This window comes from Phyllobates terribilis, unplaced genomic scaffold, assembly GCF_046119375.1.
Source record: "Phyllobates terribilis strain yellow unplaced genomic scaffold, ASM4611937v1 Scaffold_2__4_contigs__length_985480577, whole genome shotgun sequence".
NCBI classification, from domain to species: Eukaryota; Metazoa; Chordata; class Amphibia; order Anura; family Dendrobatidae; genus Phyllobates; species Phyllobates terribilis.
The window spans coordinates 561,350,800-561,422,888 of record NW_027362762.1 but is presented as its reverse complement, the minus strand read 5'-3'; positions in this window follow the sequence as shown (position 1 = coordinate 561,422,888).

Here is a 72,089-nt window from a genome sequence, read left to right as displayed (position 1 = left end):
GCTGGAAAAATCACTAAGTCCAAAAAAAATTTTTTTTCAACTTTTTTCAATTTTACCCCCGTGGGATATATATTCTACCCACAAACATTTGGAACTACCCTGGGGTACCCTCACACATATTATTCCCTCATTTAGTGGATATTTTCACAAAAAAGTGAAATTTTCAAAAATCCAGAAAATTGGCTGAAAACGACTAAATATCAAGGACTCATTGGTCGAATCGCTCTGGAACTGAAATCGGAACGCTCACTGACATTTGCCCTATCTGAAAGGTTGATAAACGCCGGAAAAATGACTAAGTCCAAAAAAAAATTTTTTTCAACTTTTTTCAATTTTACCCCCGTGGGATATATATTCTACCCACACACATTTGGAACTCTCCTGGGGTACCGTCACACATATTATTCCCTCATTTAGTGGATATTTTCACAAAAAAGTGAAATTTTCAAAAAACCAGAAAATTGGCTGAAAACGACTAAATATCAAGGACTCATTGGGCGAATCGCTCTGGAACTGAAATCGGAATGCTCACTGACATTTGCCCTATCTGAAAGTCTGATAAACGCCGGAAAAATCACTAAGTCCAAAAAAAAATAGTTTTCAACTTTTTTCAATTTTACCCCGTGGGATATATATTCTACCCACACACATTTGGAACTCTCCTGGGGTACCCTCACACATATTATTCTCTCATTTAGTGGATATTTTCACAAAAAAGTGAAATTTTCAAAAATCCAGAAAATTGGCTGAAAACGACTAAATATCAAGGACTCATTGGGCGAATCGCTCTGGAACTGAAATTGGAACGCTCATAGACATTTGCCCTATCTGAAAGTCTGATAAACGCCGGAAAAATGACTAAGTCCAAAAAAAAATTTTTTTCAACTTTTTTCAATCTTACCCCCGTGGGATATATATTCTGCCCACACACATTTGGAACTCTCCAGGGGAACCCTCACACATATTATTCCCTCATTTCGTGGATATTTTCACAAAAAAGTGAAATTTTCAAAAATCCAGAAAATTGGCTGAAAACCACTAAATATCAAAGACTCATTGGGCGAATCGCTCTTGAACTGAAATCGGAATGCTCACTGACATTTGCCCTATCTGAAAGTCTGTTAAACGCGCGGAAAAATGACTAAGTCCAAAAAAAAAAATTTGCAACTTTTTTCAATTTTAACCCCGTGGGATATATATTCTACCCACACACATTTGGAACTTTCCTGGGGAACTCTCACACATATTATTCCCTCATTTAGTGGATATTTTCACAAAAAAGTGACATTTTCAAAAATCCAGAAAATTGGCTGAAAACGACTAAATATCTAGGACTCATTGGGCGAATCGCTCTGGAACTGAAATCGGAACGCTCACTGACATTTCCCCTATCTGAAAGTCTGATAAACGCCGGAAAAATGACTAAGTCCAAAAAAATTTTTTTTTCAACTTTTTTCAATTTTACCCCCGTGGGATATATATTCTACCCACACACATTTGGAACTCCCCTGGGGTACCCTCACACATATTATTCCCTCATTTAGTGGATATTTTCACAAAAAAGTGAAATTTTCAAAAATCCAGAAAATTGGCTGAAAACGACTAAATATCAAGGACTCATTGGGCGAATCGCTCTGGAACTGAAATCGGAACGCTCACTGACATTTGCCCTATCTGAAAGTCTGATAAACGCCGGAAAAATGACTAAGTCCAAAAAAAAAATTTTTTCAACTTTTTTCAATTTTACCCCCGTGGGATATATATTCTACCCACACACATTTGGAACTTTCCAGGGGAACCCTCACACATATTATTCCCTCATTTAGTGGATATTTTCACAAAAAAGTGAAATTTTCAAAAATCCAGAAAATTGGCTGAAAACGACTAAATATCAAAGACTCATTGGGCGAATAGCTGTGGAACTGAAATCGGAACGCTCACTGACATTTCCCCTATCTGAAAGTCTGATAAACGCCGGAAAAATGACTAAGTCCAAAAAAAAATTTTTTTCAACTTTTTTCAATTTTACCCCCGTGGGATATATATTCTACCCACACACATTTGGAACTCTCCTGGGGTACCCTCACACATATTATTCTCTCATTTAGTGGATATTTTCACAAAAAAGTGAAATTTTCAAAAATCCAGAAAATTGGCTGAAAACTACTAAATATCAAGGACTCATTGGGCGAATCGCTCTGGAACTGAAATTGGAACGTTCACTGACATTTGCCCTATCTGAAAGTCTGATAAACGCCGGAAAAATGACTAAGTCCAAAAAAAAATTTTTTAAAACTTTTTTCAATCTTACCCGCGTGGGATATATATTCTGCCCACACACATTTGGAACTCTCCAGGGGAACCCTCACACATATTATTCCCTCATTTAGTGGATATTTTCACAAAAAAGTGAAATTTTCAAAAATCCAGAAAATTGGCTGAAAACCACTAAATATCAAAGACTCATTGGGCGAATCGCTCTTGAACTGAAATCGGAATGCTCCCTGACATTTGCCCTATTTGAAAGTCTGATAAACGCCGGAAAAATGACTAAGTCCAAAAAAAATTTTTTTTCAACTTTTTTCAATTTTACCCCCGTGGGATATATATTCTACCCACACACATTTGGAACTACCCTGGGGTACCCTCACACATATTATTCCCTCATTTAGTGGATATTTTCACAAAAAAGTGAAATTTTCAAAAATCCAGAAAATTGGCTGAAAACGACTAAATATCAAGGACTCATTGGTCGAATCGCTCTGGAACTGAAATCGGAACGCTCACTGACATTTGCCCTATCTGAAAGTCTGATAAACGCCGGAAAAATGACTAAGTCCAAAAAAAAATAGTTTTCAACTTTTTTCAATTTTACCCCGTGGGATATATATTCTACCCACACACATTTGGAACTCTCCTGGGGTACCCTCACACATATTATTCTCTCATTTAGTGGATATTTTCACAAAAAAGTGAAATTTTCAAAAATCCAGAAAATTGGCTGAAAACGACTAAATATCAAGGACTCATTGGTCGAATCGCTCTGGAACTGAAATCGGAACGCTCACTGACATTTGCCCTATCTGAAAGTCTGATAAACGCCAGAAAAATGACTAAGTCCAAAAAAAAATTTTTTTCAACTTTTTTCAATTTTACCCCCGTGGGATATATATTCTACCCACACACATTTGGAACTCTCCTGGGGTACCGTCACACATATTATTCCCTCATTTAGTGGATATTTTCACAAAAAAGTGAAATTTTCAAAAATCCAGAAAATTGGCTGAAAACGACTAAATATCAAGGACTCATTGGGCGAATCGCTCTGGAACTGAAATTGGAACGCTCATAGACATTTGCCCTATCTGAAAGTCTGATAAACGCCGGAAAAATGACTAAGTCCAAAAAAAAATTTTTTTCAACTTTTTTCAATCTTACCCCCGTGGGATATATATTCTGCCCACACACATTTGGAACTCTCCAGGGGAACCCTCACACATATTATTCCCTCATTTCGTGGATATTTTCACAAAAAAGTGAAATTTTCAAAAATCCAGAAAATTGGCTGAAAACCACTAAATATCAAAGACTCATTGGGCGAATCGCTCTTGAACTGAAATCGGAATGCTCACTGACATTTGCCCTATCTGAAAGTCTGTTAAACGCGCGGAAAAATGACTAAGTCCAAAAAAAAAAATTTGCAACTTTTTTCAATTTTAACCCCGTGGGATATATATTCTACCCACACACATTTGGAACTTTCCTGGGGTAACGTCACACATATTATTCCCTCATTTAGTGGATATTTTCACAAAAAAGTGAAATTTTCAAAAATCCAGAAAATTGGCTGAAAACGACTAAATATCAAGGACTCATTGGGCGAATCGCTCTGGAACTGAAATCGGAACGCTCACTGACATTTGCCCTATCTGAAAGTCTGATAAACGCCGGAAAAATGACTAAGTCGAAAAAAAAATTTTTTTCAACTTTTTTCAATTTTACCCCCGTGGGATATATATTCTACCCACACACATTTGGAACTCTCCTGGGGAACTCTCACACATATTATTCCCTCATTTAGTGGATATTTTCACAAAAAAGTGACATTTTCAAAAATCCAGAAAATTGGCTGAAAACGACTATATATCTAGGACTCATTGGGCGAATCGCTCTGGAACTGAAATCGGAACGCTCACTGACATTTCCCCTATCTGAAAGTCTGATAAACGCCGGAAAAATGACTAAGTCCAAAAAAATTTTTTTTTCAACTTTTTTCAATTTTACCCCCGTGGGATATATATTCTACCCACACACATTTGGAACTCCCCTGGGGTACCCTCACACATATTATTCCCTCATTTAGTGGATATTTTCACAAAAAAGTGAAATTTTCAAAAATCCAGAAAATTGGCTGAAAACGACTAAATATCAAGGACTCATTGGGCGAATCGCTCTGGAACTGAAATCGGAACGCTCACTGACATTTGCCCTATCTGAAAGTCTGATAAACGCCGGAAAAATGACTAAGTCCAAAAAAAAAATTTTTTCAACTTTTTTCAATTTTACCCCCGTGGGATATATATTCTACCCACACACATTTGGAACTTTCCAGGGGAACCCTCACACATATTATTCCCTCATTTAGTGGATATTTTCACAAAAAAGTGAAATTTTCAAAAATCCAGAAAATTGGCTGAAAACGACTAAATATCAAAGACTCATTGGGCGAATAGCTGTGGAACTGAAATCGGAACGCTCACTGACATTTCCCCTATCTGAAAGTCTGATAAACGCCGGAAAAATGACTAAGTCCAAAAAAAAAATTTTTTCAACTTTTTTCAATTTTACCCCCGTGGGATATATATTCTACCCACACACATTTGGAACTCTCCTGGGGTACCCTCACACATATTATTCTCTCATTTAGTGGATATTTTCACAAAAAAGTGAAATTTTCAAAAATCCAGAAAATTGGCTGAAAACTACTAAATATCAAGGACTCATTGGGCGAATCGCTCTGGAACTGAAATTGGAACGTTCACTGACATTTGCCCTATCTGAAAGTCTGATAAACGCCGGAAAAATGACTAAGTCCAAAAAAAAATTTTTTTAAACTTTTTTCAATCTTACCCGCGTGGGATATATATTCTGCCCACACACATTTGGAACTCTCCAGGGGAACCCTCACACATATTATTCCCTCATTTAGTGGATATTTTCACAAAAAAGTGAAATTTTCAAAAATCCAGAAAATTGGCTGAAAACCACTAAATATCAAAGACTCATTGGGCGAATCGCTCTTGAACTGAAATCGGAATGCTCACTGACATTTGCCCTATTTGAAAGTCTGATAAACGCCGGAAAAATGACTAAGTCCAAAAAAAAAATTTTTTTAAACTTTTTTCAATTTTACCACCGTGGGATATATATTCTAACCACACACATTTGGAACTCTCCTGGGGTACCCTCACACATATTATTCCCTCATTTAGTGGATATTTTCACAAAAAAGTGAAATTTTTAAAAATCCAGAAAATTGGCTGAAAACGACTAAATATCAAGGACTCATTGGGCGAATCGCTCTGGAACTGAAATCGGAATGCTCACTGACATTTCCCCTATCTGAAAGGCTGATAAACGCCGGAAAAATGACTAAGTCCAAAAAAAATTTTTTTTCAACTTTTTTCAATTTTACCCCCGTGGGATATATATTCTACCCACACACATTTGGAACTACCCTGGGGTACCCTCACACATATTATTCCCTCATTTAGTGGATATTTTCACAAAAAAGTGAAATTTTCAAAAATCCAGAAAATTGGCTGAAAACGACTAAATATCAAGGACTCATTGGTCGAATCGCTCTGGAACTGAAATCGGAACGCTCACTGACATTTGCCCTATCTGAAAGTCTGATAAACGCCGGAAAAATGACTAAGTCCAAAAAAAAATAGTTTTCAACTTTTTTCAATTTTACCCCGTGGGATATATATTCTACCCACACACATTTGGAACTCTCCTGGGGTACCCTCACACATATTATTCTCTCATTTAGTGGATATTTTCACAAAAAAGTGAAATTTTCAAAAATCCAGAAAATTGGCTGAAAACGACTAAATATCAAGGACTCATTGGTCGAATCGCTCTGGAACTGAAATCGGAACGCCCACTGACATTTGCCCTATCTGAAAGTCTGATAAACGCCAGAAAAATGACTAAGTCCAAAAAAAAATTTTTTTCAACTTTTTTCAATTTTACCCCCGTGGGATATATATTCTACCCACACACATTTGGAACTCTCCTGGAGTACCGTCACACATATTATTCCCTCATTTAGTGGATATTTTCACAAAAAAGTGAAATTTTCAAAAATCCAGAAAATTGGCTGAAAACGACTAAATATCAAGGACTCATTGGGCGAATCGCTCTGGAACTGAAATTGGAACGCTCATAGACATTTGCCCTATCTGAAAGTCTGATAAACGCCGGAAAAATGACTAAGTCCAAAAAAAAATTTTTTTCAACTTTTTTCAATCTTACCCCCGTGGGATATATATTCTGCCCACACACATTTGGAACTCTCCAGGGGAACCCTCACACATATTATTCCCTCATTTCGTGGATATTTTCACAAAAAAGTGAAATTTTCAAAAATCCAGAAAATTGGCTGAAAACCACTAAATATCAAAGACTCATTGGGCGAATCGCTCTTGAACTGAAATCGGAATGCTCACTGACATTTGCCCTATCTGAAAGTCTGTTAAACGCGCGGAAAAATGACTAAGTCCAAAAAAAAAAATTTGCAACTTTTTTCAATTTTAACCCCGTGGGATATATATTCTACCCACACACATTTGGAACTTTCCTGGGGTACCGTCACACATATTATTCCCTCATTTAGTGGATATTTTCACAAAAAAGTGAAATTTTCAAAAATCCAGAAAATTGGCTGAAAACGACTAAATATCAAGGACTCATTGGGCGAATCGCTCTGGAACTGAAATCGGAACGCTCACTGACATTTGCCCTATCTGAAAGTCTGATAAACGCCGGAAAAATGACTAAGTCGAAAAAAAAAATTTTTTCAACTTTTTTCAATTTTACCCCCGTGGGATATATATTCTACCCACACACATTTGGAACTCTCCTGGGGAACTCTCACACATATTATTCCCTCATTTAGTGGATATTTTCACAAAAAAGTGACATTTTCAAAAATCCAGAAAATTGGCTGAAAACGACTAAATATCTAGGACTCATTGGGCGAATCGCTCTGGAACTGAAATCGGAACGCTCACTGACATTTCCCCTATCTGAAAGTCTGATAAACGCCGGAAAAATGACTAAGTCCAAAAAAATTTTTTTTTCAACTTTTTTCAATTTTACCCCGGTGGGATATATATTCTACCCACACACATTTGGAACTCCCCTGGGGTACCCTCACACATATTATTCCCTCATTTAGTGGATATTTTCACAAAAAAGTGAAATTTTCAAAAATCCAGAAAATTGGCTGAAAACGACTAAATATCAAAGACTCATTGGGCGAATAGCTGTGGAACTGAAATCGGAATGCTCACTGACATTTCCCCTATCTGAAAGTCTGATAAACGCCGGAAAAATGACTAAGTCCAAAAAAAAATTTTTTTAAACTTTTTTCAATCTTACCCGCGTGGGATATATATTCTGCCCACACACATTTGGAACTCTCCAGGGGAACCCTCACACATATCATTCCCTCATTTAGTGGATATTTTCACAAAAAAGTGAAATTTTCAAAAATCCAGAAAATTGGCTGAAAACCACTAAATATCAAAGACTCATTGGGCGAATCGCTCTTGAACTGAAATCGGAATGCTCACTGACATTTGCCCTATTTGAAAGTCTGATAAACGCCGGAAAAATGACTAAGTCCAAAAAAAAAATTTTTTTAAACTTTTTTCAATTTTACCCCGTGGGATATATATTCTAACCACACACATTTGGAACTCTCCTGGGGTACCCTCACACATATTATTCCCTCATTTAGTGGATATTTTCACAAAAAAGTGAAATTTTTAAAAATCCAGAAAATTGGCTGAAAACGACTAAATATCAAGGACTCATTGGGCGAATCGCTCTGGAACTGAAATCGGAATGCTCACTGACATTTCCCCTATCTGAAAGGCTGATAAACGCCGGAAAAATGACTAAGTCCAAAAAAAATTTTTTTTCAACTTTTTTCAATTTTACCCCCGTGGGATATATATTCTACCCACACACATTTGGAACTACCCTGGGGTACCCTCACACATATTATTCCCTCATTTAGTGGATATTTTCACAAAAAAGTGAAATTTTCAAAAATCCAGAAAATTGGCTGAAAACGACTAAATATCAAGGACTCATTGGTCGAATCGCTCTGGAACTGAAATCGGAACGCTCACTGACATTTGCCCTATCTGAAAGTCTGATAAACGCCGGAAAAATGACTAAGTCCAAAAAAAAATAGTTTTCAACTTTTTTCAATTTTACCCCGTGGGATATATATTCTACCCACACACATTTGGAACTCTCCTGGGGTACCCTCACACATATTATTCTCTCATTTAGTGGATATTTTCACAAAAAAGTGAAATTTTCAAAAATCCAGAAAATTGGCTGAAAACGACTAAATATCAAGGACTCATTGGGCGAATCGCTCTGGAACTGAAATCGGAACGCTCACTGACATTTGCCCTATCTGAAAGTCTGATAAACGCCGGAAAAATGACTAAGTCCAAAAAAAAATTTTTTTAAACTTTTTTCAATCTTACACCCGTGGGATATATATTCAGCCCACACACATTTGGAACTCTCCAGGGGAACCCTCACACATATTATTCCCTCATTTAGTGGATATTTTCACAAAAAAGTGAAATTTTCAAAAATCCAGAAAATTGGCTGAAAACGACTAAATATCAAAGACTCATTGGGCGAATAGCTGTGGAACTGAAATCGGAACGCTCACTGACATTTCCCCTATCTGAAAGTCTGATAAACGCCGGAAAAATGACTAAGTCCAAAAAAAAATTTTTTTCAACTTTTTTCAATTTTACCCCTGTGGGATATATATTCTACCCACACACATTTGGAACTCTCCTGGGGTACCCTCACACATATTATTCTCTCATTTAGTGGATATTTTCACAAAAAAGTGAAATTTTCAAAAATCCAGAAAATTGGCTGAAAACTACTAAATATCAAGGACTCATTGGGCGAATCGCTCTGGAACTGAAATTGGAACGTTCACTGACATTTGCCCTATCTGAAAGTCTGATAAACGCCGGAAAAATGACTAAGTCCAAAAAAAAATTTTTTTAAACTTTTTTCAATCTTACCCGCGTGGGATATATATTCTGCCCACACACATTTGGAACTCTCCAGGGGAACCCTCACACATATTATTCCCTCATTTAGTGGATATTTTCACAAAAAAGTGAAATTTTCAAAAATCCAGAAAATTGGCTGAAAACCACTAAATATCAAAGACTCATTGGGCGAATCGCTCTTGAACTGAAATCGGAATGCTCACTGACATTTGCCCTATCTGAAAGTCTGATAAACGCCGGAAAAATGACTAAGTCCAAAAAAAATTTTTTTTCAACTTTTTTCAATTTTACCCCCGTGGGATATATATTCTACCCACACACATTTGGAACTACCCTGGGGTACCCTCACACATATTATTCCCTCATTTAGTGGATATTTTCACAAAAAAGTGAAATTTTCAAAAATCCAGAAAATTGGCTGAAAACGACTAAATATCAAAGACTCATTGGGCGAATCGCTCTTGAACTGAAAACGGAATGCTCACTGACATTTGCCCTATCTGAAAGTCTGATAAACGCCGGAAAAATCACTAAGTCCAAAAAAAAATGTTTTTAAACTTTTTTCAATTTTACCCCGTGGGATATATATTCTAACCACACACATTTGGAACTCTCCTGGGGTACCCTCACACATATTATTCCCTCATTTAGTGGATATTTTCACAAAAAAGTGAAATTTTTAAAAATCCAGAAAATTGGCTGAAAACGACTAAATATCAAGGACTCATTGGGCGAATCACTCTGGAACTGAAATCGGAACGCTCACTGACATTTCCCCTATCTGAAAGGCTGATAAACGCCGGAAAAATGACTAAGTCCAAAAAAAAATAGTTTTCAACTTTTTTCAATTTTACCCCGTGGGATATATATTCTACCCACACACATTTGGAACTCTCCTGGGGTACCCTCACACATATTATTCTCTCATTTAGTGGATATTTTCACAAAAAAGTGAAATTTTCAAAAATCCAGAAAATTGGCTGAAAACGACTAAATATCAAGGACTCATTGGTCGAATCGCTCTGGAACTGAAATCGGAACGCTCACTGACATTTGCCCTATCTGAAAGTCTGATAAACGCCAGAAAAATGACTAAGTCCAAAAAAAAATTTTTTTCAACTTTTTTCAATTTTACCCCCGTGGGATATATATTCTACCCACACACATTTGGAACTCTCCTGGGGTACCGTCACACATATTATTCCCTCATTTAGTGGATATTTTCACAAAAAAGTGAAATTTTCAAAAATCCAGAAAATTGGCTGAAAACGACTAAATATCAAGGACTCATTGGGCGAATCGCTCTGGAACTGAAATTGGAACGCTCATAGACATTTGCCCTATCTGAAAGTCTGATAAACGCCGGAAAAATGACTAAGTCCAAAAAAAAATTTTTTTAAACTTTTTTCAATCTTACCCGCGTGGGATATATATTCTGCCCACACACATTTGGAACTCTCCTGGGGTACCCTCACACATATTATTCCCTCATTTAGTGGATATTTTCACAAAAAAGTGAAATTTTTAAAAATCCAGAAAATTGGCTGAAAACGACTAAATATCAAGGACTCATTGGGCGAATCGCTCTGGAACTGAAATCGGAATGCTCACTGACATTTCCCCTATCTGAAAGGCTGATAAACGCCGGAAAAATGACTAAGTCCAAAAAAAATTTTTTTTCAACTTTTTTCAATTTTACCCCCGTGGGATATATATTCTACCCACACACATTTGGAACTCTCCTGGGGTACCCTCACACATATTATTCTCTCATTTAGTGGATATTTTCACAAAAAAGTGAAATTTTCAAAAATCCAGAAAATTGGCTGAAAACGACTAAATATCAAGGACTCATTGGGCGAATCGCTCTGGAACTGAAATCGGAACGCTCACTGACATTTGCCCTATCTGAAAGTCTGATAAACGCCGGAAAAATGACTAAGTCCAAAAAAAAATTTTTTTAAACTTTTTTCAATCTTACACCCGTGGGATATATATTCAGCCCACACACATTTGGAACTCTCCAGGGGAACCCTCACACATATTATTCCCTCATTTAGTGGATATTTTCACAAAAAAGTGAAATTTTCAAAAATCCAGAAAATTGGCTGAAAACGACTAAATATCAAAGACTCATTGGGCGAATAGCTGTGGAACTGAAATCGGAACGCTCACTGACATTTCCCCTATCTGAAAGTCTGATAAACGCCGGAAAAATGACTAAGTCCAAAAAAAAATTTTTTTCAACTTTTTTCAATTTTACCCCTGTGGGATATATATTCTACCCACACACATTTGGAACTCTCCTGGGGTACCCTCACACATATTATTCTCTCATTTAGTGGATATTTTCACAAAAAAGTGAAATTTTCAAAAATCCAGAAAATTGGCTGAAAACTACTAAATATCAAGGACTCATTGGGCGAATCGCTCTGGAACTGAAATTGGAACGTTCACTGACATTTGCCCTATCTGAAAGTCTGATAAACGCCGGAAAAATGACTAAGTCCAAAAAAAAATTTTTTTAAACTTTTTTCAATCTTACCCGCGTGGGATATATATTCTGCCCACACACATTTGGAACTCTCCAGGGGAACCCTCACACATATTATTCCCTCATTTAGTGGATATTTTCACAAAAAAGTGAAATTTTCAAAAATCCAGAAAATTGGCTGAAAACCTCTAAATATCAAAGACTCATTGGGCGAATCGCTCTTGAACTGAAATCGGAATGCTCACTGACATTTGCCCTATCTGAAAGTCTGATAAACGCCGGAAAAATGACTAAGTCCAAAAAAAATTTTTTTTCAACTTTTTTCAATTTTACCCCCGTGGGATATATATTCTACCCACACACATTTGGAACTACCCTGGGGTACCCTCACACATATTATTCCCTCATTTAGTGGATATTTTCACAAAAAAGTGAAATTTTCAAAAATCCAGAAAATTGGCTGAAAACGACTAAATATCAAAGACTCATTGGGCGAATCGCTCTTGAACTGAAAACGGAATGCTCACTGACATTTGCCCTATCTGAAAGTCTGATAAACGCCGGAAAAATCACTAAGTCCAAAAAAAAATGTTTTTAAACTTTTTTCAATTTTACCCCGTGGGATATATATTCTAACCACACACATTTGGAACTCTCCTGGGGTACCCTCACACATATTATTCCCTCATTTAGTGGATATTTTCACAAAAAAGTGAAATTTTTAAAAATCCAGAAAATTGGCTGAAAACGACTAAATATCAAGGACTCATTGGGCGAATCACTCTGGAACTGAAATCGGAACGCTCACTGACATTTCCCCTATCTGAAAGGCTGATAAACGCCGGAAAAATGACTAAGTCCAAAAAAAAATAGTTTTCAACTTTTTTCAATTTTACCCCGTGGGATATATATTCTACCCACACACATTTGGAACTCTCCTGGGGTACCCTCACACATATTATTCTCTCATTTAGTGGATATTTTCACAAAAAAGTGAAATTTTCAAAAATCCAGAAAATTGGCTGAAAACGACTAAATATCAAGGACTCATTGGTCGAATCGCTCTGGAACTGAAATCGGAACGCTCACTGACATTTGCCCTATCTGAAAGTCTGATAAACGCCAGAAAAATGACTAAGTCCAAAAAAAAATTTTTTTCAACTTTTTTCAATTTTACCCCCGTGGGATATATATTCTACCCACACACATTTGGAACTCTCCTGGGGTACCGTCACACATATTATTCCCTCATTTAGTGGATATTTTCACAAAAAAGTGAAATTTTCAAAAATCCAGAAAATTGGCTGAAAACGACTAAATATCAAGGACTCATTGGGCGAATCGCTCTGGAACTGAAATTGGAACGCTCATAGACATTTGCCCTATCTGAAAGTCTGATAAACGCCGGAAAAATGACTAAGTCCAAAAAAAAATTTTTTTAAACTTTTTTCAATCTTACCCGCGTGGGATATATATTCTGCCCACACACATTTGGAACTCTCCTGGGGTACCCTCACACATATTATTCCCTCATTTAGTGGATATTTTCACAAAAAAGTGAAATTTTTAAAAATCCAGAAAATTGGCTGAAAACGACTAAATATCAAGGACTCATTGGGCGAATCGCTCTGGAACTGAAATCGGAATGCTCACTGACATTTCCCCTATCTGAAAGGCTGATAAACGCCGGAAAAATGACTAAGTCCAAAAAAAATTTTTTTTCAACTTTTTTCAATTTTACCCCCGTGGGATATATATTCTACCCACACACATTTGGAACTCTCCTGGGGTACCCTCACACATATTATTCTCTCATTTAGTGGATATTTTCACAAAAAAGTGAAATTTTCAAAAATCCAGAAAATTGGCTGAAAACGACTAAATATCAAGGACTCATTGGGCGAATCGCTCTGGAACTGAAATCGGAACGCTCACTGACATTTGCCCTATCTGAAAGTCTGATAAACGCCGGAAAAATGACTAAGTCCAAAAAAAAATGTTTTTAAACTTTTTTCAATCTTACACCCGTGGGATATATATTCAGCCCACACACATTTGGAACTCTCCAGGGGAACCCTCACACATATTATTCCCTCATTTAGTGGATATTTTCACAAAAAAGTGAAATTTTCAAAAATCCAGAAAATTGGCTGAAAACGACTAAATATCAAAGACTCATTGGGCGAATAGCTGTGGAACTGAAATCGGAACGCTCACTGACATTTCCCCTATCTGAAAGTCTGATAAACGCCGGAAAAATGACTAAGTCCAAAAAAAAATTTTTTTCAACTTTTTTCAATTTTACCCCCGTGGGATATATATTCTACCCACACACATTTGGAACTCTCCTGGGGTACCCTCACACATATTATTCTCTCATTTAGTGGATATTTTCACAAAAAAGTGAAATTTTCAAAAATCCAGAAAATTGGCTGAAAACTACTAAATATCAAGGACTCATTGGGCGAATCGCTCTGGAACTGAAATTGGAACGTTCACTGACATTTGCCCTATCTGAAAGTCTGATAAACGCCGGAAAAATGACTAAGTCCAAAAAAAAATGTTTTTAAACTTTTTTCAATCTTACACCCGTGGGATATATATTCAGCCCACACACATTTGGAACTCTCCAGGGGAACCGTCACACATATTATTCCCTCATTTAGTGGATATTTTCACAAAAAAGTGAAATTTTCAAAAATCCAGAAAATTGGCTGAAAACGACTAAATATCAAGGACTCATTGGGCGAATCGCTCTGGAACTGAAATTGGAACGCTCATAGACATTTGCCCTATCTGAAAGTCTGATAAACGCCGGAAAAATGACTAAGTCCAAAAAAAAAATTTTTTTAAACTTTTTTCAATTTTACCCCGTGGGATATATATTCTAACCACACACATTTGGAACTCTCCTGGGGTACCCTCACACATATTATTCCCTCATTTAGTGGATATTTTCACAAAAAAGTGAAATTTTTAAAAATCCAGAAAATTGGCTGAAAACGACTAAATATCAAGGACTCATTGGGCGAATCGCTCTGGAACTGAAATCGGAATGCTCACTGACATTTCCCCTATCTGAAAGGCTGATAAACGCCGGAAAAATGACTAAGTCCAAAAAAAATTTTTTTTCAACTTTTTTCAATTTTACCCCCGTGGGATATATATTCTACCCACACACATTTGGAACTACCCTGGGGTACCCTCACACATATTATTCCCTCATTTAGTGGATATTTTCACAAAAAAGTGAAATTTTCAAAAATCCAGAAAATTGGCTGAAAACGACTAAATATCAAGGACTCATTGGTCGAATCGCTCTGGAACTGAAATCGGAACGCTCACTGACATTTGCCCTATCTGAAAGTCTGATAAACGCCGGAAAAATGACTAAGTCCAAAAAAAAATAGTTTTCAACTTTTTTCAATTTTACCCCGTGGGATATATATTCTACCCACACACATTTGGAACTCTCCTGGGGTACCCTCACACATATTATTCTCTCATTTAGTGGATATTTTCACAAAAAAGTGAAATTTTCAAAAATCCAGAAAATTGGCTGAAAACGACTAAATATCAAGGACTCATTGGGCGAATCGCTCTGGAACTGAAATCGGAACGCTCACTGACATTTGCCCTATCTGAAAGTCTGATAAACGCCGGAAAAATGACTAAGTCCAAAAAAAAATGTTTTTAAACTTTTTTCAATCTTACACCCGTGGGATATATATTCAGCCCACACACATTTGGAACTCTCCAGGGGAACCCTCACACATATTATTCCCTCATTTAGTGGATATTTTCACAAAAAAGTGAAATTTTCAAAAATCCAGAAAATTGGCTGAAAACGACTAAATATCAAAGACTCATTGGGCGAATAGCTGTGGAACTGAAATCGGAACGCTCACTGACATTTCCCCTATCTGAAAGTCTGATAAACGCCGGAAAAATGACTAAGTCCAAAAAAAAATTTTTTTCAACTTTTTTCAATTTTACCCCCGTGGGATATATATTCTACCCACACACATTTGGAACTCTCCTGGGGTACCCTCACACATATTATTCTCTCATTTAGTGGATATTTTCACAAAAAAGTGAAATTTTCAAAAATCCAGAAAATTGGCTGAAAACTACTAAATATCAAGGACTCATTGGGCGAATCGCTCTGGAACTGAAATTGGAACGTTCACTGACATTTGCCCTATCTGAAAGTCTGATAAACGCCGGAAAAATGACTAAGTCCAAAAAAAAATTTTTTTAAACTTTTTTCAATCTTACCCGCGTGGGATATATATTCTGCCCACACACATTTGGAACTCTCCAGGGGAACCCTCACACATATTATTCCCTCATTTAGTGGATATTTTCACAAAAAAGTGAAATTTTCAAAAATCCAGAAAATTGGCTGAAAACTACTAAATATCAAGGACTCATTGGGCGAATCGCTCTGGAACTGAAATTGGAACGTTCACTGACATTTGCCCTATCTGAAAGTCTGATAAACGCCGGAAAAATGACTAAGTCCAAAAAAAAATTTTTTTAAACTTTTTTCAATCTTACCCGCGTGGGATATATATTCTGCCCACACACATTTGGAACTCTCCAGGGGAACCCTCACACATATTATTCCCTCATTTAGTGGATATTTTCACAAAAAAGTGAAATTTTCAAAAATCCAGAAAATTGGCTGAAAACCACTAAATATCAAAGACTCATTGGGCGAATCGCTCTTGAACTGAAATCGGAATGCTCACTGACATTTGCCCTATCTGAAAGTCTGATAAACGCCGGAAAAATGACTAAGTCCAAAAAAAATTTTTTTTCAACTTTTTTCAATTTTACCCCCGTGGGATATATATTCTACCCACACACATTTGGAACTACCCTGGGGTACCCTCACACATATTATTCCCTCATTTAGTGGATATTTTCACAAAAAAGTGAAATTTTCAAAAATCCAGAAAATTGGCTGAAAACGACTAAATATCAAAGACTCATTGGGCGAATCGCTCTTGAACTGAAATCGGAATGCTCACTGACATTTGCCCTATCTGAAAGTCTGATAAACGCCGGAAAAATCACTAAGTCCAAAAAAAAATGTTTTTAAACTTTTTTCAATTTTACCCCGTGGGATATATATTCTAACCACACACATTTGGAACTCTCCTGGGGTACCCTCACACATATTATTCCCTCATTTAGTGGATATTTTCACAAAAAAGTGAAATTTTTAAAAATCCAGAAAATTGGCTGAAAACGACTAAATATCAAGGACTCATTGGGCGAATCACTCTGGAACTGAAATCGGAACGCTCACTGACATTTCCCCTATCTGAAAGGCTGATAAACGCCGGAAAAATGACTAAGTCCAAAAAAAAATAGTTTTCAACTTTTTTCAATTTTACCCCGTGGGATATATATTCTACCCACACACATTTGGAACTCTCCTGGGGTACCCTCACACATATTATTCTCTCATTTAGTGGATATTTTCACAAAAAAGTGAAATTTTCAAAAATCCAGAAAATTGGCTGAAAACGACTAAATATCAAGGACTCATTGGTCGAATCGCTCTGGAACTGAAATCGGAACGCTCACTGACATTTGCCCTATCTGAAAGTCTGATAAACGCCAGAAAAATGACTAAGTCCAAAAAAAAATTTTTTTCAACTTTTTTCAATTTTACCCCCGTGGGATATATATTCTACCCACACACATTTGGAACTCTCCTGGGGTACCGTCACACATATTATTCCCTCATTTAGTGGATATTTTCACAAAAAAGTGAAATTTTCAAAAATCCAGAAAATTGGCTGAAAACGACTAAATATCAAGGACTCATTGGGCGAATCGCTCTGGAACTGAAATTGGAACGCTCATAGACATTTGCCCTATCTGAAAGTCTGATAAACGCCGGAAAAATGACTAAGTCCAAAAAAAAATTTTTTTAAACTTTTTTCAATCTTACCCGCGTGGGATATATATTCTGCCCACACACATTTGGAACTCTCCAGGGGAACCCTCACACATATTATTCCCTCATTTAGTGGATATTTTCACAAAAAAGTGAAATTTTCAAAAATCCAGAAAATTGGCTGAAAACCACTAAATATCAAAGACTCATTGGGCGAATCGCTCTTGAACTGAAATCGGAATGCTCACTGACATTTGCCCTATTTGAAAGTCTGATAAACGCCGGAAAAATGACTAAGTCCAAAAAAAAAATTTTTTTAAACTTTTTTCAATTTTACCCCGTGGGATATATATTCTAACCACACACATTTGGAACTCTCCTGGGGTACCCTCACACATATTATTCCCTCATTTAGTGGATATTTTCACAAAAAAGTGAAATTTTTAAAAATCCAGAAAATTGGCTGAAAACGACTAAATATCAAGGACTCATTGGGCGAATCGCTCTGGAACTGAAATCGGAATGCTCACTGACATTTCCCCTATCTGAAAGGCTGATAAACGCCGGAAAAATGACTAAGTCCAAAAAAAATTTTTTTTCAACTTTTTTCAATTTTACCCCCGTGGGATATATATTCTACCCACACACATTTGGAACTACCCTGGGGTACCCTCACACATATTATTCCCTCATTTAGTGGATATTTTCACAAAAAAGTGAAATTTTCAAAAATCCAGAAAATTGGCTGAAAACGACTAAATATCAAGGACTCATTGGTCGAATCGCTCTGGAACTGAAATCGGAACGCTCACTGACATTTGCCCTATCTGAAAGTCTGATAAACGCCGGAAAAATGACTAAGTCCAAAAAAAAATAGTTTTCAACTTTTTTCAATTTTACCCCGTGGGATATATATTCTACCCACACACATTTGGAACTCTCCTGGGGTACCCTCACACATATTATTCTCTCATTTAGTGGATATTTTCACAAAAAAGTGAAATTTTCAAAAATCCAGAAAATTGGCTGAAAACGACTAAATATCAAGGACTCATTGGGCGAATCGCTCTGGAACTGAAATCGGAACGCTCACTGACATTTGCCCTATCTGAAAGTCTGATAAACACCGGAAAAATGACTAAGTCCAAAAAAAAATGTTTTTAAACTTTTTTCAATCTTACACCCGTGGGATATATATTCAGCCCACACACATTTGGAACTCTCCAGGGGAACCGTCACACATATTATTCCCTCATTTAGTGGATATTTTCACAAAAAAGTGAAATTTTCAAAAATCCAGAAAATTGGCTGAAAACGACTAAATATCAAGGACTCATTGGGCGAATCGCTCTGGAACTGAAATTGGAACGCTCATAGACATTTGCCCTATCTGAAAGTCTGATAAACGCCGGAAAAATGACTAAGTCCAAAAAAAAATTTTTTTAAACTTTTTTCAATCTTACCCGCGTGGGATATATATTCTGCCCACACACATTTGGAACTCTCCAGGGGAACCCTCACACATATTATTCCCTCATTTAGTGGATATTTTCACAAAAAAGTGAAATTTTCAAAAATCCAGAAAATTGGCTGAAAACCACTAAATATCAAAGACTCATTGGGCGAATCGCTCTTGAACTGAAATCGGAATGCTCACTGACATTTGCCCTATTTGAAAGTCTGATAAACGCCGGAAAAATGACTAAGTCCAAAAAAAAAATTTTTTTAAACTTTTTTCAATTTTACCCCGTGGGATATATATTCTAACCACACACATTTGGAACTCTCCTGGGGTACCCTCACACATATTATTCCCTCATTTAGTGGATATTTTCACAAAAAAGTGAAATTTTTAAAAATCCAGAAAATTGGCTGAAAACGACTAAATATCAAGGACTCATTGGGCGAATCGCTCTGGAACTGAAATCGGAATGCTCACTGACATTTCCCCTATCTGAAAGGCTGATAAACGCCGGAAAAATGACTAAGTCCAAAAAAAATTTTTTTTCAACTTTTTTCAATTTTACCCCCGTGGGATATATATTCTACCCACACACATTTGGAACTACCCTGGGGTACCCTCACACATATTATTCCCTCATTTAGTGGATATTTTCACAAAAAAGTGAAATTTTCAAAAATCCAGAAAATTGGCTGAAAACGACTAAATATCAAGGACTCATTGGTCGAATCGCTCTGGAACTGAAATCGGAACGCTCACTGACATTTGCCCTATCTGAAAGTCTGATAAACGCCGGAAAAATGACTAAGTCCAAAAAAAAATAGTTTTCAACTTTTTTCAATTTTACTCCGTGGGATATATATTCTACCCACACATATTTGGAACTCTCCTGGGGTACCCTCACACATATTATTCTCTCATTTAGTGGATATTTTCACAAAAAAGTGAAATTTTCAAAAATCCAGAAAATTGGCTGAAAACGACTAAATATCAAGGACTCATTGGGCGAATCGCTCTGGAACTGAAATCGGAACGCTCACTGACATTTGCCCTATCTGAAAGTCTGATAAACGCCGGAAAAATGACTAAGTCCAAAAAAAAATGTTTTTAAACTTTTTTCAATCTTACACCCGTGGGATATATATTCAGCCCACACACATTTGGAACTCTCCAGGGGAACCCTCACACATATTATTCCCTCATTTAGTGGATATTTTCACAAAAAAGTGAAATTTTCAAAAATCCAGAAAATTGGCTGAAAACGACTAAATATCAAAGACTCATTGGGCGAATAGCTGTGGAACTGAAATCGGAACGCTCACTGACATTTCCCCTATCTGAAAGTCTGATAAACGCCGGAAAAATGACTAAGTCCAAAAAAAAATTTTTTTAAACTTTTTTCAATCTTACCCGCGTGGGATATATATTCTGCCCACACACATTTGGAACTCTCCAGGGGAACCCTCACACATATTATTCCCTCATTTAGTGGATATTTTCACAAAAAAGTGAAATTTTCAAAAATCCAGAAAATTTGCTGAAAACCACTAAATATCAAAGACTCATTGGGCGAATCGCTCTTGAACTGAAATCGGAATGCTCACTGACATTTGCCCTATCTGAAAGTCTGATAAACGCCGGAAAAATGACTAAGTCCAAAAAAAATTTTTTTTCAACTTTTTTCAATTTTACCCCCGTGGGATATATATTCTACCCACACACATTTGGAACTACCCTGGGGTACCCTCACACATATTATTCCCTCATTTAGTGGATATTTTCACAAAAAAGTGAAATTTTCAAAAATCCAGAAAATTGGCTGAAAACGACTAAATATCAAAGACTCATTGGGCGAATCGCTCTTGAACTGAAATCGGAATGCTCACTGACATTTGCCCTATCTGAAAGTCTGATAAACGCCGGAAAAATCACTAAGTCCAAAAAAAAATGTTTTTAAACTTTTTTCAATTTTACCCCGTGGGATATATATTCTAACCACACACATTTGGAACTCTCCTGGGGTACCCTCACACATATTATTCCCTCATTTAGTGGATATTTTCACAAAAAAGTGAAATTTTCAAAAATCCAGAAAATTGACTGAAAACGACTAAATATCAAGGACTCATTGGGCGAATCGCTCTGGAACTGAAATCGGAACGCTCACTGACATTTGCCCTATCTGAAAGTCTGATAAACGCCGGAAAAATGACTAAGTCCAAAAAAAAAATTTTTTCAACTTTTTTCAATTTTACCCCCGTGGGATATATATTCTACCCACACACATTTGGAACTTTCCAGGGGAACCCTCACACATATTATTCCCTCATTTAGTGGATATTTTCACAAAAAAGTGAAATTTTCAAAAATCCAGAAAATTGGCTGAAAACGACTAAATATCAAAGACTCATTGGGCGAATAGCTGTGGAACTGAAATCGGAACGCTCACTGACATTTCCCCTATCTGAAAGTCTGATAAACGCCGGAAAAATGACTAAGTCCAAAAAAAAATTTTTTTCAACTTTTTTCAATTTTACCCCCGTGGGATATATATTCTACCCACACACATTTGGAACTCTCCTGGGGTACCCTCACACATATTATTCTCTCATTTAGTGGATATTTTCACAAAAAAGTGAAATTTTCAAAAATCCAGAAAATTGGCTGAAAACTACTAAATATCAAGGACTCATTGGGCGAATCGCTCTGGAACTGAAATTGGAACGTTCACTGACATTTGCCCTATCTGAAAGTCTGATAAACGCCGGAAAAATGACTAAGTCCAAAAAAAAATTTTTTTAAACTTTTTTCAATCTTACCCGCGTGGGATATATATTCTGCCCACACACATTTGGAACTCTCCAGGGGAACCCTCACACATATTATTCCCTCATTTAGTGGATATTTTCACAAAAAAGTGAAATTTTCAAAAATCCAGAAAATTGGCTGAAAACCACTAAATATCAAAGACTCATTGGGCGAATCGCTCTTGAACTGAAATCGGAATGCTCACTGACATTTGCCCTATTTGAAAGTCTGATAAACGCCGGAAAAATGACTAAGTCCAAAAAAAAAATTTTTTTAAACTTTTTTCAATTTTACCCCGTGGGATATATATTCTAACCACACACATTTGGAACTCTCCTGGGGTACCCTCACACATATTATTCCCTCATTTAGTGGATATTTTCACAAAAAAGTGAAATTTTCAAAAATCCAGAAAATTGGCTGAAAACGACTAAATATCAAGGACTCATTGGTCGAATCGCTCTGGAACTGAAATCGGAACGCTCACTGACATTTGCCCTATCTGAAAGTCTGATAAACGCCGGAAAAATGACTAAGTCCAAAAAAAAATAGTTTTCAACTTTTTTCAATTTTACCCCGTGGGATATATATTCTACCCACACACATTTGGAACTCTCCTGGGGTACCCTCACACATATTATTCTCTCATTTAGTGGATATTTTCACAAAAAAGTGAAATTTTCAAAAATCCAGAAAATTGGCTGAAAACGACTAAATATCAAGGACTCATTGGGCGAATCGCTCTGGAACTGAAATCGGAACGTTCACTGACATTTGCCCTATCTGAAAGTCTGATAAACGCCGGAAAAATGACTAAGTCCAAAAAAAAATTTTTTTAAACTTTTTTCAATCTTACCCGCGTGGGATATATATTCTGCCCACACACATTTGGAACTCTCCAGGGGAACCCTCACACATATTATTCCCTCATTTAGTGGATATTTTCACAAAAAAGTGAAATTTTCAAAAATCCAGAAAATTGGCTGAAAACCACTAAATATCAAAGACTCATTGGGCGAATCGCTCTTGAACTGAAATCGGAATGCTCACTGACATTTGCCCTATTTGAAAGTCTGATAAACGCCGGAAAAATGACTAAGTCCAAAAAAAAAATTTTTTTAAACTTTTTTCAATTTTACCCCGTGGGATATATATTCTAACCACACACATTTGGAACTCTCCTGGGGTACCCTCACACATATTATTCCCTCATTTAGTGGATATTTTCACAAAAAAGTGAAATTTTTAAAAATCCAGAAAATTGGCTGAAAACGACTAAATATCAAGGACTCATTGGGCGAATCGCTCTGGAGCTGAAATCGGAATGCTCACTGACATTTCCCCTATCTGAAAGGCTGATAAACGCCGGAAAAATGACTAAGTCCAAAAAAAATTTTTTTTCAACTTTTTTCAATTTTACACCCGTGGGATATATATTCTACCCACACACATTTGGAACTACCCTGGGGTACCCTCACACATATTATTCCCTCATTTAGTGGATATTTTCACAAAAAAGTGAAATTTTCAAAAATCCAGAAAATTGGCTGAAAACGACTAAATATCAAGGACTCATTGGTCGAATCGCTCTGGAACTGAAATCGGAACGCTCACTGACATTTGCCCTATCTGAAAGTCTGATAAACGCCGGAAAAATGACTAAGTCCAAAAAAAAATAGTTTTCAACTTTTTTCAATTTTACCCCGTGGGATATATATTCTACCCACACACATTTGGAACTCTCCTGGGGTACCCTCACACATATTATTCTCTCATTTAGTGGATATTTTCACAAAAAAGTGAAATTTTCAAAAATCCAGAAAATTGGCTGAAAACGACTAAATATCAAGGACTCATTGGGCGAATCGCTCTGGAACTGAAATCGGAACGCTCACTGACATTTGCCCTATCTGAAAGTCTGATAAACGCCGGAAAAATGACTAAGTCCAAAAAAAAATTTTTTTAAACTTTTTTCAATCTTACACCCGTGGGATATATATTCAGCCCACACACATTTGGAACTCTCCAGGGGAACCCTCACACATATTATTCCCTCATTTAGTGGATATTTTCACAAAAAAGTGAAATTTTCAAAAATCCAGAAAATTGGCTGAAAACGACTAAATATCAAAGACTCATTGGGCGAATAGCTGTGGAACTGAAATCGGAACGCTCACTGACATTTCCCCTATCTGAAAGTCTGATAAACGCCGGAAAAATGACTAAGTCCAAAAAAAAATTTTTTTCAACTTTTTTCAATTTTACCCCCGTGGGATATATATTCTACCCACACACATTTGGAACTCTCCTGGGGTACCCTCACACATATTATTCTCTCATTTAGTGGATATTTTCACAAAAAAGTGAAATTTTCAAAAATCCAGAAAATTGGCTATAAACTACTAAATATCAAGGACTCATTGGGCGAATCGCTCTGGAACTGAAATTGGAACGTTCACTGACATTTGCCCTATCTGAAAGTCTGATAAACGCCGGAAAAATGACTAAGTCCAAAAAAAATTTTTTTTCAACTTTTTTCAATTTTACCCCCGTGGGATATATATTCTACAGACACACATTTGGAACTACCCTGGGGTACCCTCACACATATTATTCCCTCATTTAGTGGATATTTTCACAAAAAAGTGAAATTTTCAAAAATCCAGAAAATTGGCTGAAAACGACTAAATATCAAGGACTCATTGGTCGAATCGCTCTGGAACTGAAATCGGAACGCTCACTGACATTTGCCCTATCTGAAAGTCTGATAAACGCCGGAAAAATGACTAAGTCCAAAAAAAAATAGTTTTCAACTTTTTTCAATTTTACCCCGTGGGATATATATTCTACCCACACACATTTGGAACTCTCCTGGGGTACCCTCACACATATTATTCTCTCATTTAGTGGATATTTTCACAAAAAAGTGAAATTTTCAAAAATCCAGAAAATTGGCTGAAAACGACTAAATATCAAGGACTCATTGGGCGAATCGCTCTGGAACTGAAATTGGAACGTTCACTGACATTTGCCCTATCTGAAAGTCTGATAAACGCCGGAAAAATGACTAAGTCCAAAAAAAAATTTTTTTAAACTTTTTTCAATCTTACCCGCGTGGGATATATATTCTGCCCACACACATTTGGAACTCTCCAGGGGAACCCTCACACATATTATTCCCTCATTTAGTGGATATTTTCACAAAAAAGTGAAATTTTCAAAAATCCAGAAAATTGGCTGAAAACCACTAAATATCAAAGACTCATTGGGCGAATCGCTCTTGAACTGAAATCGGAATGCTCACTGACATTTGCCCTATTTGAAAGTCTGATAAACGCCGGAAAAATGACTAAGTCCAAAAAAAAAATTTTTTTAAACTTTTTTCAATTTTACCCCGTGGGATATATATTCTAACCACACACATTTGGAACTCTCCTGGGGTACCCTCACACATATTATTCCCTCATTTAGTGGATATTTTCACAAAAAAGTGAAATTTTTAAAAATCCAGAAAATTGGCTGAAAACGACTAAATATCAAGGACTCATTGGGCGAATCGCTCTGGAGCTGAAATCGGAATGCTCACTGACATTTCCCCTATCTGAAAGGCTGATAAACGCCGGAAAAATGACTAAGTCCAAAAAAAATTTTTTTTCAACTTTTTTCAATTTTACACCCGTGGGATATATATTCTACCCACACACATTTGGAACTACCCTGGGGTACCCTCACACATATTATTCCCTCATTTAGTGGATATTTTCACAAAAAAGTGAAATTTTCAAAAATCCAGAAAATTGGCTGAAAACGACTAAATATCAAGGACTCATTGGTCGAATCGCTCTGGAACTGAAATCGGAACGCTCACTGACATTTGCCCTATCTGAAAGTCTGATAAACGCCGGAAAAATGACTAAGTCCAAAAAAAAATAGTTTTCAACTTTTTTCAATTTTACCCCGTGGGATATATATTCTACCCACACACATTTGGAACTCTCCTGGGGTACCCTCACACATATTATTCTCTCATTTAGTGGATATTTTCACAAAAAAGTGAAATTTTCAAAAATCCAGAAAATTGGCTGAAAACGACTAAATATCAAGGACTCATTGGGCGAATCGCTCTGGAACTGAAATCGGAACGCTCACTGACATTTGCCCTATCTGAAAGTCTGATAAACGCCGGAAAAATGACTAAGTCCAAAAAAAAATTTTTTTAAACTTTTTTCAATCTTACACCCGTGGGATATATATTCAGCCCACACACATTTGGAACTCTCCAGGGGAACCCTCACACATATTATTCCCTCATTTAGTGGATATTTTCACAAAAAAGTGAAATTTTCAAAAATCCAGAAAATTGGCTGAAAACGACTAAATATCAAAGACTCATTGGGCGAATAGCTGTGGAACTGAAATCGGAACGCTCACTGACATTTCCCCTATCTGAAAGTCTGATAAACGCCGGAAAAATGACTAAGTCCAAAAAAAAATTTTTTTCAACTTTTTTCAATTTTACCCCCGTGGGATATATATTCTACCCACACACATTTGGAACTCTCCTGGGGTACCCTCACACATATTATTCTCTCATTTAGTGGATATTTTCACAAAAAAGTGAAATTTTCAAAAATCCAGAAAATTGGCTGAAAACTACTAAATATCAAGGACTCATTGGGCGAATCGCTCTTGAACTGAAATCGGAATGCTCACTGACATTTGCCCTATCTGAAAGTCTGATAAACGCCGGAAAAATGACTAAGTCCAAAAAAAATTTTTTTTCAACTTTTTTCAATTTTACCCCCGTGGGATATATATTCTACCCACACACATTTGGAACTACCCTGGGGTACCCTCACACATATTATTCCCTCATTTAGTGGATATTTTCACAAAAAAGTGAAATTTTCAAAAATCCAGAAAATTGGCTGAAAACGACTAAATATCAAGGACTCATTGGTCGAATCGCTCTGGAACTGAAATCGGAACGCTCACTGACATTTGCCCTATCTGAAAGTCTGATAAACGCCGGAAAAATGACTAAGTCCAAAAAAAAATTTTTTTCAACTTTTTTCAATTTTACCCCCGTGGGATATATATTCTACCCACACACATTTGGAACTCTCCTGGGGTACCGTCACACATATTATTCCCTCATTTAGTGGATATTTTCACAAAAAAGTGAAATTTTCAAAAATCCAGAAAATTGGCTGAAAACGACTAAATATCAAGGACTCATTGGGCGAATCGCTCTGGAACTGAAATTGGAACGCTCACTGACATTTGCCCTATCTGAAAGTCTGATAAACGCCGGAAAAATGACTAAGTCCAAAAAAAAATAGTTTTCAACTTTTTTCAATTTTACCCCGTGGGATATATATTCTACCCACACACATTTGGAACTCTCCTGGGGTACCCTCACACATATTATTCTCTCATTTAGTGGATATTTTCACAAAAAAGTGAAATTTTCAAAAATCCAGAAAATTGGCTGAAAACGACTAAATATCAAGGACTCATTGGGCGAATCGCTCTTGAACTGAAATCGGAATGCTCACTGACATTTGCCCTATCTGAATGTCTGTTAAACGCGCGTAAAAATGACTAAGTCCAAAAAAAAAATTTTTCAACTTTTTTCAATTTTACCCCCGTGGGATATATATTCTACCCACACACATTTGGAACTACCCTGGGGTACCCTCACACATATTATTCCCTCATTTAGTGGATATTTTCACAAAAAAGTGAAATTTTCAAAAATCCAGAAAATTGGCTGAAAACGACTAAATATCAAGGACTCATTGGTCGAATCGCTCTGGAACTGAAATCGGAACGCTCACTGACATTTGCCCTATCTGAAAGTCTGATAAACGCCGGAAAAATGACTAAGTCCAAAAAAAAATTTTTTTAAACTTTTTTCAATTTTACCCCGTGGGATATATATTCTAACCACACACATTTGGAACTCTCCTGGGGTACCGTCACACATATTATTCCCTCATTTAGTGGATATTTTCACAAAAAAGTGAAATTTTCAAAAATCCAGAAAATTGGCTGAAAACGACTAAATATCAAGGACTCATTGGGCGAATCGCTCTGGAACTGAAATCGGAACGCTCACTGACATTTGCCCTATCTGAAAGTCTGATAAACGCCGGAAAAATGACTAAGTCCAAAAAAAAATTTTTTTCAACTTTTTTCAATCTTACCCCCGTGGGATATATATTCTGCCCACACACATTTGGAACTCTCCAGGGGAACACTCACACATATTATTCCCTCATTTCGTGGATATTTTCACAAAAAAGTGAAATTTTCAAAAATCCAGAAAATTGGCTGAAAACCACTAAATATCAAAGACTCATTGGGCGAATCGCTCTTGAACTGAAATCGGAATGCTCACTGACATTTGCCCTATCTGAAAGTCTGTTAAACGCGCGGAAAAATGACTAAGTCCAAAAAAATTTTTTTTTCAACTTTTTTCAATTTTACCCCCGTGGGATATATATTCTACCCACACACATTTGGAACTCCCCTGGGGTACCCTCACACATATTATTCCCTCATTTAGTGGATATTTTCACAAAAAAGTGAAATTTTCAAAAATCCAGAAAATTGGCTGAAAACGACTAAATATCAAGGACTCATTGGGCGAATCGCTCTGGAACTGAAATCGGAACGCTCACTGACATTTGCCCTATCTGAAAGTCTGATAAACGCCGGAAAAATGACTAAGTCCAAAAAAAAATTTTTTTCAACTTTTTTCAATTTTACCCCCGTGGGATATATATTCTACCCACACACATTTGGAACTCTCCTGGGGAACTCTCACACATATTATTCCCTCATTTAGTGGATATTTTCACAAAAAAGTGACATTTTCAAAAATCCAGAAAATTGGCTGAAAACGACTAAATATCAAGGACTCATTGGGCGAATCGCTCTGAATCTGAAATCGGAACGCTCACTGACATTTCCCCTATCTGAAAGTCTGATAAACGCCGGAAAAATGACTAAGTCCAAAAAAAAAATTTTTTTAAACTTTTTTCAATTTTACGCCCGTGGCATATATATTCTACCCACACAGATTTGGAACTCTCCTGGGGTACCCTCACAAATATTATTCCCTCATTTAGTGGATATTTTCACAAAAAAGTGAAATTGTTAAAAATCCAGAAAATTGGCTGAAAACGACTAAATATCAAGGACTCATTGGGCGAATCGCTCTGGAACTGAAATCGGAACGCTCACTGACATTTGCCCTATCTGAAAGTCTGATAAACGCCGGAAAAATGACTAAGTCCAAAAAAAAATAGTTTTCAACTTTTTTCAATTTTACCCCGTGGGATATATATTCTACCCACACACATTTGGAACTCTCCTGGGGTACCCTCACACATATTATTCTCTCATTTAGTGGATATTTTCACAAAAAAGTGAAATTTTCAAAAATCCAGAAAATTGGCTGAAAACGACTAAATATCAAGGACTCATTGGGCGAATCGCTCTGGAACTGAAATCAGAACGATCACTGACATTTGCCCTATCTGAAAGTCTGATAAACGCCGGAAAAGTGACTAAGTCCAAAAAAAAATTTTTTTCAACTTTTTTCAATCTTACCCCCGTGGGATATATATTCTGCCCACACACATTTGGAACTCTCCAGGGGAACCCTCACACATATTATTCCCTCATTTAGTGGATATTTTCACAAAAAAGTGAAATTTTCAAAAATCCAGAAAATTGGCTGAAAACGACTAAATATCAAGGACTCATTGGGCGAATCGCTCTGGAACTGAAATCGGAACGCTCACTGACATTTGCCCTATCTGAAAGTCTGATAAACGCCGGAAAAATGACTAAGTCCAAAAAAAAATAGTTTTCAACTTTTTTCAATTTTACCCCGTGGGATATATATTCTACCCACACACATTTGGAACTCTCCTGGGGTACCCTCACACATATTATTCTCTCATTTAGTGGATATTTTCACAAAAAAGTGAAATTTTAAAAAATCCAGAAAATTGGCTGAAAACGACTAAATATCAAGGACTCATTGGGCGAATCGCTCTGGAACTGAAATCAGAACGATCACTGACATTTGCCCTATCTGAAAGTCTGATAAACGCCGGAAAAATGACTAAGTCCAAAAAAAAATTTTTTTCAACTTTTTTCAATCTTACCCCCGTGGGATATATATTCTGCCCACACACATTTGGAACTCTCCAGGGGAACCCTCACACATATTATTCCCTCATTTCGTGGATATTTTCACAAAAAAGTGAAATTTTCAAAAATCCAGAAAATTGGCTGAAAACCACTAAATATCAAAGACTCATTGGGCGAATCGCTCTTGAACTGAAATCGGAATGCTCACTGACATTTGCCCTATCTGAATGTCTGTTAAACGCGCGGAAAAATGACTAAGTCCAAAAAAAAAAATTTTCAACTTTTTTCAATTTTACCCCCGTGGGATATATATTCTACCCACACACATTTGGAACTCTCCTGGGGTACCGTCACACATATTATTCCCTCATTTAGTGGATATTTTCACAAAAAAGTGAAATTTTCAAAAATCCAGAAAATTGGCTGAAAACGACTAAATATCAAGGACTCATTGGGCGAATCGCTCTGGAACTGAAATCGGAACGCTCACTGACATTTGCCCTATCTGAAAGTCTGATAAACGCCGGAAAAATGACTAAGTCCAAAAAAAAATTTTTTTCAACTTTTTTCAATCTTACCCCCGTGGGATATATATTCTGCCCACACACATTTGGAACTCTCCAGGGGAACCCTCACGCATATTATTCCCTCATTTTGTGGATATTTTCACAAAAAAGTGAAATTTTCAAAAATCCAGAAAATTGGCTGAAAACCACTAAATATCAAAGACTCATTGGGCGAATCGCTCTTGAACTGAAATCGGAATGCTCACTGACATTTGCCCTATCTGAAAGTCTGATAAACGCCGGAAAAATGACTAAGTCCAAAAAAAAATAGTTTTCAACTTTTTTCAATTTTACCCCGTGGGATATATATTCTACCCACACACATTTGGAACTCTCCTGGGGTACCCTCACACATATTATTCTCTCATTTAGTGGATATTTTCACAAAAAAGTGAAATTTTCAAAAATCCAGAAAATTGGCTGAAAACGACTAAATATCAAGGACTCATTGGGCGAATCGCTCTGGAACTGAAATCAGAACGATCACTGACATTTGCCCTATCTGAAAGTCTGATAAACGCCGGAAAAGTGACTAAGTCCAAAAAAAAATTTTTTTCAACTTTTTTCAATCTTACCCCCGTGGGATATATATTCTGCCCACACACATTTGGAACTCTCCAGGGGAACCCTCACACATATTATTCCCTCATTTCGTGGATATTTTCACAAAAAAGTGAAATTTTCAAAAATCCAGAAAATTGGCTGAAAACCACTAAATATCAAAGACTCATTGGGCGAATCGCTCTTGAACTGAAATCGGAATGCTCACTGACATTTGCCCTATCTGAATGTCTGTTAAACGCGCGGAAAAATGACTAAGTCCAAAAAAAAAAATTTTCAACTTTTTTCAATTTTACCCCCGTGGGATATATATTCTACCCACACACATTTGGAACTCTCCTGGGGTACCGTCACACATATTATTCCCTCATTTAGTGGATATTTTCACAAAAAAGTGAAATTTTCAAAAATCCAGAAAATTGGCTGAAAACGACTAAATATCAAGGACTCATTGGGCGAATCGCTCTGGAACTGAAATCGGAACGCTCACTGACATTTGCCCTATCTGAAAGTCTGATAAACGCCGGAAAAATGACTAAGTCCAAAAAAAAATTTTTTTCAACTTTTTTCAATCTTACCCCCGTGGGATATATATTCTGCCCACACACATTTGGAACTCTCCAGGGGAACCCTCACACATATTATTCCCTCATTTCGTGGACATTTTCACAAAAAAGTGAAATTTTCAAAAATCCAGAAAATTGGCTGAAAACCACTAAATATCAAAGACTCATTGGGCGAATCGCTCTTGAACTGAAATCGGAATGCTCACTGACATTTGCCCTATCTGAAAGTCTGTTAAACGCGCGGAAAAATGACTAAGTCCAAAAAAAAAAATTTTCAACTTTTTTCAATTTTACCCCCGTGGGATATATATTCTACCCACACACATTTGGAACTCTCCTGGGGTACCGTCACACATATTATTCCCTCATTTAGTGAATATTTTCACAAAAAAGTGAAATTTTCAAAAATCCAGAAAATTGGCTGAAAATGACTAAATATCAAGGACTCATTGGGCGAATCGCTCTGGAACTGAAATCGGAACGCTCACTGACATTTCCCCTATCTGAAAGTCTGATAAACGCCGGAAAAATGACTAAGTCCAAAAAAAATTTTTTTTCAACTTTTTTCAATTTTACCCCCGTGGGATATATATTCTACCCACACACATTTGGAACTCCCCTGGGGTACCCTCACACATATTATTCCCTCATTTAGTGGATATTTTCACAAAAAAGTGAAATTTTCAAAAATCCAGAAAATTGGCTGAAAACGACTAAATATCAAGGACTCATTGGGCGAATCGCTCTGGAACTGAAATCGGAACGCTCACTGACATTTGCCCTATCTGAAAGTCTGATAAACGCCGGAAAAATGACTAAGTCCAAAAAAAAATAGTTTTCAACTTTTTTCAATTTTACCCCGTGGGATATATATTCTACCCACACACATTTGGAACTCTCCTGGGGTACCGTCACACATATTATTCCCTCATTTAGTGGATATTTTCACAAAAAAGTGAAATTTTCAAAAATCCAGAAAATTGGCTGAAAACGACTAAATATCAAGGACTCATTGGGCGAATCGCTCTGGAACTGAAATCGGAACGCTCACTGACATTTGCCCTATCTGAAAGTCTGATAAACGCCGGAAAAATGACTAAGTCCAAAAAAAAATTTTTTTCAACTTTTTTCAATCTTACCCCCGTGGGATATATATTCTGCCCACACACATTTGGAACTCTCCAGGGGAACCCTCACACATATTATTCCCTCATTTCGTGGACATTTTCACAAAAAAGTGAAATTTTCAAAAATCCAGAAAATTGGCTGAAAACCACTAAATATCAAAGACTCATTGGGTGAATCGCTCTTGAACTGAAATCGGAATGCTCACTGACATTTGCCCTATCTGAAAGTCTGTTAAACGCGCGGAAAAATGACTAAGTCCAAAAAAAAAAATTTTCAACTTTTTTCAATTTTACCCCCGTGGGATATATATTCTACCCACACACATTTGGAACTCTCCTGGGGTACCGTCACACATATTATTCCCTCATTTAGTAGATATTTTCACAAAAAAGTGAAATTTTCAAAAATCCAGAAAATTGGCTGAAAATGACTAAATATCAAGGACTCATTGGGCGAATCGCTCTGGAACTGAAATCGGAACGCTCACAGACATTTCCCCTATCTGAAAGTCTGATAAACGACGGAAAAATGACTAAGTCCAAAAAAAATTTTTTTTCAACTTTTTTCAATTTTACCCCCGTGGGATATATATTCTACCCACACACATTTGGAACTCCCCTGGGGTACCCTCACACATATTATTCCCTCATTTAGTGGATATTTTCACAAAAAAGTGAAATTTTCAAAAATCCAGAAAATTGGCTGAAAACGACTAAATATCAAGGACTCATTGGGCGAATCGCTCTGGAACTGAAATCGGAACGCTCACTGACATTTGCCCTATCTGAAAGTCTGATAAACGCTGGAAAAATGACTAAGTCCAAAAAAAAATAGTTTTCAACTTTTTTCAATTTTACCCCGTGGGATATATATTCTACCCACACACATTTGGAACTCTCCTGGGGTACCCTCACACATATTATTCTCTCATTTAGTGGATATTTTCACAAAAAAGTGAAATTTTCAAAAATCCAGAAAATTGGCTGAAAACGACTAAATATCAAGGACTCATTGGGCGAATCGCTCTGGAACTGAAATCAGAACGATCACTGACATTTGCCCTATCTGAAAGTCTGATAAACGCCGGAAAAATGACTAAGTCCAAAAAAAAATTTTTTTCAACTTTTTTCAATCTTACCCCCGTGGGATATATATTCTGCCCACACACATTTGGAACTCTCCAGGGGAACCCTCACACATATTATTCCCTCATTTCGTGGATATTTTCATAAAAAAGTGAAATTTTCAAAAATCCAGAAAATTGGCTGAAAACCACTAAATATCAAAGACTCATTGGGCGAATCGCTCTTGAACTGAAATCGGAATGCTCACTGACATTTGCCCTATCTGAATGTCTGTTAAACGCGCGGAAAAATGACTAAGTCCAAAAAAAAAAATTTTCAACTTTTTTCAATTTTACCCCCGTGGGATATATATTCTACCCACACACATTTGGAACTCTCCTGGGGTACCGTCACACATATTATTCCCTCATTTAGTGGATATTTTCACAAAAAAGTGAAATTTTCAAAAATCCAGAAAATTGGCTGAAAACGACTAAATATCAAGGACTCATTGGGCGAATCGCTCTGGAACTGAAATCGGAACGCTCACTGACATTTGCCCTATCTGAAAGTCTGATAAACGCCGGAAAAATGACTAAGTCCAAAAAAAAATTTTTTTCAACTTTTTTCAATCTTACCCCCGTGGGATATATATTCTGCCCACACACATTTGGAACTCTCCAGGGGAACCCTCACACATATTATTCCCTCATTTCGTGGACATTTTCACAAAAAAGTGAAATTTTCAAAAATCCAGAAAATTGGCTGAAAACCACTAAATATCAAAGACTCATTGGGCGAATCGCTCTTGAACTGAAATCGGAATGCTCACTGACATTTGCCCTATCTGAAAGTCTGTTAAACGCGCGGAAAAATGACTAAGTCCAAAAAAAAAAATTTTCAACTTTTTTCAATTTTACCCCCGTGGGATATATATTCTACCCACACACATTTGGAACTCTCCTGGGGTACCGTCACACATATTATTCCCTCATTTAGTGGATATTTTCACAAAAAAGTGAAATTTTCAAAAATCCAGAAAATTGGCTGAAAATGACTAAATATCAAGGACTCATTGGGCGAATCGCTCTGGAACTGAAATCGGAACGCTCACTGACATTTCCCCTATCTGAAAGTCTGATAAACGCCGGAAAAATGACTAAGTCCAAAAAAATTTTTTTTTCAACTTTTTTCAATTTTACCCCCGTGGGATATATATTCTGCCCACACACATTTGGAACTCTCCTGGGGAACTCTCACACATATTATTTCCTCATTTAGTGGATATTTTCACAAAAAAGTGACATTTTCAAAAATCCAGAAAATTGGCTGAAAACGACTAAATATCAAGGACTCATTGGGCGAATCGCTCTGGAACTGAAATCGGAACGCTCACTGACATTTCCCCTATCTGAAAGTCTGATAAACGCCGGAAAAACGACTAAGTCCAAAAAAAATATTTTTTCAACTTTTTTCAATTTTACCCCCGTGGGATATATATTCTACCCACACACATTTGGAACTCTCCTGGGGAACTCTCACACATATTATTCCCTCATTTAGTGGATATTTTCACAAAAAAGTGACATTTTCAATAATCCAGAAAATTGGCTGAAAATGACTAAATATCAAGGACTCATTGGGCGAATCGCTCTGGAACTGAAATCGGAATGCTCACTGACATTTCCCCTATCTGAAAGTCTGATAAACGCCGGAAAAATGACTAAGTCCAAAAAAAAATTTTTTTAAACTTTTTTCAATTTTACCCCCGTGGGATATATATTCTACCCACACACATTTGGAACTCCCCTGGGGTACCCTCACACATATTATTCCCTCATTTAGAGGATATTTTCACAAAAAAGTGACATTTTCAAAAATCCAGAAAATTGGCTGAAAACGACTAAATATCACGGACTCATTGGGCGAATCGCTCTGGAACTGAAATCGGAACGCTCACTGACACTTGCCCTATCTGAAAGTCTGATAAACGCCGGAAAAATGACTAAGTCCAAAAAAAAAATTTTTTTAAACTTTTTTAAATTTTACGCCCGTGGCATATATATTCTACCCACACACATTTGGAACTCTCCTGGGGTACCCTCACAAATATTATTCCCTCATTTAGTGGATATTTTCACAAAAAAATGAAATTTTTAAAAATCCAGAAAATTGGCTGAAAACGACTAAATATAAAGGACTCATTGGGCGAATCGCTCTGGAACTGAAATCGGAACGCTCACTGACATTTCCCCTATCTGAAAGTCTGATAAACGCCGGAAAAATGACTAAGTCCAAAAAAAATTTTTTTTCAACTTTTTTCAATTTTACCCCTGTGGGATATATATTCTACCCACACACATTTGGAACTCCCCTGGGGTACCCTCACACATATTATTCCCTCATTTAGTGGATATTTTCACAAAAAAGTGAAATTTTCAAAAATCCAGAAAATTGGCTGAAAACGACTAAATATCAAGGACTCATTGGGCGAATAACTCTGGAACTGAAATCGGAACGCTCACTGACATTTGCAATATCTGAAAGTCTGATAAACGCCGGAAAAATGACTAAGTCGAAAAAAAAAATTTTTTCAACTTTTTTCAATTTTACCCCCGTGGGATATATATTCTACCCACACACATTTGGAACTCTCCTGGGGAACTCTCACACATATTATTCCCTCATTTAGTGGATATTTTCACAAAAAAGTGAAATTTTCAAAAATCCAGAAAATGGGCTGAAAATGACTTAATATCAAAGACTCATTGGGCGAATAGCTCTGGAACTGAAATCGGAATGCTCACTGACATTTGCCCTATCTGAAAGTCTGATAAACGCCGGAAAAATCACTAAGTCCAAAAAAAAATTGTTTTCAACTTTTTTCAATTTTACCCCGTGGGATATATATTCTACCCACACACATTTGGATCTCTCCTGGCGTACCCTCACACATATTATTCTCTCATTTAGTGGATATTTTCACAAAAAAGTGACATTTTCAAAAATCCAGAAAATTGGCTGAAAACGACTAAATATCAAGGACTCATTGGGCGAATCGCTCTGGAACTGAAATCGGAACGCTCACTGACATTTGCCCTATCTGAAAGTCTGATAAACGCCGGAAAAATGACTAAGTCCAAAAAAAAATTTTTTTAAACTTTTTTCAATCTTACCCCCGTGGGATATATATTCTGCCCACACACCTTTGGAACTGTCCAGGGGAGCCCTCACACATATTATTCCCTCATTTAGTGGATATTTTCACAAAAAAGTGAAATTTTGAAAAATCCAGAAAATTGGCTGAAAACCACTAAATATCAAAGACTCATTGGGCGAATCGCTCTTGAACTGAAATCGGAATGCTCACTGACATTTGCCCTATCTGAAAGTCTGATAAACGCCGGAAAAATGACTAAGTCCAAAAAAAAATTGTTTTCAACTTTTTTCAATTTTACCCCGTGGGATATATATTCTACCCACACACATTTGGAACTCTCCTGGGGTACCCTCACACATATTATTCTCTCATTTAGTGGATATTTTCACAAAAAAGTGAAATTTTCAAAAATCCAGAAAATTGGCTGAAAATGACTAAATATCAAGAACTCATTGGGCGAATCGCTCTGGAACTGAAATCAGAACGATCACTGACATTTGCCCTATCTGAAAGTATGATAAACGCCGGAAAAATGACTAAGTCCAAAAAAAAAATTTTTTTTAAACTTTTTCAATTTTACGCCCGTGGCATATATATTCTACCCACACACATTTGGAACTCTCCTGGGGTACCCTCACACATATTATTCCCTCATTTAGTGGATATTTTCACAAAAAAGTGAAATTTTCAAAAATCCAGAAAATTGGCTGAAAACGACTAAATATCAAGGACTCATTGGGCGAATCGCTCTGGAACTGAAATCGGAACGCTCACTGACATTTGCCCTATCTGAAAGTCTGATAAACGCCGGAAAAACGACTAAGTCCAAAAAAAATATTTTTTCAACTTTTTTCAATTTTACCCCCGTGGGATATATATTCTACCCACACACATTTGGAACTCTCCTGGGGAACTCTCACACATATTATTCCCTCATTTAGTGGATATTTTCACAAAAAAGTGACATTTTCAAAAATCCAGAAAATTGGCTGAAAACGACTAAATATCAAGGACTCATTGGGCGAAACGCTCTGGAACTGAAATCGGAACGCTCACTGACATTTGCCCTATCTGAAAGTCTGATAAACGCCGGAAAAATGACTAAGTCCAAAAAAAAATTTTTTTAAACTTTTTTCAATCTTACCCCCGTGGGATATATATTCTGCCCACACACCTTTGGAACTCTCCAGGGGAGCCCTCACACATATTATTCCTCATTTAGTGGATATTTTCACAAAAAAGTGAAATTTTGAAAAATCCAGAAAATTGGCTGAAAACCACTAAATATCAAAGACTCATTGGGCGAATCGCTCTTGAACTGAAATCGGAATGCTCACTGACATTTGCCCTATCTGAAAGTCTGATAAACGCCGGAAAAATCACTAAGTCCAAAAAAAAATTGTTTTCAACTTTTTTCAATTTTACCCCGTGGGATATATATTCTACCCACACACATTTGGAACTCTCCTGGGGTACCCTCACACATATTATTCTCTCATTTAGTGGATATTTTCACAAAAAAGTGAAATTTTCAAAAATCCAGAAAATTGGCTGAAAACTACTAAATATCAAGGACTCATTGGGCGAATCGCTCTGGAACTGAAATCAGAACGATCACTGACATTTGCCCTATCTGAAAGTCTGATAAACGCCGGAAAAATGACTAAGTCGAAAAAAATTTTTTTTTTTACTTTTTTCAATTTTACCCCCGTGGGATATATATTCTACCCACACACATTTGGAACTCTCCTGGGGTACCCTCACAAATATTATTCCCTCATTTAGTGGATATTTTCACAAAAAAGTGAAATTTTTAAAAATCCAGAAAATTGGCTGAAAACGACTAAATATAAAGGACTCATTGGGCGAATCGCTCTGGAACTGAAATCAGAACGATCACTGACATTTGCCCTATCTGAAAGTATGATAAACGCCAAAAAAATGACTAAGTCCAAAAAAAAAATTTTTTTAAACTTTTTTCAATTTTACGCCCGTGGCATATATATTCTACCCACACACATTTGGAACTCTCCTGGGGTACCCTCACACATATTATTCCCTCATTTAGTGGATATTTTCACAAAAAAGTGAAATTTTCAAAAATCCAGAAAATTGGCTGAAAACGACTAAATATCAAGGACTCATTGGGCGAATCGCTCTGGAACTGAAATCGGAATGCTCACTGACATTTCCCCTATCTGAAAGTCTGATAAACGCCGGAAAAATGACTAAGTCCAAAAAAAAATTTTTTTTTTACTTTTTTCAATTTTACCCCCGTGGGATATATATTCTACCCACACACATTTGGAACTCTCCTGGGGTACCCTCACACATATTATTCTCTCATTTAGTGGATATTTTCACAAAAAAGTGAAATTTTCAAAAATCCAGAAAATTGGCTGAAAATGACTAAATATCAAGAACTCATTGGGCGAATCGCTCTGGAACTGAAATCGGAACGCTCACTGACATTTGCCCTATCTGAAAGTCTGATAAACGCCGGAAAAACGACTAAGTCCAAAAAAAATATTTTTTCAACTTTTTTCAATTTTACCCCCGTGGGATATATATTCTACCCACACACATTTGGAACTCTCCTGGGGAACTCTCACACATATTATTCCCTCATTTAGTGGATATTTTCACAAAAAAGTGACATTTTCAAAAATCCAGAAAATTGGCTGAAAACGACTAAATATCAAGGACTCATTGGGCGAATCGCTCTGGAACTGAAATCGGAACGCTCACTGACATTTGCCCTATCTGAAAGTCTGATAAACGCCGGAAAAATGACTGAGTCCAAAAAAAAATTTTTTTAAACTTTTTTCAATCTTACCCCCGTGGGATATATATTCTGCCCACACACCTTTGGAACTCTCCAGGGGAGCCCTCACACATATTATTCCTCATTTAGTGGATATTTTCACAAAAAAGTGAAATTTTGAAAAATCCAGAAAATTGGCTGAAAACCACTAAATATCAAAGACTCATTGGGCGAATCGCTCTTGAACTGAAATCGGAATGCTCACTGACATTTGCCCTATCTGAAAGTCTGATAAACGCCGGAAAAATCACTAAGTCCAAAAAAAAATTGTTTTCAACTTTTTTCAATTTTACCCCGTGGGATATATATTCTACCCACACACATTTGGAACTCTCCTGGGGTACCCTCACACATATTATTCTCTCATTTAGTGGATATTTTCACAAAAAAGTGAAATTTTCAAAAATCCAGAAAATTGGCTGAAAACTACTAAATATCAAGGACTCATTGGGCGAATCGCTCTGGAACTGATATCAGAACGATCACTGACATTTGGCCTATCTGAAAGTCTGATAAACGCCGGAAAAATGACTAAGTCAAAAAAAAATTTTTTTTTTACTTTTTTCAATTTTACCCCCGTGGGATATATATTCTACCCACACACATTTGGAACTCTCCTGGGGTACCCTCACACATATTATTCTCTCATTTAGTGGATATTTTCACAAAAAAGTGAAATTTTCAAAAATCCAGAAAATTTGCTGAAAATGACTAAATATCAAGAACTCATTGGGCGAATCGCTCTGGAACTGAAATCAGAACGATCACTGACATTTGCCCTATCTGAAAGTATGATAAACGCCGGAAAAATGACTAAGTCCAAAAAAAAAATTTTTTTTAAACTTTTTCAATTTTACGCCCGTGGCATATATATTCTACCCACACACATTTGGAACTCTCCTGGGGTACCCTCACACATATTATTCCCTCATTTAGTGGATATTTTCACAAAAAAGTGAAATTTTCAAAAATCCAGAAAATTGGCTGAAAACGACTAAATATCAAGGACTCATTGGGCGAATCGCTCTGGAACTGAAATCGGAACGCTCACTGACATTTGCCCTATCTGAAAGTCTGATAAACGCCGGAAAAACGACTAAGTCCAAAAAAAATATTTTTTCAACTTTTTTCAATTTTACCCCCGTGGGATATATATTCTACCCACACACATTTGGAACTCCCCTGGGGTACCCTCACACCTATTATTCCCTCATTTAGTGGATATTTTCACAAAAAAGTGAAATTTTCAAAAATCCAGAAAATTGGCTGAAAACGACTAAATATCAAGGACTCATTGGGCGAATAACTCTGGAACTGAAATCGGAACGCTCACTGACATTTGCAATATCTGAAAGTCTGATAAACGCCGGAAAAATGACTAAGTCGAAAAAAAAATTTTTTTCAACTTTTTTCAATTTTACCCCCGTGGGATATATATTCTACCCACACACATTTGGAACTCTCCTGGGGAACTCTCACACATATTATTCCCTCATTTAGTGGATATTTTCACAAAAAAGTGACATTTTCAAAAATCCAGAAAATTGGCTGAAAACGACTAAATATCAAGGACTCATTGGGCGAATCGCTCTGGAACTGAAATCGGAACGCTCACTGACATTTCCCCTATCTGAAAGTCTGATAAACGCCGGAAAAATGACTAAGTCCAAAAAAAAAATTTTTTTAAACTTTTTTCAATTTTACCCCCGTGGGATATATATTCTACCCACACACATTTGGAACTCCCCTGGGGTACCCTCACACATATTATTCCCTCATTTAGTGGATATTTTCACAAAAAAGTGAAATTTTCAAAAATCCAGAAAATGGGCTGAAAATGACTTAATATCAAAGACTCATTGGGCGAATAGCTCTGGAACTGAAATCGGAATGCTCACTGACATTTGCCCTATCTGAAAGTCTGATAAACGCCGGAAAAATCACTAAGTCCAAAAAAAAATTGTTTTCAACTTTTTTCAATTTTACCCCGTGGGATATATATTCTACCCACACACATTTGGAACTCTCCTGGCGTACCCTCACACATATTATTCTCTCATTTAGTGGATATTTTCACAAAAAAGTGAAATTTTCAAAAATCCAGAAAATTGGCTGAAAATGACTAAATATCAAGAACTCATTGGGCGAATCGCTCTGGAACTGAAATCAGAACGATCACTGACATTTGCCCTATCTGAAAGTATGATAAACGCCGAAAAAATGACTAAGTCCAAAAAAAAAATTTTTTTAAACTTTTTTCAATTTTACGCCCGTGGCATATATATTCTACCCACACACATTTGGAACTCTCCTGGGGTACCCTCACACATATTATTCCCTCATTTAGTGGATATTTTCACAAAAAAGTGACATTTTCAATAATCCAGAAAATTGGCTGAAAACGACTAAATATCAAGGACTCATTGGGCGAATCGCTCTGGAACTGAAATCGGAATGCTCACTGACATTTCCCCTATCTGAAAGTCTGATAAACGCCGGAAAAATGACTAAGTCCAAAAAAATATTTTTTTAAACTTTTTTCAATCTTACCCCCGTGGGATATATATTCTGCCCACACACCTTTGGAACTCTCCAGGGGAGCCCTCACACATATTATTCCCTCATTTAGTGGATATTTTCACAAAAAAGTGAAATTTTGAAAAATCCAGAAAATTGGCTGAAAACCACTAAATATCAAAGACTCATTGGGCGAATCGCTCTTGAACTGAAATCGGAATGCTCACTGACATTTGCCCTATCTGAAAGTCTGATAAACGCCGGAAAAATCACTAAGTCCAAAAAAAAATTGTTTTCAACTTTTTTCAATTTTACCCCCGTGTGATATATATTCTACCCACACACATTTGGATCTCTCCTGGGGTACCCTCACACATATTATTCTCTCATTTAGTGGATATTTTCCCAAAAAAGTCAAATTTTCAAAAATCCAGAAACTTGGCTGAAAACGACTAAATATCAAGGACTCATTGGGCGAATCGCTCTGGACCTGAAATCGGAACGATCACTGACATTTGCCCTATCTGAAAGTCTGATAGACGCCGGAAAATTGACTAAGTCCAAAAAAAATTTTTTTCAATTTTACCCCCGTGTGATATATATTCTACCCACACACATTTGGATCTCTCCTGGGGTACCCTCACACATATTATTCCCTCATTTAGTGGATATTTTCACAAAAAAGTGAAATTTTCAAAAATCCAGAAAATTGGCTGAAAAAGACTAAACATCAAGGACTCATTGGGTGAATCAATCTGGAACTGAAATCGGAGCGATCACTGACATTTGCCCTATCTGAAAGTCTGATAAACGGCGGAAAAATGAATAAGTCCAAAAAAAAAATTTTTTCAACTTTTTTCAATTTTACCCCCGTGGGATATATATTCTACCCACACACATTTGGATCTCTCCTGGGGTACCCTCACACATATTATTCCATCATTTAGTGGATATTTTCACAAAAAAGTGAAATTTTCAAAAATCAAGTAAATTGGCTGAAAACGACTAAATATCAAGGAGTCATTGGGCGAATCGCTCTGGAACTGAAATCGGAACGCTCACTGACATTTGCCCTATCTGAAAGTCTGATAAACGCCGGAAAAATGACTAAGTCCAAAAAAATTTTTTTTAAACTTTATTCAATTTTACCCCCGTGGGATATATATTCTACCCACACACATTTGGAACTCTCCTGGGGTACCCTCACACATATTATTCCCTCATTTAGTGGATATGTTCACAAAAAAAGTGAAATTTTCAAAAATCAGGAAAATTGGCTGAAAATGGCTAAATATGAAGGACTCATTGGGAGAATCGCTCTGGAACTGAAATCGGAACGCTCACTGACATTTCCTCTATCTGAAAGTCCGATAAACGTCGGAAAAATAAATAAGCCCAAAAAAAATTTTTTTTCAACTTTTTTAAATTTTACCCCCGTGGGATATATATTCTACCCACACACATTTGGATCTCTCCTGGGGTACCCTCACACATATTACTCCCTCATTTAGTGGATATTTTCACAAAAAAGTGAAATTTTCAAAAATCCAGAAACTTGGCTGAAAACGACTAAATATCAAGGACTCATTGGGCGAATCGCTCTGGAACTGAAATCGGAACGATCACTGACATTTCCCCTATCTGAAAGTCTGATAAACGGCGGAAAAATGAATAAGTCCAAAAAAAAAAATTTTTAAACTTTTTTCAATTTTACCCCCGTGGGATATATATTCTACCCACACACATTTGGAACTCTCCTGGGGTACCCTCACACATATTATTCCCTCATTTAGTGGATATTTTCACAAAAAAGTGAAATTTTCAAAAATCCAGAAAATTGGCTGAAAATGACTAAATATCAAGGACTCATTGGGTGAATTGATCTGGAACTGAAATCGGAACGCTCACTGACATTTCCTCTATCTGAAAGTCTGATAAATGCCGGAAAAATGACTAAGTCCAAAAAAATTTTTTTTTAAACTTTTTTCAATTTTTCCCCTGTGTGATATATATTCTACCCACACACATTTGGATCTCTCCTGGGGTACCCTCACACATATTATTCCCTCATTTAGTGGTTATTTTCACAAAAAAGTGAAATTTTCAAAAATCAAGTAAATTGGCTGAAAACGACTAAATATCAAGGACTCATTGGGCGAATCGATCTGGAACTGAAATCGGAACGCTCACTGACATTTCCTCTATCTGAAAGTCAGATAAACGCCGGAAAAATGACTAAGGCCAAAAAAAAAAATTTTTCAATTTTTTTCAATTTTACCCCCGTGGGATATATATTCTACCCACATACATTTGGAACTCTCCTGGGGTACCCTCACACATATTATTCCCTCATTTAGTGGATATTTTCACAAAAAAGTGAAATTTTCAAAAATCCAGAAAATTGGCTGAAAAATACTAAATATCAAGGACAGATTGGGCGAATCGCTCTGGAACTGAAATCGGAACGCTCACTGTCATTTCCCCTATCTGAAAGTCTGATAAACGTCGGAAAAATGAATAAGTCCAAAAAAAAAATTTTTTCAACTTTTTCAATTTTACCCCCGTGGGATATATATTCTACCCACACACATTTGGAACTCTCCTGGGGTACCCTCACACATATTATTCCCTCATTTAGTGGATATGTTCACAAAAAAAGTGAAATTTTCAAAAATCAAGAAAATTGGCTGAAAACGACTAAATATGAAGGACTCATTGGGAGAATCGCTCTGGAACTGAAATCGGAACGCTCACTGTCATTTCCTCTATCTGAAAGTCAGATAAATGCCGGAAAAATGACTAAGTCCAAAAAAAAAAATTTTTCAATTTTTTTCAATTTTACCCCCGTGGGATATATATTCTACCCACATACATTTGGAACTCTCCTGGGGTACCCTCACACATATTATTCCCTCATTTAGTGGATATTTTCACAAAAAAGTGAAATTTTCAAAAATCCAGAAAATTGGCTGAAAAATACTAAATATCAAGGACTGATTGGGCGAATCGCTCTGGAACTGAAATCGGAACGCTCACTGACATTTGCCCTATCTGAAAGTCTGATAAACGTCGAAAAAATGACTAAGTCCAAAAAAATTTTTTTTAAACTTTATTCAATTTTATCCCCGTGGGATATATATTCTACCCACACACATTTGGAACTCTCCTGGGGTACCCTCACACATATTATTCCCTCATTTAGTAGATATTTTCACAAAAAAGTGAAATTTTCAAAAATCCAGAAAATTGGCTGAAAATGACTAAATATCAAGGACTCATTGGGTGAATTGATCTGGAACTGAAATCGGAACGCTCACTGACATTTCCTCTATCTGAAAGTCTGATAAATGCCGGAAAAATGACTAAGTCCAAAAAAAAAAATTTTTCAATTTTTTTCAATTTTACCCCCGTGGGATATATATTCTACCCACATACATTTGGAACTCTCCTGGGGTACCCTCACACATATTATTCCCTCATTTAGTGGATATTTTCACAAAAAAGTGAAATTTTCAAAAATCCAGAAAATTGGCTGAAAAATACTAAATATCAAGGACTGATTGGGCGAATCGCTCTGGAACTGAAATCGGAACGCTCACTGACATTTGCCCTATCTGAAAGTCTGATAAACGTCGGAAAAATGACTAAGTCCCAAAAAATTTTTTTTAAACTTTATTCAATTTTATCCCCGTGGGATATATATTCTACCCACACACATTTGGAACTCTCCTGGGGTACCCTCACACATATTATTCCCTCATTTAGTGGATATGTTCACAAAAAGAGTGAAATTTTCAAAAATCAAGAAAATTGGCTGAAAACTACTAAATATGAAGGACTCATTGGGAGAATCACTCTGGAACTGAAATCGGAACGCTCACTGACATTTCCTCTATCTGAAAGTCCGATAAACGTCGGAAAAATAAATAAGTCCAAAAAAAATTTTTTTTCAACTTTTTTCAATTTTACCCCCGTGGGATATATATTCTACCCACACAATTTGGAACTCTCCTGGGGTCCCCTCACACATATTATTCCCTCATTTAGTGGATATTTTCACAAAAAAGTGAAATTTTCAAAAATCCAGAAACTTGGCTGAAAACGACTAAATATCAAGGACTCATTGGGCGAATCGCTCTGGAACAGAAATCGGAACGCTCACTGACATTTCCCCTATCTGAAAGTCTGATAAACGGCGGAAAAATGAATAAGTCCAAAAAAAAATTTTTTTCAACTTTTTTCAATTTTACCCCCGTGGGATATATATTCTACCCACACACATTTGGAACTCTCCTGGGGTACCCTCACACATATTATTCCCTCATTTAGTGGATATTTTCACAAAAAAGTGAAATTTTCAAAAATCCAGAAACTTGTCTGAAAACGACTAAATATCAAGGACTCATTGGGCGAATCGCTCTGGAACTGAAATCGGAACGATCACTGACATTTCCCCTATCTGAAAGTCTGATAAACGGCGGAAAAATGAATAAGTCCAAAAAAAAAATTTTTTTCAACTTTTTTCAATTTTACCCCCGTGGGATATATTTTCTACCCACACACATTTGGAACTCTCCTGGGGTACCCTCACACATATTATTCCCTCATTTAGTGGATATTTTCACAAAAAAGTGAAATTTTCAAAAATCCAGAAACTTGGCTGAAAACGACTAAATATCAAGGACTCATTGGGTGAATTGATCTGGAATTGAAATCGGAACGCTCACTGACATTTCCTCTGTCTGAAAGTCTGATAAATGCCGGAAAAATGACTAAGTCCAAAAAAAATTTTTTTTTAAACTTTTTTCAATTTTACCCCTGTGTGATATATATTCTACCCACACACATTTGGATCTCTCCTGGGGTACCCTCACACATATTATTCCCTCATTTAGTGGATATTTTCATAAAAAAGTGAAATTTTCAAAATTCCAGAAACTTGGCTGAAAACGACTAAATATCAAGGACTCATTGGGCGAATCGCTCTGGAACTGAAATCGGGATGCTCACTGACATTTCCCCTATCTGAAAGTTTGATAAACGTTGGAAAAATGACTAAGTCCAAAAAAATAAATTTTTAAACTTTTTTCAATTTTACCCCCGTGGGATATATATTCTACCCACATACATTTGGAACTCTCCTGGGGTACCCTCACACATATTATTCCCTCATTTAGTGGATATTTTCACAAAAAAAGTGAAATTTTCAAAAATCCAGAAAATTTTCTGAAAAAGACTAAATATCAAGGACTGATTGTGCGAATCGCTCTGGAACTGAAATCGGAACGCTCACTGTCATTTCCCCTATCTGAAAGTCTGATAAACGTCGGAAAAATGAATAAGTCCAAAAAAAAATTTTTTTCAACTTTTTCAATTTTACCCCCGTGGGATATATATTCTACCCACACACATTTGGAACTCTCCTGGGGTACTCTCACACATATAATTCCCTCATTTAGTGGATATTTTCACAAAAAAGTGAAATTTTCAAAAATCCAGAAAATTGGCTGAAATTGACTAAATATCAAGGACTCATTGGGCGAATCGCTCTGGAACTGAAATTGGAACGCTCACTGACATTTGCCCTATCTGAAAGTCTAATAAACGTCGGAAAAATAGATAAGTCTAAAAAAAATTTTTTTTCAACTTTTTTCAATTTTACCCCCGTGGGATATATATTCTACCCACACACATTTGGATCTCTCCTGGGGTACCCTCACACATATTATTCCCTCATTTAGTGGATATTTTAACAAAAAAGTGAAATTTTCAAAAATCCAGAAACTTGGCTGAAAACGACTAAATATCAAGGACTCATTGGGCGAATCGCTCTGGAACTGAAATCGGGACGCTCACTGACATTTCCCGTATCTGAAAGTCTGATAAACGTTGGAAAAATGACTAAGTCCAAAAAAAAAAATTTTTAAACTTTTTTCAATTTTACCCCCGTGGGATAAATATTTTACCCACACACATTTGGAACTCTCCTGGGGTACCCTCACACATATTATTCCTTCATTTAGTGGATATTTTCACAAAAAAGTGAAATTTTCAAAAATCCAGAAAATTGGCTGAAAAAGACTAAACATCAAGGACTCATTGGGTGAATCAATCTGGAACTGAAATCGAAACGATCACTGACATTTGCCCTATCTGAAAGTCTGGTAGACGCCGAAAAATTGACTAAGTACAAAAAAAAATTTTTTTAAACTTTTTTCAACTTTACCCCCGTGGGATATATATTCTACCCACACAATTTGGAACTCTCCTGGGGTCCCCTCACACATATTATTCCCTCATTTAGTGGATATTTTCACAAAAAAGTGAAATTTTCAAAAATCCAGAAACTTGGCTGAAAACGACTAAATATCAAGGACTCATTGGGCGAATCGCTCTGGAACTGAAATCGGAATGCTCACTGACATTTCCCCTATCTGAAAGTCTGATAAACGGCGGAAAAATGAATAAGTCCAAAAAAAAAATTTTTTCAACTTTTTTCAATTTTACCCCCGTGGGATATATATTCTACCCACACACATTTGGAACTCTCCTGGGGTACCCTCACACATATTATTCCCTCATTTAGTGGATATTTTCACAAAAAAGTGAAATTTTCAAAAATCCAGAAACTTGGCTGAAAACGACTAAATATCAAGGACTCATTGGGCGAATCGCTCTGGAACTGAAATCGGAACGATCACTGACATTTCCCCTATCTGAAAGTCTGATAAACGGCGGAAAAATGAATAAGTCCAAAAAAAAAAATTTTTAAACTTTTTTCAATTTTACCCCCGTGGGATATATATTCTACCCACACACATTTGGAACTCTCCTGGGGTACCCTCACACATATTATTCCCTCATTTAGTGGATATTTTCACAAAAAAGTGAAATTTTCAAAAATCCAGAAAATTGGCTGAAAATGACTAAATATCAAGGACTCATTGGGTGAATTGATCTGGAACTGAAATCGGAACGCTCACTGACATTTCCTCTATCTGTGTTAGAACCTTGCTGTTAGGTTTTTTTTCCTTTGCTGGTCACATGACCTTGTTGGCCTATTTAGTCCTGCTCCGCCCTTCTGGCTTTGCTGGACTTCATTGTATATCTACTTTCTAGCTAGCCTGTGCTCTGTATCTAACTCTGTTAGTTTGCTTGGTCTACGGACCTCTATGTTCTATCTATTTTGTTTGTTCGTCTGTCTGCTACTATTTCTGTGAGGAGGTGTCCCATATTCCTCCCAGTCCTTAGTACTTGTAGGGATTCCCTCCCCACATCTATAGGTCTTCGTACAGACTAGATTAGGACTTCAGCAGGTCTGATCGCAGGATCAGGTTCCCTGTTACATCGTAGGGATTCAGCTGAGTCTCATAGTAGGACAGATCTCCTCTCTTTCCTTAGCTTTGGTAGCAGAACATAACAGTAAGTCCAGCCAGCAAATTCTCTAAGGAAAGATTTTTCTGTTCCATCATGGTGTCGGTTCAGGATTTGGCTCATCGCCTGCAGGGACTCTCTCTGGAGGTGGCCGAGCTCCGTCAGCACGTGAGTAACTGTCCTGGAGCACATTTCTTGGAGCCTAAGGTATGTTTGCCGGATTTGTTTTTTGGTGAACACCGAGAATTTTTTTCATTTAAAAATGCTTGCTTATTGTATTTTCGTTTGAGACCTAAGTCCTCTGGGGATGAATCCCAGCGCGTAGGGTTCATAATGTCACTTTTGCGCAAAGAGCCTCAGGAGTGGGCCTTTTCTTTGCAACCTAGTGATTCATGCTTCAGATCAGTGGATAGTTTTTTTTCTGCTTTGGGACTATTATATGATGATCCTGACCGTGTCGCATCAGCTGAGACTGAGTTGAGACGTCTAAAACAAGGATCGGGTAATGTGGAAAAATATTGTACACATTTTCGTCGTTGGTCCACTCAAACAGGGTGGAACGATTCTGCTCTGAAAAGTCTATTTCTTGCTGGGCTCAGTGAAAGGGTTAAAGACCTGCTAATTGCTTATCCTACACCTGAAGATTTGCAACAGGCTATGCAATTAGCTATACGGGTGGATAGAAGACTGCGTGCTAGGGTTAATGAGAGCAAATCCTCTGCTATGTCAGTTTCTGGTTATGATAATGTGTGTACTAACAGTGGTGAACCGATGGAGATTGGATCGGTGGCACCTCGCTCTCAAGAAAAAGACCGTCGTTTTTCGCAAGGCTTGTGTTTCTACTGCGGAAAATCTGGTCATTTGATTAAAGGCTGTGAGCTTCGTATGAAGAAAGAAAAAAAAATGGTCAGTCACGCCCGTATTTCCTGTTTAAATTCCAAGGGTATATTTTTAGCTGCTTCCACGATTGCTCAGGAAAAATTAATGGAATTTCGGGTGTTTGTTGATTGCGGGTCTACACTGAATGTAATTGATGGGGGATTCGTGGAAAAACTCAATTTAAAACCTGAACCTTTGTCATCCCCCATTGCTGTGGTTTCTGTGGATGGCTCCCCTTTGAAGAATATTACTCTCAAGGTCAGTGAATTTCCTCTCACTATTAATGGTGTTCACCATGAGAAATTGGATTTGGTAGTGTTGAATAACTTGCCTTCTCCAGTAATATTGGGTTTGCCCTGGTTAAAATTTCACAATCCTGTACTGGATTGGTCTACCAGTGAAATTAAATCCTGGAGCCATAAATGTTATGACAAGTGTTGTAACGGGCGTATTGCAGCTTTGGATAGGGGAGAATTGCCTGTTCCTATTCAGGATTTTTGGAGAATTTTTTTCTGAGAAGGAATCGCAGGTTTTGCCTCCCCATAGAGACTATGATTGTTCTATTGAATTTGTCCCTGGAGCGACTCTTCCTAAGAGTCGTTTATTTAACCTTACTATTCCTGAGAGGAAGGCTTTGGAGGAATACATACAGACAAGCTTGGCCGCCGGTCACATTAGGCCCTCTAAGTCTCCTGTGGCGGTTGGATTTTTTTTTGTAAAAAAAAAGGACGGCGGTTTACGTCCTTGTCTGGATTTTCGTGAGATTAACAAAATTACGGTACGCAATCCTTACCCACTGCCATTGATTCCTGATCTGTTTAACCAGTTATTGGGGGCCAAGTGGTTCTCTAAAATTGACCTTAAGGGGGCATACAATCTGTTGCACATGAAGGAGGGTGATGAATGGAAGACTGCTTTTAACACTCCTGTGGGTCATTTTGAGAATCTGGTTATGCCTTTTGGTCTCACTAATGCTCCTGCATTTTTTCAGAATCTGATTAATGACATCCTTAGACCTTTGATCGGTAAAAATGTGGTTGTGTATTTGGATGACATTTTGATTTATTCGCCAGATCTGGAGTCTCATTGGCGGAGCGTGCGTGAGGTATTACAGTTATTAATGGACAATTCGCTTTTTGCTAAGCTGGAGAAATGTGAGTTCGCTGTACAGAGAATTAGTTTTTTGGGCTACATTATCTCCAGCAAAGGTTTTGAGATGGATCCGGTTAAGGTTCAGGCTGTGCAGGAATGGCCTAGGCCTATTGGTTTGAAATCGATACAGAGGTTTTTGGGTTTCGCCAATTACTATAGAAAGTTCATAAAAAATTTTTCTAGTATTGTCAAACCTCTGACTGATCTCACCAGGAAAGGTGCTGATGCGGTTCAGTGGTCTTCTGAGGCCATTGAAGCTTTTGTGTATCTCAAGGAGAGGTTCACCTCTGCTCCCATCCTTATGCAGCCTGATGTTACTAGGCCGTTTTTGGTTGAGGTTGATGCTTCCTCTGTGGGGGTTGGCGCAGTATTGTCTCAGGATAACGGGGATGGATTACATCCCTGTGCCTTTTTTTTCAAAAAATTTTTCGGAGACTGAATTGAATTACGATATTGGTAATCGGGAATTATTGGCTATTAAACTCGCATTTGAACACTGGCGCCACTTCTTGGAAGGTGCGGAATTTCCCGTTCAGGTTCTTACGGATCATAAAAATCTGATATATCTTGATGCTGCCAAGCGCCTGAATGCCCGTCAGGCTAGGTGGGCACTGTTTTTCTCGCGGTTTAATTTCTCCGTTACTTACATCCCTGGTACTAAGAATGTTAAGGCGGATGCCTTGTCTCGCAGTTTTTCTCCCATAGTCGGTGCTGAGAAAGAGGAAAACATTTTACAAGAAGGTGTTGTGATAGCTGCTTTAGACTCCGTTTTGGAAGATGAGATTCTTAAAGCTCAGGAGAATGCCCCATCTAACACTCCTCATGGGAGGTTGTTTGTGCCTGAGACCTTTAGGAGAGATTTGTTTGTTGAGTGTCACGAATCTCGGTTGGCAGGTCATCCCGGAATCTCTGAGACCAAGAGACTGGTGGGTCGCAGTTTTTGGTGGCCTGGATGGCAGAAGGAAGTCATTAAGTGGGTGCGCCAATGTACTATATGTGCTAGATCTAAGTCCTCACATACTCCTGCTGCGGGGTTGCTTTGTCCTTTGGAGGTCCCCAGTGCTACTTGGACACATTTGGCTATGGACTTTATAACTGACCTTCCCCACTCTGAGGGTTTTACTGTCATCTGGGTGGTCGTGGACCGCTTTAGCAAGATGTGTCACTTGGTTCCCTTCGTCAAACTGCCCTGCGCTAAAACTCTCGCTAAGGCCTTTGTCAAGGAAATTGTCAGACTTCATGGCGTTCCTACTGACATTGTTTCTGATAGGGGTCCTCAGTTCGTGGCTCGTTTTTGGCGTGCCTTTTGTGACAGGTTGGGAATTCATTTGTCGTTTTCGTCCGGATATCATCCTGAATCTAATGGCCAGACAGAAAGGAAAAACCAGGATGTTGAGCAGTTCTTGCGTTGTTTTGTGGCAGACAATCAAGAGGGGTGGTCTGAGTTTCTGCCACTTGCCGAATTTGCTCTGAACAATCATACATCTTCTTCTGCTGGTTGTTCGCCTTTTTTTTGTTGTTCTGGGAGACATCCGTCGTTTGGGTCGTTCTCCAAGTTGGGATCTGCCGTGCCTGAGGAGGAGAATTTTTCCGGTGATTTGGAAAGAGTTTGGACGGATGTGCGTGGTAATCTTCAGGAGGCCAACAGAAAATCTAAAGACTACTTTGATAGGAAACGACAGGAGGTTTTGTTCGCTGTTGGTGACATGGTTTGGTTGTCCTCTAGGAATCTGCGGTTGAGGATTCCTTCTAAGAAATTGGGTCCCAAGTTTGTAGGGCCCTTTAAGGTGCTTCAGGCTGTCAACCAATCTGCTGTTAGGTTGGAGGTTCCTACCTCCTGGAGAATTAATCCGGTCTTTCATGTCTCTCTGTTAAAAAAAGCTGTTGTGTCGGATGGTGACGCCTCTGCCTCTGTTCCTCCGGTGGTGGAGGACGGGGAATATGAAATTTCTCGCATCCTTGACTCTAGACGGTATAGAGGTAGTTTGCAGTATCTTGTGGCCTGGAAAGGTTTTGGACCCGAGGATAACTCTTGGGTGAGGTCAGATGATGTTTCCGCGTCCAGACTAATCAGAGCGTTTCACAGGAGATTTCCTGATAAGCCTGGTCCTAGGGGATCCGGAGGATCCTCTTAGAAGGGGGGGTACTGTTAGAACCTTGCTGTTAGGTTTTTTTTCCTTTGCTGGTCACATGACCTTGTTGGGCTATTTAGTCCTGCTCCGCCCTTCTGGCTTTGCTGGACTTCATTGTATATCTACTTTCTAGCTAGCCTGTGCTCTGTATCTAACTCTGTTAGTTTGCTTGGTCTACGGACCTCTATGTTCTATCTATTTTGTTTGTTCGTCTGTCTGCTACTATTTCTGTGAGGAGGTGTCCCATATTCCTCCCAGTCCTTAGTACTTGTAGGGATTCCCTCCCCACATCTATAGGTCTTCGTACAGACTAGATTAGGACTTCAGCAGGTCTGATCGCAGGATCAGGTTCCCTGTTACATCGTAGGGATTCAGCTCATAGTCTCATAGTAGGGACAGATCTCCTCTCTTTCCTTAGCTTTGGTAGCAGAACATAACAATCTGAAAGTCTGATAAATGCCGGAAAAATGACTAAGTCCAAAAAAATTTTTTTTTAAACTTTTTTCAATTTTACCCCTGTGTGATATATATTCTACCCACACACATTTGGATCTCTCCTGGGGTACCTTCACGCATATTATTCCCTCATTTAGTGGATATTTTCACAAAAAAGTGAAATTTTCAAAAATCCAGAAACTTGGCTGAAAACGACTAAATATCAAGGACTCATTGGGCGAATCGCTCTGGAACTGAAATCGGAACGCTCACTGTCATTTCCCCTATCTGAAAGTCTGATAAACGTCGGAAAAATGAATAAGTCCAAAAAAAAATTTTTTCATCTTTTTCAATTTTACCTCCGTGGGATATATATTCTACCCACACACATTTGGAACTCTCCTGGGGTACTCTCACACATATTATTCCCTCATTTAGTGGATATTTTCACAAAAAAGTGAAATTTTCAAAAATCCAGAAAATTGGCTGAAATTGACTAAATATCAAGGACTCATTGGGCGAATCGCTCTGGAACTGAAATCGGAACGCTCACTGACATTTGCCCTATCTGAAAGTCTGATAAACGTCGGAAAAATAAATAAGTCCAAAAAAATTTTTTTTTCAACTTTTTTCAATTTTACCCCCGTGGGATATATATTCTACCCACACACATTTGGATCTCTCCTGGGGTACCCTCACACATATTATTCCCTCATTTAGTGGATATTTTCACAAAAAAGTGAAATTTTCAAAAATCCAGAAACTTGGCTGAAAACGACTAAATATCATGGACTCATTGGGCGAATCGCTCTGGAACTGAAATCGGGACGCTCACTGACATTTCCCGTATCTGAAAGTCTGATAAACGTTGGAAAAATGACTAAGTCCAAAAAAAAAAATTTTTAAACTTTTTTCAATTTTACCCCCGTGGGATATATATTTTACCCACACACATTTGGAACTCTCCTGGGGTACCCTCACACATATTATTCCCTCATTTAGTGGATATTTTCACAAAAAAGTGAAATTTTCAAAAATCCAGAAAATTGGCTGAAAATGACTAAATATCAAGGACTCATTGGGTGAATTGATCTGGAACTGAAATCGGAACGCTCACTGACATTTCCTCTATCTGAAAATCTGATAAACGTTGGAAAAATGACTAAGTCCAAAAAAAATTTATTTAAAACTTTTTTCAATTTTACCCCCGTGGGATATATATTCTACCCACACACATTTGGAACTCTTCTGGGGTACCCTCACACATATTATTCCCTCATTTAGTGGATATTTTCACAAAAAAGTGAAATTTTCAAAAATCCAGAACATTGGCTGAAATTGACTAAATATCAAGGACTCATTCGGCGAATCGCTCTGGAACTGATATTGGAACGCTCACTGACATTTGCCCTATCTGAAAGTCTGATAAACGCCGGAAAAATGAATAAGTCCAAAAAAAATTTTTTTTCAACTTTTTCAATTTTACCCCCGTGTGATATATATTCTACCCACACACATTTGGATCTCTCCTGGGGTACCCTCACACATATTATTCCCTCATTTAGTGGATATTTTCACAAAAAAGTGAAATTTTCAAAAATCAAGTAAATTGGCTGAAAACGACTAAATATCAAGGACTCATTGGGCGAATCGATCTGGAACTGAAATCGGAACGCTCACTGACATTTCCTCTATCTGAAAGTCAGATAAACGCCGGAAAAATGACTAAGTCCAAAAAAAAAAATTTTTCAATTTTTTTCAATTTTACCCCCGTGGGATATATATTCTACCCACATACATTTGGAACTCTCCTGGGGTACCCTCACACATATTATTCCCTCATTTAGTGGATATTTTCACAAAAAAGTGAAATTTTCAAAAATCCAGAAAATTGACTGAAAAAGCCTAAATATCAAGGACTGATTGTGCGAATCGCTCTGGAACTGAAATCGGAACGCTCACTGTCATTTCCCCTATCTGAAAGTCTGATAAACGTCGGAAAAATGAATAAGTCCAAAAAAAATTTATTTAAAACTTTTTTCAATTTTACCCCCGTGGGATATATATTCTACCTACACACATTTGGAACTCTCCTGGGGTACCCTCACACATATTATTCCCTCATTTAGTGGATATTTTCACAAAAAAGTGAAATTTTCAAAAATCCAGAACATTGGCTGAAATTGACTAAATATCAAGGACTCATTGGGCGAATCGCTCTGGAACTGAAATCGAAACGCTCACTGACATTTGACTATCTGAAAGTCTGATAAACGCCAGAAAAATGACTAAGTCCCAAAAAATTTTTTTTAAAACTTTATTCAATTTTACCCAAGTGGGATAAATATTCTACCCACACACATTTGGAACTCTCCTGGGGAACCCTCACACATATTATTCCCTCATTTAGTGGATATTTTCACAAAAAAGTGAAATTTTCAAAAATCAAGAAAATTGGCTGAAAACGACAAAATATCAAGTACTCATTGGGCGAATCGCTCTGGAACTGAAATCGGAACGCTCACTGACATTTGCCCTATCTGAAAGTCTGATAAACGCCGGAAAAATGACTAAGTCCAAAAAAAAATTTTTTAAACTTTTTTCAATTTTACCCCCGTGGGATATATATTCTACCCACACACATTTGGAACTCTCCTGGGGTACCCTCACACATATTATTCCCTCATTTAGTGGATATTTTCACAAAAAAGTGAAATTTTCAAAAATCCATAAAATTGGCTGAAAAAGACTAAATATCAAGGACTCATTGGGCGAATCGCTCTGGAACTGAAATCGGAATGCTCACTGACATTTCCCCTATCTGAAAGTCTGATAAACGTCGGAAAAATGAATAAGTCCAAAAAAAAATTTTTTTCAACTTTTTTCAATTTTACCCCCGTGGGATATATATTCTACCCACACACATTTGGAACTCTCCTGGGGTACCCTCACACATATTATTCCCTCATTTAGTGGATATTTTCACAAAAAAGTGAAATTTTCAAAAATCCAGAAAATTGGCTGAAAATGACTAAATATCAAGGACTCATTGGGCGAATCGTTCTGGAACTGAAATCGGAACGCTCACTGACATTTCCCCTATCTGAAAGTCTTATAAACGTTGGAAAAATGAATAAGTCCAAAAAAAAATTTTTTTTCAACTTTTTTCAATTTTACCCCCGTGGGATATATATTCTACCCACACACATTTGGAACTCTCCTGGGGTACCCTCACACATATTATTCCCTCATTTAGTGGATATTTTCACAAAAAAGTGAAATTTTCAAAAATCCATAAAATTGGCTGAAAAAGACTAAATATCAAGGACTCATTGGGCGAATCGCTCTGGAACTGAAATCGGAATGCTCACTGACATTTCCCCTATCTGAAAGTCTGATAAACGTCGGAAAAATGAATAAGTCCAAAAAAAAATTTTTTTCAACTTTTTTCAATTTTACCCCCGTGGGATATATATTCTACCCACACACATTTGGAACTCTCCTGGGGTACCCTCACACATATTATTCCCTCATTTAGTGGATATTTTCACAAAAAAGTGAAATTTTCAAAAATCCAGAAAATTGGCTGAAAATGACTAAATATCAAGGACTCATTGGGCGAATCGCTCTGGAACTGAAATTGGAATGCTCACTGACATTTCCCCTATCTGAAAGTCTGATAAACGTCGTAAAAATGAATAAGTCCAAAAAAATTTTTTTTCAACTTTTTTCAATTTTACCCCCGTGGGATATATATTCTACCCACACACATTTGGAACTCTCCTGGGGTACCCTCACACATATTATTCCCTCATTTAGTGGATATTTTCACAAAAAAGTCAAATTTTCAAAAATCCAGAAAATCGGCTGAAAATAACTAAATATCAAGGACTCATTGGGCGAATCGCTCTGGAACTGAAATCGGAACGCTCACTGACATTTACTCTCTCTGAAAGTCTGATAAACGTCGGAAAAATGAAGAAGTCCAAAATAAATTCTTTTCAACTTTTTTAAATTTTACCCCTGTGGGATATATATTCTACCCACACACATTTGGAACTCTCCTGGGGTACCATCACACATATTATTCCCTCATTTAGTGGATATTTTCACAAAAAAGTGAAATTTTCAAAAATCCAGAAAATTGGCTGAAATTGACTAAATATCAAGGACTCATTGGGCGAATCGCTCTGGAACTGAAATCGGAACGCTCACTGACATTTCCCCTATCTGAAAGTCTGATAAACGCCGGAAAAATGAATACGTCCAAAAAAAAAAAATGTTTCAATTTTTTTCAATTTTACCCCTGTGGGATATATATTCTACAGACACACATTTGGAACTCTCCTGGGGTACCCTCACACATATTATTCCCTCATTTAGTGGATATTTTCACAAAAAAGTGAAATTTTCAAAAATCCAGAAAATTGGCTGAAAATGACTAAATATCAAGGACTCATGGGGCGAATCGTTCTGGAACTGAAATCGGAACGCTCACTGACATTTCCCCTATCTGAAAGTCTGATAAACGTCGGAAAAATGAATAAGTCCAAAAAAAAAAATTTTTCAACTTTTTTCAATTTTACCCCCGTGGGATATATATTCTACCCACACACATTTGGAACTCTCCTGGGGTACCCTCACACATATTTCTCCCTCATTTAGTGGATCTTTTCACAAAAAAGTGAAATTTTCAAAAATCCAGAAAATTGGCTGAAAATGACTAAATATCAAGGACTCATTGGACCAATCGCTCTGGAACAGAAATCGGAACGCTCATTGACATTTCCCCTATCTGAAAGTCTGATAAACGTCGGATAAATGAAGAAGTCCAAAATAAATTCTTTTCAACTTTTTTCAATTTTACCCCCGTGGGATATATATTCTACTCACACACATTTGGAACTCTCCTGGGGTACCCTCACACATATTATTCCCTCATTTAGTGGATATTTTCACAAAAAAGTGAAATTTTCAAAAATCCAGAAAATTGGCTGAAAATGACTAAATATCAAGGACTCATTGGGCGAATCACTCTGGAACTGAAATCGGAATGCTCACTGACATTTCCCCTATCTGAAAGTCTGATAAACGTTGGAAAAATGACTATGTCCAAAAAAAAATTTTTTTAAACTTTTTTCAATTTTACCCCCGTGGGATATATATTCTACCCACACACATTTCGAACTCTCCTGGGGTACCCTCACATATATTATTCCCTCATTTAGTGGATATTTTTACAAAAAAGTGAAATTTTCAAAAATCCAGAAAATTTTTCTGAAATTGACTAAATATCAAGGACTCATTGGGCGAATCGCTCTGGAACTGAAATCGGAACGCTCACTGACATTTCCCCTATCTGAAAGTCTGATAAACGCCGGAAAAATGACTAAGTCCAAAAAAAAAAAAGTTTCAATTTTTTTCAATTTTACCCCCGTGGGATATATATTCTACCCACACACATTTGGAACTCTCCTGGGGTACCCTCACACATATTATTCCCTCATTTAGTGGATATTTTCACAAAAAAGTGAAATTTTCAAAAATCCAGAAAATTGGCTGAAAATGACTAAATATCAAGGACTCAATGCGCGAACCGCTCTGGAACTGAAATCGGAACGCTCACTGACATTTCCCCTATCTGAAAGCCTGATAAACGCCAGAAAAATGACTAAGTCCAAAAAAAAAAATTTTTCAATTTTTTCAATTTTACCCCGTGGTATATATATTCTACCCACACACATTTGGAACTCTTCTGGGGTATCCTCAAACATATTATTCCCTCATTTAGTGGATATTTTCACAAATAAGTGAAATTTTCAAAAATCCAGAAAATTGGCTGAAAATGACTAAATATCAAGGACTCGGGCGAATCGCTCTGGAACTGAAATTGGAACGCTCACTGACATTTCCCCTATCTGAAAGTCTGATAAACGTTGGAAAAATGACTAAGTCCCAAAAAAAATTTTTTTAACTTTTTTCAATTTTACCCCCGTGGGATATATATTCTACCCACACACATTTGGAACTCTCCTGGGGTACCCTCACACATATTATTCCCTCATTTAGTGGATATTTTCACAAAAAAGTGAAATTTTCAAAAATCCAGAAAATTGGCTGAAAATGACTAAATATCAAGGACTCATTGGGCGAATCGCTCTGGAACTGAAATCGGAATGCTCACTGACATTTCCCCTATCTGAAAGTCTGATAAACGCCGGAAAAATGACTAAGTCCAAAAAAAAAAATTTTTCAATTTTTTCAATTTTACCCCCGTGGTATATATATTCTACCCACACACATTTGGAACTCTCCTGGGGTACCCTCACACATATTATTCCCTCATTTAGTGGATATTTTCACAAAAAGTGAAATTTTCAAAAATCCAGAAAATTGGCTGAAAATGACTAAATATCAAGGACTCATTGGCGAATCGCTCTGGAACTGAAATCGGAACGCTCACTGACATTTCCCCTATCTGAAAGTCTGATAAACGTTGGAAAAATGACTAAGTCCAAAAAAAAATTTTTTAAACTTTTTTCAATTTTACCCCCGTGGGATATATATTCTACCCACACACATTTGGAACTCTCCTGGGGTACCCTCACACATATTACTCCCTCATTTAGTGGATATTTTCACAAAAAAGTGAAATTTTCAAAAATCCAGAAAATTGGCTGAAAATGACTAAATATCAAGGACTCATTGGGCGAATCGCTCTGGAACTAAAATCGGAACGATCACTGACATTTCCCCTATCTGAAAGTCTGATAAACGCCGGAAAAATGACTAAGTCCAAAAAAAAAAATTTTTCAATTTTTTTCAATTTTACCCCCGTGGTATATATATTCTACCCACACACATTTGGAACTCTCCTGGGGTACCCTCACACATATTATTCCCTCATTTAGTGGATATTTTCACAAATAAGTGAAATTTTCAAAAATCCAGAAAATTGGCTGAAAATGACTAAATATCAAGGACTCAATGCGAGAACCGCTCTGGAACTGAAATCGGAACGCTCACTTACATTTCCCCTATCTGAAAGTCTGATAAACGGCGGAAAAATGAATAAGTCCAAAAAAAAAAATGTTTCAATTTTTTTCAATTTTACCCCCGTGGGATATATATTCTACCCACACACATTTGGAACTCTTCTGGGGTACCCTCACACATATTATTCCCTCATTTAGTGGATATTTTCACAAAAAGTAAAATTTTCAAAAATCCAGAAAATTGGCTGAAAATGACTAAATATCAAGGACTCATTGGGCGAATCGCTCTGGAACTGAAATCGGAATGATCACTGACATTTCCCCTATCTGAAAGTCTGATAAACGCCGGAAAAATGACTAAGTCCAAAAAAAAAAATTTTTCAATTTTTTTCAATTTTACCCCCGTGGTATATAAATTCTACCCACACACATTTGGAACTCTTCTGGGGTACCCTCAAACATATGATTCCCTCATTTAGTGGATATTTTCACAAATAAGTGAAATTTTCAAAAATCCAGAAAATTTGCTGAAAATGACTAATTATCAAGGACTCATTGGGCGAATCGCTCTGGAACTGAAATCGGAATGCTCACTGACATTTCCCCTATCTGAAAGTCTGATAAACGTCGGAAAAATTAATAAGTCCAAAAAAAAATTTTTTTCAACTTTTTTCAATTTTACCCCCGTGGGATATATATTCTACCCACACACATTTGGAACTCTCCTGGGGTACCCTCACACATATTACTCCCTCATTTAGTGGATATTTTCACAAAAAAGTGAAATTTTCAAAAATCCAGAAAATTGGCTGAAAACGACTAAATATCAAGGTCTCAATGGGCGAACCGCTCTGGAACTGAAATCGGAACGCTCACTGACATTTCCCCTATCTGAAAATCTGATAAACGGCGGAAAAATGAATAAGTCCAAAAAAAAAAATTTTTATACTTTTTTCAATTTTACCCCCGTGGGATATATATTCTACCCACACACATTTGGTACTCTCCTGGGGTACCCTCACACATATTATTCCCTCATTTAGTGGATATTTTCACAAAAAAGTGAAATTTGAAAAAATCCAGAAACTTGGCTGAAAACGACTAAATATCAAGGACTCATTGGGTGAATCGCTCTGGAACTGAAATCGGAACGATCACTGTCATTTGCCTTTCTGAAAGTCTGAGAAACGCCGGAAAAATGACTAAGTCCAAAAAAAACAATTTTTCAATTTTTTTCAATTTTACCCCCATGGTATATATATTCTACCCACACACATTTGGAACTCTTCTGGGGTACCCTCACACATATTATTCCCTCATTTAGTGAATATTTTCACAAAAAGTAAAATTTTCAAAAATCCAGAAAATTGGCTGAAAATGACTAAATATCAAGGACTCATTGGGCGAATCGCTCTGGAACTGAAATCGGAACGATCACTGACATTTCCCCTATCTGAAAGTCTGATAAACGTTGGAAAAATGACTAAGTCCAAAAAAAATTTTTTAAACTTTTTTCAATTTTACCCCCGTGGGATATATATTCTACCCACACACATTTGGAACTCTTCTGGGGTACCCTCAAACATATGATTCCCTCATTTAGTGGATATTTTCACAAAAAAGTGAAATTTTCAAAAATCCAGAAACTTGGCTGAAAACGACTAAATATCAAGGACTCAATGGGCGAACCGCTCTGGAACTGAAATCGGAACGCTCACTGACATTTCCCCTATCTGAAAATCTGATAAACGGCGGAAAAATGAATAAGTCCAAAAGAAAAAATTTTTAAACTTTTTTCAATTTTACCCCCGTGGGATATATATTCTACCCACACACTTTTGGAACTCTCCTGGTGTACCCTCACACATATTATTCCCTCATTTAGTGGATATTTTCACAAAAAAGTGAAATTTTCAAAAATCCAGAAAATTGGCTGAAAATGACTAAATATCAAGGACTCATTGGACGAATCGTTCTGGAACTGAAATCTGAACGCTCACTGACATTTCCCCTATCAGAAAGTCTGATAAACGTGGGAAAAATGACTAAGTCTAAAAAAAAAAAAGTTTCAATTTTTTTCAATTTTACCCCTGTGGGATATATATTCTACCCACACACATTTGGAACTCTCCTGGGGTCCCCTCACACATATTATTCCCTCATTTAGTGGATATTTTCACAAAAAGTGAAATTTTCAAAAATCCAGAAAATTGGCTGAAAATGACTAAATATCAAGGACTCATTGGGCGAATCGCTCTGGAACTGAAATCGGAATGCTCACTGACATTTCCCCTATCTGAAAATCTGATAAACGTCGGAAAAATTAATAAGTCCAAAAAAAAATTTTTTTCAACTTTTTTCAATTTTACCCCCGTGGGATATATATTCTACCCACACACATTTGGAACTCTCCTGGGGTACCCTCACACATATTACTCCCTCATTTAGTGGATATTTTCACAAAAAAGTGAAATTTTCAAAAATCCAGAAACTTGGCTGAAAACGACAAAATATCAAGGACTCAATGGGCGAACCGCTCTGGAACTGAAATCGGAACGCTCACTGACATTTCCCCTATCTGAAAATCTGATAAACGGCGGAAAAATGAATAAGTCCAAAAGAAAAAATTTTTAAACTTTTTTCAATTTTACCCCCGTGGGATATATATTCTACCCACACACTTTTGGAACTCTCCTGGTGTACCCTCACACATATTATTCCCTCATTTAGTGGATATTTTCACAAAAAAGTGAAATTTTCAAAAATCCAGAAAATTGGCTGAAAATGACTAAATATCAAGGACTCATTGGGCGAATCGCTCTGGAACTGAAATCTGAACGCTCACTGACATTTCCCCTATCAGAAAGTCTGATAAACGTGGGAAAAATGACTAAGTCCAAAAAAAAAAAAGTTTCAATTTTTTTCAATTTTACCCCTGTGGGATATATATTCTACCCACACACATTTGGAACTCTCCTGGGGTACCCTCACACATATTATTCCCTCATTTAGTGGATATTTTCACAAAAAAGTGAAATTTTCAAAAATCAAGAAACTTGGCTGAAAACTACAAAATATCAAGGACTCAATGCGCGATCCGCTCTGGAACTGAAATCGGAACGCTCACTGACATTTCCCCTATCTGAAAGTCTGATAAACGGCGGAAAAATGAATAAGTCCAAAAAAAAAAATTTTTATACTTTTTTCAATTTTACCCCCGTGGGATATATATTCTACCCACACACATTTGGTACTCTCCTGGGGTGGGGTACCCTCATACATATTATTCCCTCATTTAGTGGATATTTTCACAAAAAAGTGAAATTTTCAAAAATCCAGAAACTTGGCTGAAAACGACTAAATATCAAGGACTCATTGGGTGAATCGCTCTGGAACTGAAATCGGAACGATCACTGTCATTTGCCTTTCTGAAAGTCTGAGAAACGCCGGAAAAATGACTAAGTCCAAAAAAAAATTTTTTTAAACTTTTTTCAATTTTTACCCCCGTGGGATATATATTCTACCCACACACATTTGGAACTTTCCTGGGGTACCCTCACACATATTATTCCCTCATTTAGTGGATATTTTCACAAATAAGTGAAATTTTCAAAAATCCAGAAAATTGGCTGAAAATGACTAAATATCAATGACTCATTGGGCGAATCGCTCTGGAACTGAAATCGGAACGCTCACTGACATTTCCCCTATCTGAAAGTCTGATAAACGCCGGATAAATGACTAAGTCCAAAAAAAACAATTTTTCAATTTTTTTCAATTTTACCCCCATGGTATATATATTCTACCCACACACATTTGGAACTCTTCTGGGGTACCCTCACACATATTATTCCCTCATTTAGTGGATATTTTCACAAAAAGTAAAATTTTCAAAAATCCAGAAAATTGGCTGAAAAAGACTAAATATCAAGGACTCAATGGGCGAACCGCTCTGGAACTGAAATCGGAACGCTCACTGACATTTCCCCTATCTGAAAATCTGATAAACGGCGGAAAAATAAGTCCAAAAGAAAAAAATTTTAAACTTTTTTCAATTTTACCCCCGTGGGATATATATTCTACCCACACACTTTTGGAACTCTCCTGGTGTACCCTCACACATATTATTCCCTCATTTAGTGGATATTTTCACAAAAAAGTGAAATTTTCAAAAATCCAGAAAATTGGCTGAAAATGACTAAATATCAAGGACTCATTGGGCGAATCGCTCTGGAACTGAAATCTGAACGCTCACTGACATTTCCCCTATCAGAAAGTCTGATAAACGTGGGAAAAATGACTAAGTCCAAAAAAAAAAAAGTTTCAATTTTTTTCAATTTTACCCCTGTGGGATATATATTCTACCCACACACATTTGGAAGTCTCCTGGGGTACCCTCACACATATTATTCCCTCATTTAGTGGATATTTTCACAAAAAAGTGAAATTTTCAAAAATCCAGAAACTTGGCTGAAAAAGACTAAATATCAAGGACTCAATGGGCGAACCGCTCTGGAACTGAAATCGGAACGCTCACTGACATTTCCCCTATCTGAAAGTCTGATAAACGTCGGAAAAATGAATAAGTCCAAAAAAAAATTTTTTTCAACTTTTTTCAATTTTACCCCCGTGGGATATATATTCTACCCACACACATTTGGAACTCTCCTGGGGTACCCTCACACATATTATTCCCTCATTTAGTGGATATTTTCACAAAAAAGTGAAATTTTCAAAAATCCAGAAACTTGGCTGAAAAAGTCTAAATATCAAGGACTCAATGGGCGAACCGCTCTGGAACTGAAATCGGAACGCTCACTGACATTTCCCCTATCTGAAAGTCTGATAAACGGCGGAAAAATGAATAAGTCCAAAAGAAAAATTTTTTAAACTTTTTTCAATTTTACCCCCGTGGGATATATATTCTACCCACACACTTTTGGAACTCTCCTGGTGTACCCTCACACATATTATTCCCTCATTTAGTGGATATTTTCACAAAAAAGTGAAATTTTCAAAAATCCAGAAAATTGGCTGAAAATGACTAAATATCAAGGACTCAATGGTCGAATCGCTCTGGAACTGAAATCGGAACGCTCACTGACATTTCCCCTATCTGAAAGTCTGATAAACGTCGGAAAAATGAATAAGTCCAAAATAAAAAATTTTCAACTTTTTTCAATTTTACCCCTGTGGGATATATATTCTACCCACACACATTTGGAATTCTCCTGGGGTACCCTCACACATATTATTCCCTCATTTAGTGGATATTTTCACAAAAAGTGAAATTTTCAAAAATCCAGAAAATTGGCTGAAAATGACTAAATATCAAGGACTCGTTGGGCGAATCGCTCTGGAACTGAAATCGGAATGCTCACTGACATTTCCCCTATCTGAAAGTCTGATAAACGTCGGAAAAATGAATAAGTCCAAAAAAAAATTTTTTTCAACTTTTTTCAATTTTACCCCCGTGGGATATATATTCTACCGACACACATTTGGAACTCTCCTGGGGTACCCTCACACATATTATTCCCTCATTTAGTGGATATTTTCACAAAAAAGTGAAATTTTCAAAAATCCAGAAACTTGGCTGAAAAAGACTAAATATCAAGGACTCAATGGACGAACCGCTCTGGAACTGAAATCGGAACGCTCACTGACATTTCCCCTATCTGAAAATCTGATAAACGGCGGAAAAATGAATAAGTCCAAAAGAAAAAATTTTTAAACTTTTTTCAATTTTACCCCCGTGGGATATATATTCTACCCACACACTTTTGGAACTCTCCTGGTGTACCCTCACACATATTATTCCCTCATTTAGTGGATATTTTCACAAAAAAGTGAAATTTTCAAAAATCCAGAAAATTGGCTGAAAATGACTAAATATCAAGGACTCATTGGGCGAATCGTTCTGGAACTGAAATCTGAACGCTCACTGACATTTCCCCTATCAGAAAGTCTGATAAACGCGGGAAAAATGACTAAGTCCAAAAAAAAAAAATGTTTCAATTTTTTTCAATTTTACCCCTGTGGGATATATATTCTACCCACACACATTTGGAACTCTCCTGGGGTACCCTCACACATATTATTCCCTCATTTAGTGGATATTTTCACAAAAAGTGAAATTTTCAAAAATCCAGAAAATTGGCTGAAAATGACTAAATATCAAGGACTCATTGGGCGAATCGCTCTGGAACTGAAATCGGAATGCTCACTGACATTTCCCCTATCTGAAAGTCTGATAAACGTCGGAAAAATGACTAAGTCCAAAAAAAAATTTTTTTCAACTTTTTTCAATTTTACCCCCGTGGGATATATATTCTACCCACACACATTTGGAACTCTCCTGGGGTACCCTCACACATATTACTCCCTCATTTAGTGGATATTTTCACAAAAAAGTGAAATTTTCAAAAATCCAGAAAATTGGCTGAAAATGACTAAATATCAAGGACTCAATGGGCGAACCGCTCTGGAACTGAAATCGGAACGCTCACTGACATTTCCCCTATCTGAAAGTCTGATAAACGGCGGAAAAATGAATAAGTCCAAAAGAAAAATTTTTTAAACTTTTTTCAATTTTACCCCCGTGGGATATATATTCTACCCACACACTTTTGGAACTCTCCTGGTGTACCCTCACACATATTATTCCCTCATTTAGTGGATATTTTCACAAAAAAGTGAAATTTTCAAAAATCCAGAAAATTGGCTGAAAATGACTAAATATCAAGGACTCATTGGATGAATCGTTCTGGAACTGAAATCTGAACGCTCACTGACATTTCCCCTATCAGAAAGTCTGATAAACGTTGGAAAAATGACTAAGTCCAAAAAAAAATTTTTTAAACTTTTTTCAATTTTACCCCCGTGGGATATATATTCTACCCACACACATTTGGAACTCTCCTGGGGTACCCTCACACATATTACTCCCTCATTTAGTGGATATTTTCACAAAAAAGTGAAATTTTCAAAAATCCAGAAAATTGGCTGAAAATGACTAAATATCAAGGACTCAATGGGCGAATCGCTCTGGAACTGAAATCGGAACGCTCACTGACATTTCCCCTATCTGAAAGTCTGATAAACGGCGGAAAAATGAATAAGTCCAAAATAAAAATTTTTCAACTTTTTTCAATTTTACCCCCATGGTATATATATTCTACCCACACACATTTGGAACTCTTCTGGGGTACCCTCAAACATATTATTCCCTCATTTAGTGGATATTTTCACAAATAAGTGAAATTTTCAAAAATCCAGAAAATTGGCTGAAAATGACTAAATATCAAGGACTCATTGGGCGAATCACTCTGGAACTGAAATCGGAATGCTCACTGACATTTCCCCTATCTGAAAGTCTGATAAACGTCGGAAAAATGAATAAGTCCAAAAAAAAATTTTTTTCAACTTTTTTCAATTTTACCCCCGTGGGATATATATTCTACCCACACACATTTGGAACTCTTCTGGGGTACCCTCAAACATATTATTCCCTCATTTAGTGGATATTTTCACAAAAAAGTGAAATTTTCAAAAATCCAGAAACTTGGCTGAAAACGACTAAATATCAAGGACTCAATGGGTGAACCGCTCTGGAACTGAAATCGGAACGCTCACTGACATTTCCCCTATCTGAAAATCTGATAAACAGCGGAAAAATGAATAAGTCCAAAAGAAAAAATTTTTAAACTTTTTTCAATTTTACCCCCGTGGGATATATATTCTACCCACACACTTTTGGAACTCTCCTGGTGTACCCTCACACATATTATTCCCTCATTTAGTGGATATTTTCACAAAAAGTGAAATTTTCAAAAATCCAGAAAATTGGCTGAAAATGACTAAATATCAAGGACTCGTTGGGCAAATCGCTCTGGAACTGAAATCGGAATGCTCACTGACATTTCCCCTATCTGAAAGTCTGATAAACGTCGGAAAAATGAATAAGTCCAAAAAAAAATTTTTTTCAACTTTTTTCAATTTTACCCCCGTGGGATATATATTCTACCCACACACATTTTTAACTCTCCTGGGGTACCCTCACACATATTATTCCCTCATTTAGTGGATATTTTCACAAAAAAGTGAAATTTTCAAAAATCCAGAAACTTGGCTGAAAATGACTAAATATCAAGGACTCAATGGGCGAACCGCTCTGGAACTGAAATCGGAACGCTCACTGACATTTCCCCTATCTGAAAGTCTGATAAACGGCGGAAAAATGAATAAGTCCAAAAAAAAAATTTTTTAAACTTTTTTCAATTTTACCTCCGTGGGATATATATTCTACCCACACACTTTTGGAACTCTTCTGGTGTACCGTCACACATATTATTCCCTCATTTAGTGGATATTTTCACAAAAAAGTGAAATTTTCAAAAATCCAGAGAATTGGCTGAAAATGACTAAATATCAAGGACTCATTGGGCGAATCATTCTGGAACTGAAATCTGAACGCTCACTCACATTTCCCCTATCAGAAAGTCTGATAAACGTTGGAAAAATGACTAAGTCCAAAAAAAAATTTTTTAAACTTTTTTCAATTTTACCCCCGTGGGATATATATTCTACCCACACACATTTGGAACTCTCCTGGGGTACCCTCATACATATTACTCCCTCATTTAGTGGATATTTTCACAAAAAAGTGAAATTTTCAAAAATCCAGAAAATTGGCTGAAAATGACTAAATATCAAGGACTCAATGGTCGAATCGCTCTGGAACTGAAATCGGAACGCTCACTGACATTTCCCCTATCTGAAAGTCTGATAAACGTCGGAAAAATGAATAAGTCCAAAATAAAAATTTTTCAACTTTTTTCAATTTTACCCCAGTGGGATATATATTATACCCAAACACATTTGGAACTCTCCTGGGGTACCCTCACACATATTATTCCCTCATTTAGTGGATATTTTCACAAAAATGAAATTTTCAAAAATCCAGAAAATTGGCTGAAAATGACTAAATATCAAGGACTCATTGGGCGAATCGCTCTGGAACTGAAATCGGAACGCTCACTGACATTTCCCCTATCTGAAAGTCTGATAAACGTCGGAAAAACGAATAAGTCCAAAAAAAAATTTTTTTCAACTTTTTTCAATTTTACCCCCGTGGGATATATATTCTACCCACACATATTTGGAACTCTCCTGGTGTACCCTCACACATATTATTCCCTCATTTAGTGGATATTTTCACAAAAAAGTGAAATTTTCAAAAATCCAGAAAATTGGCTGAAAATGACTAAATATCAAGGACTCGTTGGGCGAATCGCTCTGGAACTGAAATCGGAACGCTCACTGACATTTCCCCTATCTGAAAGTCTGATAAACGTCGGAAAAATGAATAAGTCCAAAAAAATATTTTTTTCAACTTTTTTCAATTTTACACCCGTGGGATATATATTCTACCCAAACACATTTGGAACTCTCCTGGGGTACCCTCACACATATTATTCCCTCATTTAGTGGATATTTTCACAAAAAAGTGAAATTTTAAAAAATCCAGAAACTTGGCTGAAAACGACTAAATATCAAGGACTCAATGGGCGAACTGCTCTGGAACTGAAATCGGAACGCTCACTGACATTTCCCCTATCTGAAAGTCTGATAAACGGCGGAAAAATGAATAAGTCCAAAAAAAAATTTTTTTCAACTTTTTTCAATTTTACACCCGTGGGATATATATTCTACCCACACACTTTTGGAACTCTCCTGGGGTACCCTCACACATATTATTCCCTCATTTAGTGGATATTTTCACAAAAAGTGAAATTTTCAAAAATCCAGAAAATTGGCTGAAAATGACTAAATATCAAGGACTCATTGGGCGAATCGCTCTGGAACTGAAATCGGAATGCTCACTGACATTTCCCCTATCTGAAAGTCTGATAAACATCGGAAAAATGAATAAGTCCAAAAAAAAATTTTTTTCAACTTTTTTCAATTTTACCCCCGTGGGATATATATTCTACCCACACACATTTGGAACTCTCCTGGGGTACCCTCACACATATTATTCCCTCATTTAGTGGATATTTTCACAAAAAGTGAAATTTTCAAAAATCCAGAAAATTGGCTGAAAATGACTAAATATCAAGGACTCGTTGGGCGAATCGCTCTGGAACTGAAATCGGAACGCTCACTGACATTTCCCCTATCTGAAAGTCTGATAAACGTTGCAAAAATGACTTAGTCCAAAAAAAAAATTTTTAAACTTTTTTCAATTTTACCCCCGTGGGATATATATTCTACCCACACACATTTGGTACTCTCCTGGGGTACCCTCACACATATTATTCCCTCATTTAGTGGATATTTTCACAAAAAAGTGAAATTTTCAAAAATCCAGAAAATTGGCTGAAAATGACTAAATATCAAGGACTCGTTGGGCGAATCGCTCTGGAACTGAAATCGGAACGCTCACCGACATTTCCCCTATCTGAAAGTCTGATAAACACCGGAAAAATGACTAAGTCCAAAAAACAAAATTTTTCAATTGTTTTCAATTTTACCCCG